At 35.6% G+C, this 72,089-nt stretch overlaps 1 protein-coding gene across 1 annotated transcript; it reads left to right on the top strand.

Moving 5' to 3' along the window:
• Positions 1 to 35,378: 35,378 nt before the first annotated feature.
• LOC131148840 (cellulose synthase-like protein B4) lies at positions 35,379 to 58,247 on the top strand. Its single transcript, XM_058098777.1, has 9 exons — positions 35,379 to 35,707; positions 35,862 to 36,189; positions 37,012 to 37,137; positions 38,708 to 38,824; positions 39,766 to 39,957; positions 40,810 to 40,948; positions 41,043 to 41,230; positions 41,982 to 42,332; positions 57,435 to 58,247. The coding sequence occupies exons 1-9, from the start codon at positions 35,448 to 35,450 to the stop codon at positions 57,999 to 58,001; spliced, it is 2,268 nt and encodes a 755-aa protein (XP_057954760.1). The 5' UTR covers positions 35,379 to 35,447; the 3' UTR covers positions 58,002 to 58,247.
• Positions 58,248 to 72,089: the final 13,842 nt, after the last annotated feature.

Consider the following 72,089-nt stretch of genomic DNA (forward strand, 5'->3'; position numbering starts at 1 on the left):
CTAAAGACTGTGTGCTACTCTAGATACTCTTTTTCAATACCAAAGCCTTATCAACTAAATCTAAAAAAAAGTATGAACCTGAAACCCCACCACCATCTCGTATATTCTGTGCCTTAGGCCTTTTTAAATTTCTTGGCCTTCCTTGCCTCATTTATGATCATAAATGATGTGAAACAAGAAAGCTCCACAAATTTCGCTGCATACTCCGCAACAGTCATATCCCCCTATGTTAGATTAGTAAATTCCTTAATCTTTTCGTCCCTGATAGATGAAAGAAAATACTTGTCAAAGAATAGCTTCTTGAATCTCTCTTAGGTAAGAGCTATCTTATTTAGCCTCTGGTCCTCTAGTAGCTTCACAGAAAGCCATTAGTGTTTCGCCTCTCCAGTCATCTTGAATGCAGCATAACAGACCTTCTGCTCATCCATGCAGTCGAGTACAATCATGATCTCCTCTATTTCCTGTACCCAATTCTCTACAGCCATAGGATCAGGTCCTCCTACAAAGGCCGAAGGGTTCATCCTCATAAACTCCTTAATGTTGTAGCCCTAACCTGCAAATGGGCAGTTTTGTTCTTTTGGATCCTTCTTCATCTCTGCCCTAACCTGGCGAACTATACCCCACAACATCTTGGAGGTATCAATGTCGTCTTCACTGGAAGTATCTGAATCTTCTCTTCCTTCAGCCCCTACATCCTCATCTCCAAGATCCATCTTGAAAATAGAACAAAAAAGAGATAAGAATTCCATAGCATAATCCCAACAACATAATTATATAATTTAAATTCAATATACATCCAAATTCCTCATATAAGTACCAGTCTCACAATCCAAAAATGAAATCATCTAAGGTTTACTGTGGCTTTTCTGAAGCCGTCGACTGCTTTAGAAAAATCACAGGAAGTCATCGACGTATTTTTACATCTAAACTACAAAACAAAATCCTATACTTCCCTACACCAAACCTACTTCTCAACACCTAACCTATTCATCTAGTATCCTTATCATAACTGTTTCCTATACTGTGGTATAAATCATCTCTAACCTAATACTCTAACATTTTCATATCCATACGATATGAATTTTATCATACTTATGGCTGGAAACCTGCTCTGATGCCATTTTGTAATGCCCTGAACCCTTAAACCTGATCCGGCATGTTATACCTGACAAAATCCTGATAATCCATAATAAATACCATGTACGCAGCGGAAAGAATAAATATAATCTCCACAAATATAATACCAGAGTTTACTATTTCTATCCATAATCCATAATAACCATTCATCACCTGTATTCTCATATACACACATATCTCCAAAAACATTCAGTATTCACAAACACCAGTATGTTCCACAACAATCCATATCCCAGAAGACTTAAAACATAAACATACAAGATAAAATATACACATCTCAAAAATGTTATCAAAATTTTTATACCCTTCCTCTTTCTATAACCCTAAAAATGCTATATCCAACTCGAGCTTTCTAAGCTCGATCTCTTGTAGGTCCTGAAAAAGATAAATTTGTATTCAGGTAGGATACATCTCAGTAAGGGAAGAAACAATATATTAAAACAGCGTGTGGCAAACATGAGTTTTTTAAATAACATATTAATATCATTTGTGAACCATTAACATAATTCTGAAATCATTTTCTGAACCTGATCATACACATGCAAAGTATTTACCCACGAGAGTGCCCAAGGATAGGGGTGATTACCCGCCCATACAAGTAGCACCACTCTGCTCTGATACATTAGGCAACCCAAAGGTCACAAATAAAGTATACCAGAGCACTCACCTTCCTCAATAAGCCCTCAAGTAATAGATTAATCTCCTACTCACACAGTTCATACAAAAGTTTACCAACAAAGGCCCCCGAGAATAGGGAAATCTACCCGCCCATACAAATAGTTTCCCCATGCCCTAGCACATTATGCAGCCTAGTGCAACATCTGATACAATCAGGGCACTCTCCTTTCTCAGCAAGCCCTCAAGCGAAGAGTTTGCCCCACCCAAACGTAACATGTTCTACTAGAATAAATACTGATAATACCATAGTACATTATTTTGTTTGTTATTCAGTAATTCACATCCGTTCATGTTCTCAGCTTTAACATTTCATAGCATTTCACTTTACGTAACCTTTCACATTTTACATTGTTCACATTTCATATTTCATATCCATTTCATTCACATTTCTATTTCATTTCATGCATTCATACTTCAGCTCTTTTTAGCTGTACATCAGTTAGTCCACATAGATATGCACTAGCCTGCTAACACAACTCCTTTTAGCTGTCATCAATAAGTCTACAGCTCTTTTTAGTTGTCATTGTATACATGGTTGCATTATCAAACACAAGCGGCATAATCCTTATAACATTTTCATTCTCAGTACATTTCTTACATAACCTACATCTCATACATATAACATATATTTGCATAGAATTTACATTTACTCATGCCACATAATTTTGTAGTGAAATTCATATATATATATATATATATATATATATATATTTCCTGTAAAATAGGCGAATAAGCCAACCAACATTTAACATTCATATATTAAAAATATGCTTTTCTTTTCTTACATAATTATCCTAAAAATATCATTCAATTACATCAGTTCATTTTCATATATACATAGCTAAATAAGCAGTCCTAACCTCAGAAAACATAATTTACATGGATGACATTTTATACCCACATGAAAACACAAATACATATATATAACATACTCCATTTTAACTTAATTCATGAAAACCTGATTTAATATATAAATTTCCCCTTACCTAAATCCTTGAACTATACCAACATGTATCTCAAACTAATGCCTGTGATGCTTACGTGGACCCTAGTTCAAAAACCCTAGTTTAATTAAATAAATCCCAAATAAACTACTATTTTTGTATTTTATCAACTTATAAACTTTAAATAAACTTTTAAAAAAACTAAAACTGAGAATCCTAACCCTTATCTCAACTTAGGAGCATTTCTAAAAAAGCCCAGTTTAGAAAACTGATCCGCTAGATGTGTAAAGAATCTTCCCTAGAACACCGTAGCGATTTCTAATCGTCGATTCAGGCTGAATCTAGGCCAGAAAGCTAGAGAGAAGACAGAGGAGACGTTTTAGAGAGAGAAAGTTAAAGGCAAAATGATTTCCTTCACGTGGAAGCTCCCCCAAACCTTCTTATACTCATCTTTGCCACGTGGACTCGTCGATGAGAAAATAGGACTTGTCGACGAACCACAGAAGAACACTCATCGACAAGGCCGTGAGCTCGTCAATGAGTTTCAAAATATCTCTAACCCTCTCGGTTAATCCTCATTGATGAGATATGCATACTCGACGACGAGGCTCACAAGATCTCTCGTCGACGAGAAAATCCTACTCATCGATGAGTACCTACCTATTACCTTTTTAAAATTTCTTTTCCCTTTCTTCCACTTCCCCTTTTTCCTTTATTGCTTATTTATCTTTTTCATCTATTTTTTTTCCAAATTATTTATCATTAAAATTTTTCGAGTCATTACAACAGGCGTACCCTCTAAAGGTGGCAACATCAAATGGACCATGCTATCCACATACTGAAGGAACTCCCACTCCCTAGGCGTACACCTCTATGGGCAGAGGATGGATATAATGACTGGTTTTGGTCCATCACTATTCGTTATGTAAGAAAAACTGTTAGTATGCATATGACAGTGGTGAGTGAATAAATTATTCAATGCATGTAGTAAATAGACAAGAGGATTTTTGATAACTTATTAATAGTTTCATAACATTTTGTTGTAGGAGCATATGATAGGGAACATCCAGTTATTTGACTGCGTCCCAACATATCCAGCTTGACTGATTGTAGAGGACTATATGCATTTTGTGGTTGATGAAGCTTGCTGGTCAATTCAAAGGCCTCCCCTTGCCGAGGCGAAGACCCTCGAATCAGATGATGACGTTGCAACCACTGAGCATGCATCACATAGGAGACGTCATGCTAAACCTTGCCAGAGTCGTATGTGGGGGGTCATGCTCGAGTTGAGGGGGGACCACCCCCTAACCATCCTAGTGGACTCAGGATGATTGAGAAGCATCGACAAAACAAATCACACCTGCACAAACCCCCACCTGGCACACTGGGGCTTCTTATTTCCAAATGGTGTATGGGGCTTCTTCTTCTCAAATGGCATATGGAACGTATCAAGACCAGTACGGGGCATCTAGTAGTACACCATATGTGGAGACCCAAAGGAATTATATTAGTTAAATAATAAAAGGAGAAAGAAAGGAAATTGTAAACGAGGGTTCACAGCAGGTCCTCGTCGATGAACGCGAAGAGTTTGTTGATGAAGTGGCTTATTGGGATCGTTGATAGGGACACGTGTCTCGTGGATGAGAAGATATCGATAGGCTATTTTCAGGCCTGAATTTCATCGACGAGGAATAAGCGCTCGTCATCGAACTTCCTTCATAGCCTTGTCGACGAAGTGACATGTCTCGTCAACAAAGGCCATTGTATAAATAGCCTAAACTCAAATTTTCAACAGATTTACGCGCAGAAAACCCTCTCTCTCTCTCTCTCTCTCTCTCTCTCTCTCTCTCTCTCTCTCTCTCTCTCCTATTCGTCCCCTCCCCCTTCTCTCTAAGATTTTGGGTCGGATTCTTGCTGATTCGACGATCCGAAGCCACCACAACACTCATGGGAAAGTTCTTTTCAAGTTTACTAGAGTGGATCATTGGTGGGGCTAACTTGAACTCCATCCCAAATTTAAGGTAAGGCTTTTAATTAGTATTTGGCGTTCTCACAGTTGAAGGAAATGTAGTACTCGAAGAAATACTGAAATTTTGTTTAGGGAGATATTGTTTTCAGGGTGTTGAACGGGGAACCCTGCGAGTGTAGGACTAGACACTGTAGGGGCTTTTTAGTAGTCAGGTAAGGGAAATATGCTATGCTAGCAATTTTAGAAGGTTTGCCAAAAAATTATATACATATCAGTATTATTATTTAGTCTTCTAGAATTTTATTATTATTATTATACCAAGAAATGTAAATTTTAAGCATGGGATTTAATTACTCTATTATGTGGCATGAGTTTATTACAGTTTAGTAGTATTTATGCAGTTTTGAAAATATCATATTTTACAGCTTATTAGTAGGAAAATATTGATATCAGTTTTCAAAAAATATGATTTTAAGTATTATTCAGTATGCCATGACTTCAAATCCATAACACTCAGTTATTCAGTTTATTCAGCAATTTAGTCAGAAATTCAGATTATGTAAGAGTAGTTTAAAGATATTATGGTTATTTCTACATAATGGTAAAAACAGTAAATATATATATATATATATATATATATATATATATATATATATCAGTACTAAATAGTATCAGACGCTGTGGAGATAGTCAGTCAAATTCAGACAGTAGAGCATGGTATTATTGCTATTTCAGATTATAGTGCAACCACTTATGTTGGATAATATGTGGATTCCGTCTAACTGTGCCAGGAGAGATTGCAGTCTCCCCAGAAAGTTGGGTTGAGGTGGCCGGTTAGACGAGATAGAGTAGGAGTATGCCCGGAGAGACTGCAGTAAGCCAGATGGTTGATAGAGATATGGATTGACTTGCCTGGTAGGCCAACCAGAGTAAGTCCTGCCTACGAGCCACAGAACCTTGTCATGAGGGGTTAAATCATGACATTTAGTTCCTAGGATATTATCACAGTTGTTTATATATATAGATGTATAGTGCAGCAGCAGCATTATTATAATATTAGAATTATGGGTGAATAGAAAACTCAAATATTCAGTTGTATTTTAAGCTATAATAAACGCAACCTGTATAGTATACTAGACTAGCAGTTTTATAGTCTCAAGTACTATAATAGTAGATTTAAATGTGTAACTCAATAGCCACACACTAGTAATAGCATATTTGCTTTTACTAAGCGTTGTCTCATCCTAGTGACTTACCATTTTTCAAGTGATCCAACTAGGTGAGTAGATCAGGCTCGCGGGTAGAGGAGTTCTTACGCTACCCTTTCTAGAAGGGTAGGTGTTTCTGTAATGTTAGTTGTTTGGGGGTAGATCCAAGGATTTTGATGACATCACTGGGTATTTTGTGATATATATTTTGGGACTTTCTAGATTTCTGGTATTGTATATAATTGTTTACAGTTTCATGTTTACCTCTGCTTGGGAATGTATTGCGTACAAAGTTTTCCTCAGTGCTCCTTTGGGCCTGAGATGTTTTTAGTGGTGTTATAGAAAAATTTTCTATGTGTTTTTAAAAAATAGTATATACAAAAGCAGGTCGTTAGAGTTTGGTTTCAGAGCCTAGGTTGCTAGGTTCTATAGACCCTAGAGTGTAGCGAAAACAATATTAGAATATAGGAAAAGAATTTGAGGTTTTTTTTTTTGTAGTATGGGTACAAGATTTTCGTAATGGTTTCCATGTCTTTCCTGGGGTGACAATTTCAGGAAAGCCATAGTAAACTATTAACGAGTCATGTGTCTAGGCTGCTGGATTGGATTTTGGGTTAGGAACAGGGGGAATAGTTAATAGTGAATCTGAAGTTTTAGTTGAATGAAATGAATTATACCTGTACGTGAGATAGGATTCTGAAATAGTGTTCTTTGTATTTTCAGAATGGATCCAGGGAGCAGTGGTACGAATACTGGAGGTGATAGACCAAGACCCTCCAGTATGGGAGGTGGAGATGCAGATGCAGTGTTGCACAGTGTCACCCAGAAAGTGAAAATTGAGATGGCTAGAAGCGCGGGAGAGCGTGGCTGCACAATCGAGAAGTTTATGTGGATGAAGTCTCCATCTTTTGCTGGAGGAAGCTGACCCAGTTGTGCTTGAAAATTGGATTCAGGATATTGAGAAAATTTTGGCGGTGCTTGCATGTATAGACGAATAGAAAGTATCATTTGCATCGTTTAAACTGACAGGATAGGTAAAGCGCTGGTGAAGATCAACGCGATTTATTAAGGAACAGAGGTCTGATCCCGTGCCAGTGACATGGAGTCAATTCAAGGAGCTATTCTTCGAGCAATATTTCCCTACTATTGCTCGAAGTGTGAAAGTAGTGGAATTCCTACATTTAGCTCAGGGGCAGATGACAGTATCGCAGTATGCAACATGGTTTATTGAGTTGTCTCGTTTTACCCTACACTTGGCACACAACGAGGAGAAGAAAGCAAGGAAATTTGAGGAAAACCTGAGGCAAAATTTTTTTGAGCAAGTCATCAGTTTTTAGGCTCAGACGTTCATAGAGGTGGTGGACAAAGCTGCCATTATTGAGTGTGGCATACAGAGAGGTGTCGAAGCTCAGAGTCAGAGGAAGAGGCCCACACCTCAAGATTTTCAGTCGAGTTCCAGCTAGAGCCCATGGAGAGGAGACCGATATGGAGATAGTCAAGGACGGATGATGGGACACAGTGGTCCTTAGGGTGGACAGACTGTTCCTACCTGTCCTAGATGTGGCCAGAGGCATCCAAGTGAATGTAGAATGGGAGAGGACATCTACTATCGTTGTGGGAGACCTGAGCATCGGTCTTGGTCATGTCATGGATTGCCGGCACAAAGACCAGCTCGCAGACCATTTTGGGGTGGTTATTAGGCACCTTGTGGAGGTCAGCAGAAGAACACTACACCAGCAGGGGTCTATGCATTGACGTTGGGTGACGTCGAGGCAATTGGAGACGTAGTTACAGGCACCTTTATTGCTTTTTCATATAAAGATGTTGTTTTATTTAATACAAGTGCCACCCATTTTTTATTTCATCTATGTATACTAAATTGACGGGGTGTGAGGTATGATTGTTAGATGTTGGGTTGGCTGTAGCTACACTGATTGGATTAGCGAGGAGATGTAGGAGAATACTTATGGACTTTCCAGTGACCATTCAGGAAAAGGTACTGCCAGCTGATCTTGTGATATTAGAAATGCAGGGGTTTGATATAATTCTGGGTATGGATTGGTTGATAGTTAATCATGCTAGTATTGATTGTCATTTGAAAGAAGTGATTTTCAAACCTTTGGGTGAGTAAGAATACAGATTTCTTGGTTCACGTGTGCATTCTTCACCACAGCTTGCATCAGCTATTCAGGTGAGGAAACTGATTCAAGATGGTTGCCAAGGATTTGTTGCCTACATAAAGGAATTGCCAAAAGAAGAACTAAAATAAGATGATATTCTTGTGGTTAGAGAATTTTCAGACATTTTTTCCAGAAAAATTACCTAGTTTACCACTGGACCGTGAAGTTGAATTTATTGTGGATCTTTTACCGGGGTCAGCACCAGTATCTAAAGAACCTTACTGAATGGCTCCAGCCGAGTTAAAAGAACTAAAAGATCAATTGCAGGAATTGCTGGATAAAGGATTTATCAAGCCCAGTGTGTCACCCTAGGGAGTACAAGTTCTGTTTGTGAGAAAGAAAGATGGGACCATGAGGATGTGTATAGATTATAAGGAGATAAATAAATTGACAGTTAAGAATAAATATCCTTTTCCTCGGATTGACAATTTTTTTAATCAGCTCCAGGGGACCCAGGTCTATTCTAAAATTGATCTTCGGTCGGGTTATCATCAAGTGAAAGTTAGGGCAGAAGACATTTCAAGGATAACATTCTAAACTAGATATAGGCACTAATAGTTTTTGGTGATGCCATTTGGGTTGACCAATGCGCTAGTAGTATTTATGGATTTAATGAATCGGGTGTTTCATCAGTACTTGGACCAGTTTGTTGTTGTATTCATTGACGATATATTGGTCTATTAGAGGAGTTTGGAGGAGCATGAGCATCATTTAAAGATGGTGTTGTAGACATTGAGGGAGAGAAAGTTGTTTGCAAAATTCAAGAAATGTGAATTCTAGCTGAGACAAGTTTCTTTTCTAGGTCATGTGATCTTTGAGGTAGGTATATCATTTGACCCGAGTAAGATAGAGGCAATGGTGAATTGGGTGAGACCAGGGAATGTCGAAGAGATCAGATGTTTTTTGGGTTTGGCAGGCTACTACCAATGCTTTGTTGACGGTTTGTCCAGATTATCAAGTCTGCTGACGCGACTCATGAGGAAAAATGTGAGGTTTGAATGGATTGATGACTATGAACAGAGCTTTCAGGAATTAAAGTATAGGTTGGTCACTGCCCCAGTGTTGGCTATTCCATCAAGAGAGGACGAGTTCATGATATATAGTGATGCGTCCCTGAAGGGACTTGGGTGCGTATTGATGCAGCACAGCAGAGTTATTGCATATGCTTCCAGACAGCTTAAAGAATATGAGAAAAACTATCATGTGCATGATTTGGAGCTAACTGTAGTGGTGTACGCTCTCAATATTTGGAGGCATTATCTAAATTGAGGAAAATGTGAAATTTTCATGGACCACAAAAGTTTAAAATATTTCTTCACTCGGAAAGAGCTAAATATGAGACAAAGAAGATGGTTGGAACTTATTAAAGATTATGACTGCACAATTGGCTACCATCTAGGGAAAGCAAATGTGGGGGCTGATGCACTGAGCCAAAAGTCAGTGGGAAGAGTATTATCAGCAGTAGAGATTCAACACCCTATTATGATGGATTTGGAGAGATTATGCGTGGAACTGATAAAGGGTGATCACCAGTCATTCATTTCTAACTTGGTGATTGAACCTACATTACAAGAAAAGATTAAAGCTAGCCAAAGTGTTGACTTAGAATTAGCAGATTTGATAGAGAAAGTGCAAGATGGACAAGAGGAGAATTTTAGCATATCAGATGATGGAGCCCTACGATTCTGTACTAGACTATGTGTTCCCGCGGATAACGAGATTAGGAAAACTATATTGGAGGAGGCTCACTGATCCCTATACACCATATATCTAGGTAGTACTAAAATGTATTGGGATCTACGAGAATCCTTTTGGTAGAGTGGTATGAAGAAAGATATTGATGAATTTGTAAAGTAGTGTTTAACGTGCCAGAAGATAAAGGCTAAGCACTAGAGACCCGCGGGGCAGTTGCAGTCACTCTTCATTTCATAGTTGAAATGGGATCACATCTCTATGGATTTTGTTATTGGGCTACCACCAGTGCGATAGGGATTGAATGCGATTTGGGTTATCGTTGATCATTTGACAAAGACCACTTATTTCATTCCTATTAAAGACAACTATTCCATGGATCGATTAGCAGAAACATATGTTCAGAAAATAGTTCGTGTTCATGGTGTACCGGTATCCATAGTCTTAAACTGAGATCCTCGGGTTACCTCACAATTTTGGAAAAGCTTTGAGGAGGCTACGGGAACACAGTTGACATTCAGCACTGCTTTTCACCCCTAAATGGATGGTTAGACTGAGAGGATGATCCAAACATTATAAGATATGCTTCGGATATGCGTGCTAGATTTTGGGGGTAGCTAGACTTTATGCCGTTGGTTGAGTTTGCTTACAACAACAGTTATCAGGCAAGTATCGGCATGACACCTTACGAAGCATTGTACGGTAGGAGGTGTCACTTCCCTCTTTTCTAGGATAAAGTAGGCGAGAGGCGAGTTTTGGATCCAGAGATAGTACAGTAGGCATATGATAAAGTCCGACTGATCAAAGAAAGAATCAGTACCACTCAGAGTCAGTAGAGAAACTATGCAGACACTCACCGCTCAGAGTTAGAATTTGATGTAGGAGATTAGGTGTTCTTGAAAATAGCTCATCTGAGAGGGGTTATGAGGTTTGGGAAGAATGACAAGCTGAGCCCTAGGTATATTGACCCTTTTGAGATGCTAGAGAGAGTGGGATGAGTTGCCTACAAGCTAGCTCTGCCACCAGCTTTGTCTAGAATACACGACGTATTCCATGTAGCTATGTTGAGGAAATATGTCCCAGACCCATCCCACATAATCAGTTATGTAGAAATAGAGCTTAAAGAATCATTAGCCTATGAGGAAGCGCCAGTACGGATTTTAGACCAAAAGATACAAGAATTGTGCACCAAAGAAATTCAGCTGGTGAAAGTTTTTTAGAGAAACCATACTATAGAAGAAGCTTCATGGGAACTTGAAGAAGAAATTAAACAGAAATACTCACACTTATTTAATGAATTATAGTATTAGTCAGTATGGTTAGATAAAGATAGAGTTTGTTTAGTGCAGAATGATATTTATACGTTTATATTTTAGATTATAGGATAGATAATATTTTAGTTTTGGTGGAATTTTCTTTTTGAGTATATTTGTAATCTCCCAGGACCTTGAATGTAATCACGGTATTCCTCCGCCATAAGTGAGGGTAAGTAATAAAATAAGTAGACAATTTTCTTCAAAGAGTGGTGTATAGTAAATTTCGTGGACGAAATTTTTATGAGGGGAGAATATGGAGACCTGAAGGAATTATATTAATTAAATAATAAAAGGAGAAAGAAAGGAAATTGTAAAGGGGTGTCACAACAGGTCCTCGTCGACGAACGTGAAGAGTTCTTTGACAAAGTGGCTTATTGGGATTGCCGACGGGGACATGTGTCTCGTTGACGAGAAGATACCGATAGACTACTTTCAGCTCTGAATTTCATCGACAAGGAATAAGCGCTCGCCACTGAACTTCCTACGTAGCCTTGTCAACGAAGTGACGTGTCTCGTTGACGAAGGCCAGTGTACAAATAGCCTAAACTCGAATTTTCTACAAAATTATGCGCAGAAAACCCTCTCTCTCTCTCTCTCTCTCTCTCTCTCTCTCTCTCTCTCTCTCTCTCTCTCTCTCTTTCTCTCCTATTCATCCCCCCTTCTCTCTAAGATTTTGGGCCGAATTCTTGCTGGTTCGATGATCCTAAGCCACCACGACACTCATGGGAAAATTCTCTTCAAGTCTACTAGAGTGGATTGTTGGTGGGGCTGACTTGAACTCCATCCCAAATTAAAGGTAAGGCTATTTAATTAGTTTTTGGCTTTCTCACAGTTGAAGGAAATGTAGCACTCGAAGAAATACTGAAATTTTGTTCAGGGAGATATTGTTTCAGGGTGTTGAACGGGGAACCCTGCGGGTGTAGGACGAGACACTGTAGGGGCTTTTCAGTAGTCAGGTAAGGGAAATATGCTATGCTAGCAATTTTAGAAGGTTTGCCATAAAATTATATACATATCAGTATTATTATTCAGTTTTTCAGAATTTTATTATTATTTTTATATCAGGAAATGAAAATTTTAAGCATGGGATTTAATTACTCTATTGTGTGGCATGAGTTTATTATAGTTTAGTATAGTATTTATGTAGTTTTGCAAATTTCATATTTTACAGCTTATTAGTAGGAAAATATTGATATCATTTTTCAAAAAATATGATTTAAAGTATTATTGAGTATGTCATGACTTCAAATCCATAACACTTAGTTATTTAGTCTATTAAGCTATTCAATTAGAAATTCAGATTATGTAAAAGAAGTTTAAAGATGTTATGGTTATTTCTATATCATGGTAAAAATAGTAATATATATATGTATATATATATGTACTAAATAGTATCAGACCCTGTGGAGATATTCAGTCAGATTCAGACAGCAAAGTACGGTACCATTGCTATTTCATATTAGAGTGCAACCACGTATCTCATATAGTATGTGGATTCTGTCTAACCGTGCTAGGAGAGATTGCAGTCTCCCCCAAAAAATTGGGTTGAGGTGGCCAGTTAGACGAGATAAAGTAGGAGTATGTTCGGAGATACTGTAGTGGGCCAAATGGTTGATAAAGATATGAATTGACTTGCCTGGCTGGCCAACCAGAGTAAGTCCTACCTACAGGCCGCACAACCCTATCATGAGAGATTAAATCATGACATTCAATTCCCAAGGTATTATCACAGTTGTTTATATATATACAGATTTATAGTGCAGCAGCAGTATTATTATAATATTAGAATTATGTGTGAATAGAAAACTCAAATATCCAGTTGTATTTTAAGCTATAATAAATGCGACCTATACAGTATACTAAACTAGCAGTTTTACAGTCTCTAGTACTATAATGGTAGATTTAAATTTGTAACTCAGTAGCCACACACTAGTAATAAAATATTTCCTCTTACTGAGCATTGTCTCATCCCAGTAACCTACCATTTTTTAGGTGATCCAACTAGGCGAGCGGATCAGGCTCGCGGGTAGAGTTCTTGCGCTGCCCTTTCTAGAAGGGTAGGTATTTTTGTGATGTTAGTGGTTTGGGGGTAGATCCCAGGATTTTGATGATGTCACTGGGTATTTTGTGATGTATATTTTTGGACTTTCTAGTTTTCTAGTATTGTATATAATTGTTTACAGTTTCATGTTTACCGTTGCTTAGGAATGTATTGTGTACAGAGTTTTCCTTAGTACTCCTTTGGGTCTGAGATGTTTTCAGTAGTGTTACAAACCGATTTTCTATATGTTTTTTTTAAAAATGGTATATATAAAAGCAAGTCGTTACACCATATGTGTCTAAGGCACTGCAATCCATTCCATCCTACCCACCCCTAATCTACTAGGAATAGTAGCTGTCGCGACGTCCCGGGAGCGCGTGTGCCCCGGGTGGCGAAATAAAAATCAATTTTAATATTTTCATGAAAAAACATGGAATGTCGGAGTCGCCACTAACCTTTTAGTGCGGTTAGAACACATAATTACTACTCCGTTAGGGGTAGAACGGGTCTATGTTACCAGAGTTAGGCTCGGGAGTTCGGTTATGCGAGGGGAAGGTACAAGCACCCCCTACACGTCCGTTCTTACGAACGGTACCTAATTAATTGGAAATTATCCCTAAGTTAATCTAATAAGTCTTTAAATTACTCCTTTTTATGAACTTATAAATACATATGAAAAATAAATAAATATATACATATATATATATATATATATATATATATTCCCTCAGAGCTTAAAGGTACGTGAAGCCCGAAGGCTAATACCCTAGCATTAAAATCATAGGGATAAAAATCAAAAATAATTTACAAAAATACACTCCCAAAATTTGGAAATCTTATAGGGTTTTTTTTTTTAGTATGAAAACACTAGCTTGGGAGGTTTTTGAAATAAAAAATATATATATAATTAAAGAAAATAGTGAAAGTCAAGTCAAAAATAGTTTTAGAATTTTCTCCTAATTTTCTATTTTTTATGATTTTTATGTATTTTACCGAAATTTCAAATAGTTAATAAAGAATATGATATAATACTAATACTTTATATTATAACACGTAAATATCATAACAGTCAAAATCTCCATGATAAAGCTCAAGTATTAACAATCCATCCCTAATAATATAGTCCAATAATTAAACCCAAGAAATCATATACCATATAAACACGTAAAGAGAAAGAAATAAATTATGGAAACAATTCAAGTCATGAATCTAATAGGAAATATACACAAACTCTAGAGAAATCAATATGCCACAAGAAGGGAACCCTAAAAATAAATATGGAAATAAATTTAATTTTATCAAAGAGTGTTCAATAATATAGAAATACTAGAAATTGATATGCAATGATGTGGACAGAAATCAATGTACAATAACAAGACCAATAGTAATAGGAAAATAACTCAAACCCTAAAACAATACTTAAACATAAAATTATCAACCTTCTAAAAACATGAAAAATACCAAAATCCTAAACAAACCTAGATATAAAATATGAAATGATTTAAATAATAATCAATAATAACCAAAATCGTGAACGAATTTAAATAACACAAATAAACTGCAAGAAAAATTAAACCGTATTAACATGATAAACCTAACCTTTAAAAAACATAAATACTAACATATAAAACAAAATGTAAAATAATACTAAAACAATACAAATCGTTAAATAATACAACATCAATTAACAATACATGCTAAATAATACAAAATCACTTACCGGCAATAGCCTAAAATTCTCACCACTGAACTACAGCCACAATATAACAACAATAATGTGAATACTCAATATTACATAATAATATAACAATAAAATATATATATATATATATATGAGGATATAACAAACACAAATATAATGCCCAAAAATATTACCTTTGGAGTAGGAGCCGTGTGCGTGTGCATGTGTAGGTGCTGTGTGCGTGAGCTTGTAGCAGGAGAGCAGGGGATGTTGCCGGAGGTTGCAGAGAGTGACGGCGCTGGGAGGTTTCGCCGCTGGAACTCGCGGCTGGAGTCACTGCTGATGGGATCCAGGGAACTGCAACGGACGGACGTGAGTCTGAGCTGAGAGATGCCGGAGACGATGGATGGGAGTAAATAGATCGCCGGAAACTGAGCACGAATAGACAGACAACGCCAGAGAGATGAGCTAATATGGGAGCGTCGGAGAAGACGAGCACGACGAGCACTGAGAACTGAGATGCTGAAACGAGCCGGAGTTTACGAAAACACTGAGATGAGAGATAAGTTGGAGAGAGACGGGAAAACTAAGAAAAACAGAAAAAGAGAGATGGAGAGAGTGAGTGATGATTCCGGCAGCCGTGAGGCCGTTCGGCCGTGAGGCGAGAAGAGCAGCAGGGTCTTTGGGTGGTTGCTGGAGATGATGATCTGCGGAGTAAAGGTGGAGGCTTTGGGTGGTGTCTGCTGCTCTCGGTGGTTGAAAACGGAGGCCGTAGCTGGTGTGGCCGTGGAAGATGCTGTCGGATTGGAACTGGGATGCTGGAATGTGGTGAACCGTAGGCTCACCGGAGTGATGGAAGAAGAGGATGCTGCTGGTGCATGGACTGGAGCAGCTGGTGCTGGCTCACCGGCAAGGGAGTCCCCGGGTGGAAGGAGAAGAAGAAGAAGTTGCGGCGGCTGTGTGCGCCCGTGGCTGTGTTCGCAGCGCCCCCCCCCCCCCCCACCACTTTTTATAAAATTTTCAACCCTAAAAAAAATCCTTCTTTTCTTTTCCTTTTTCATTTTTATTCTCTTCATACTTTTATGATAACAATATATACAATAATAATGATAATGATAATGAAAATAAAATAAATAATAATAATAATAATAATAATAATAATAATAATAATAATAATAATAATAGTAAATATGATAATAGTAAAATGGTAATAAAATAATAATAAATGAAATTTTAAAATAAAATAACAAAGATAATAAAATAATAATAATAGTAATATAATAATAATAACAATAGCAAGATAATAAAGTGATAATAATAATATTTTAAAAATATTTAATAACAATAATAATAAGAAATAATAATAATAAAATCAAAATAATAATAATAAAAAATAATAATAATAATAATAATAATAACATAATAAAATAAAGATAATAAAAACACTAATAATAATAATAATAATAGTAATAAAAATAATAATAATAGCAAAATAATAATAATATTAAAAATAATGATAATAATATTGGGCCTGGGTAAAAATGGGGTGTCTACAGCTGCCCCTCTTTGTAGGTTTCGTTGATTCAAAGTAAAAGTAGGAACTCTCCTACGTTATTTGTAGCAACAAACTTGCAAAGATAAAAGACGCTAATTTTGGACCGGGCCCAATGCATCAAAAGTGACCAAAGTGTGGCTTCTCAAAACTGACCAGCGAAGGATCAACATGAGTGAGACTGCAAAAGGGTTAATAAGAGTGGACCGCGATAGGTCAATAAAAGTGGACCGCGATGGGTCAATAAGAATGGGACCGTGATAGGTCAATAAGGTGGGACCACGAAGAGTCAATAAGGTGGGACCGCGATGGGTCAATAAGGTGGGACCGCGATGGGTCAATAAGGTGAGACCACGAAGGGTCAATAAAAGTGGACCGCAATAGGTCAATAAAAGTGGACCGCGATAGGTCAATAAAGTGGACCGCGATGGGTCAATAAAAGTGGACCGCGATGGGTCAATAAAAGTGGACCGCGATGGGTCAATAAGAGTGGACCGCGATGGGTCAATCAGGTGGAACCGCGAAGGGTCAATAAAAGTGGGACCGTGAAGGGTCAATAAGGTGGGACCGCGAAGGGTTAATAAAAGTGGGACCGTGAATCGTCAATAAGGTGAGACCGTGATGGGTCAATATTAAAAATAATGATAATAATATTGGGCCTGGGTAAAAATGGGGTGCTTACAGTAGCAATACCTACAATTCCCAAGTTCATTACCAATCCCATTCAATTTGTTCGGTGATCAGGTCGTATGATGTTGGATTGCAGCAAAAGATCCCACAAACAATAGAAGCTAATGATAGTGCAGAGGGTGCAGATGGTCGTGGGAGACAGCAACATCATCAACAACTGCAGGAACGATATCAATAGCAGCAGAGACAGAGGAGATTGCGACCATGTGGGACTTAGTGATACAAATACCTATTGTAACAATTTTTATGTATACATTTATAGACATAGGTGTAGATACCCCAATTTTAACCAAGAAAACCTTAGGAGGCCCGACGTAATAAAACTTGACTTCGATTCCCGAAAATTGGAGGAACCTTTTTTAAAAAAAATTGAGTCCCATCCCAGTTATTTTCAAAAAATGCGTCCAGGTTATCTTCCAAATAATAATAATAATAATAATAATTATTATTATTATTATTGTTATTATTATTATTCAAAAAAATGAGTCATAGTATTTTTAAGTCAAGTCCTGGTATTTTCAAAAATAAGTCTCTTTTGTTTTAAAATTGAATCTTTCAATTTGAGCATTTTTTATTTTTAAATTGAATTTTTCTAAATTTTAAAACTTTTTGAGTTGAGTCATTTAATTTTTAAAATTGAACTTTTTTTGGAACATTTTTATCGAGTCGTCTTTCCGAGTCCGGGTCCTTCCAATTTCCGGGAATCAAGTGTTATTAAATTGGGTTTTTCATTTGCAAAAAACAAAATGGGGCAATAAAAAATAATAAATATAAAAAATAAATAAAAAATGGGAAGCACGTGTGAGAGATATTTTTTCTCCTAAATAGGAATGCAAGTGTATGGGAAATTATTCTTGGAGCTAATTTTTGGTGCGAACTGCAGACTCCTTATGAAGAGAGTCCCAGTGCAGATTTGAAAAGTAAGGCAGGGGTCCTTTATTTCCATTTTCTACTCACCTTCCCTCACAGATCCATCTCTCAAGCTCTCCTACCTCATCTCCCCTCCCTCATCACCACCTCGCTGCCGTCACCACCCCATCAAAGACTACCTCCAGCTGCTTCCTCCCGTCTCACGCTTAATCTCTCTCTCTGCACTACCGAACCATCAACCTCATTGCTATGAGCAAATCAAACAGAAGCTGCAACCTCCTCTGCATCACTACAGCAAGGCCACGCCGGCACTACCAACCTCCACCAGTTCCAGCATCTCCCTCACGGTCATCTCGTTACTGTTCATCTCCGTCACCCTCAGTCCCCAAACCATATCTCTCTCTCCCTCATCTCGCTCATGGGCAGGGTCTCTCGTCACTGTCTGATCCCCCATTTCCATCTCCATTCCCTCCATTTTTTAATTTTTTGTTTATCTCCCTTTCTCCACTGTAGGTCCACCTTCGAACCCCTCTGTCGCCACCAATCTCACCATCACTACCTCAGTTTCTCCAGCACCACCATAGCCATCGCAACCACCGCAACACCCACAAGGAAGCCTGGCCATCACCCATCCTCCCATATCTCTCAGACCCGCGGCCTCGCTTCCATTCCCCGGCCGTGAACATCCAGCTCACTCCCCAGATCCGTCTCTTCCAGAACTCGACCGCTTTCGCAGGAGCCTTCCCTGTTCACCACCATCCCTGACCGTCCAAACCGCTGCGAAGCTTGGCTAGCCACAACTGCCGTAAGCCCTCCCCGCCAACACCATCCGTCTCCATCTTTCCATCACAACATCTTCAACCCTCTCTCTCTCTCTCTCTCTCTCTCTCTCTCTCTCTCTCTCTCTCTCTCTCTCTCTCTCTCGTCTCTCTCGTCTCTCTCCCCCATCGCCATTACTTCGGCAGCACCACCCTCAACCACGAGCTCCACTACCATAATCTCGGCCATATGCAGACCCACCGTTTTTCACTCTCATGGCTATCCTCCTCGGTAGCATCCATTTTCGACCACCACATCACACACAGTTAGCTCCGCCTATAGCCACAACAACCATACGAACACACCTCTCATCCAGGGATCTACATCTCAACCACCCCACGAGCCACCATCAGCTCCAGATCTCCCCGCAAGTGCCACTAGCAACTCCGCCCTCGTGCTCAGTCTTATCTTGTTCAAAAAAATTTTCCATCTGGGTAAATTCGGTTGTTGATGATGGAAGTTGATCTCATTTTTTTTTCTTATCACTAAGCTTTGTTGAAATTGGTTGTGTTAGGGTACCTGTGAAAGGATTTTATTATGAAAAATCTACTCCTCTATACGTGTTCTTGGATTTTAAATCTCTACCACCTGCTTGATAAAATGCCCGAACTAGACTTGTGTGATTATGTTTCCATAGTGTTTGGCATTTTGGGTGCTTGTGCTTGTTCGGGTTTACTAGAATTGTTGCATCAAGTTTTTAGTATATTGGTTTTTGATTGGTTTGGGGACGAGTAGTATAGTTTTCACTGCCTTGTTAATGCTTTAGGAAAATGTGTTGATACATATAATAATGCGGGAATTTGTTTGATGCATGCAAGCTGTTTGATGAAATGCCAGAGAGAGATGTTGAGTTGTGGAGTTTGAGTTTGGCACCATTTACACACACTCATGCACACCCTAGTCTTTACACACATTCTTGCACAAATTTATACTCACAGTCACACACACTTTGACATACCCACATGCATATATACATATATCCACCCATGTGCACACACATCATCATCCATGACATTATCCATTCATGCATATGCATACCCATCACTCATCATACATGCATGCATGTTCATTCTTCTCCATGCACACCAATATTCATGCATTGCATCATTATTTGTCATTGTTCATCCATGCATGCATGTCCATTCTTATCCATACACACACATGTTCATGCATTATATCATCACCTATGTCATTGTTCATTCATGCATGCATGCATGTCCATTCTTATCCATGCACACACTTATTCATGCATTACATCATTATCTATGTCATTATTCATGCATGCATATGCATGCCCATTGACCCACCATACATGAATATTCATTCTTATCCATGCATACATATATTCATGCATTACATCATTATTTATGTCCTTGTTCATTCATGCATGCATGCATATGCATGCCCCCTCATATGTCATACATGCATGTCCGTTCTTATCCATGCATACACATATTCATGCATTCGTGCTCATACATGCATCATGCATCACCCACGCAGAAGGTCACACGTGTTAACCAATGGTTTTGACCAGACCTTAAATAGGTTGACCCTTCTCTTTTGACCGGTTTTCTCCCTAAACTAGTTGGGTCCTCTGAACCGGTATGAAACCGGTTTAGCCTTTTATTTTATTTTATTTTATTTTATATTTAAACTTTTGAAAGCCCATAAAATTTCATAAAAAATTCAGAAAAATCACAAAAAAACTCAGAAAATTGATGTGAAAATTCTAAAAATATTTTGACTTGATCTTTTTTGTTTTTGCTTAATTTTCTTTTTGTTATTTAATTCAAAAATTTAGGAAATTTTGAAAAATTCAGAAAAATCGAGAAAAATATTTTAAAATTTTAAAATCATTTTTGGCACTCTTTTCTATCCCGAATAAATCCAAAAAAACTCTCGAAATATTATTTTTCATACTTAGAAAATCATATAAGGATTTCAAAAACCCCAGGAGTGTATTTTGTTCCCTATTTTCTTGATTTTCTTATCCGGATGATTGCAATTAGAGACATTGAGCGCTTCAGAGTATGGTATGCCCCGATTCTGAGAGAATATCTATATAGTATTTTATTTTGTACATTTTTTTCACACTTTTTAGGGAGTAAAATAAGAAGACTTATTAAATTTATTTTGAGATAATTTTCGATTAATTAGGTACCATTCATAAGAACGGATGTGTTGGGGTTACCAATACCTTCCCCTCGCATAACCGAACTCCCAAGCTCGACTTTGATAGCGTAGACCGATTCTACACTTAATTCGGTAGTAATTAAGTGTTCTAACCACACTTCAAAAGGTTAGGAGCGACTCCATACACATTTTTTTTTTCTCACAAAAATCACATTTTTAAAATCCACACTTCTTCATATTATTTTTTGAGTCATCCCAACTTTGCGTTCAAGAACGTCGCGACAATAGAGTTAGAGATATAGATATACACAATCACACAAGAACTTAGTTCTTTTGTCCAATCAATAACACAATTAAACAACCAATCAATTAAACCCAATCTTCAAACCAAACAATCAATTTAATTGCCAAACACAAGTTAAACATCAAACTACCAAACCAAGATATAAAGGTTTTAGCACTTTGGTGATATAAAATCTTGAGATTGTTTGTTTGTTTATATAAGCCACGTGATTATGAATTTAAAAACCTTGCGAAGAATGTAATTTAATATTCAACAATCCTTTCACAAACACAATAAAGCTTTTGTAGTAAGCCCTAGATATAAATTTTAATCAAGCCCTGTATATATGGATTTGCTTAATATGATGTTCAATATAACATTCAATTACTCTTTCCAAATATTCAAAACTCAAATAAACTTTCAGTTAATTTATCTTTGAGTGTTTAACCAAGAAACGTACTCCTGTATGGTTTCCGCAAGATATGATTTCACCAACGTACTCCCTTTCGATTTCTGCAACCCAAATCAAAATTAATCTTTAAGTTTACTTGATTTCCAAATATGCGTAGTATATTTGATTTTTAATTTAAATCATCCATGCAATTTTAAATATGTACTGAAAATAAAAAATAGGGAAAGAGAGAGTGAGACAGAGATTTTTACGAGATTCGACTTATACCCAGCCTATGTCCTCGCCTTTGGCAAACCACCAAAGGATTCACTAAACCTGTTCCGTTGACGGGTGGAAAAAAACCGATTACAACATTCCTTGATTAAGGCTAGAGCCTACCTTCTCCAAACGATATTCCCTCGTTCGGTCACTCCTTACATAGGCTAGCGTCCGTCTCTCTATGCAATATCCCCTTGCTTAGCCAACGATCCAAACACCTTGGAACGTCAATGAACTACAAGAAACATAAGATAAAATCTGCGCACAAGTATACTCTCTCAAAGAGCAAGTTAGTATAATTTCACCACTATATACTTAAATGTAAAATATCAATAGGAAATAGAATGAAGTTCAAGTGTAGAATTCACCAATATCCTTCTTAGAAGAGGATTAGTAGTAGGAATTCAAAAGAAGAAGGATCAGCACTTTAGAGTTCTTAGAAAAAGAATTTTTCAATGAGTGAGCAAGAGAACTTAGGAAGAACAAGAGTACTTTCAGCTTCTCAAAACAGGATTTTCAATTCTTGGGTTTATTTTGTTTTGCAAAACCATGTATTTATAGGCTTTCAAACTTGAAAAAGTTTCCTTGAAGAATTTCCCTATTTATTAGAATATTTAAGGTTGAAACGGTTATAATTTAAAACATTAGAATTTTAAAAATTTGCCCATTGAACAATGTTTAAATGTTTGATAGCAATGACCCCATTTTAGTGTTTTGGCCATAAATTTTTGTGTATAACTTCAAATTAGGTGTTATTGGTGTCACACGAAAGCTAAGAGAAAATAGTAAAACTTTCATGTTTACCACTTTTTAAAATAATGAGTTTTTGATAGATAAAAAGTCACCTCAATGCGGCTATATAAAAATTGACAGCATTTGGGAAAAACTCTTTTTGGTGCTCTTTATTCCAAAAATGATTCTAACATTTTTAAAATAATTTTTGACTTTATAAAAATATTATTCAGGTATTTTAAAAAGTATCTAGGTCTAAGAAGTTAACCTAAGAGTTTCAAAATATTTCAAACGATATTTTAAACATTAAAGCACTTACATGAGACTTCTAAAATATTAACATTTTAAGTTCTTGAGTCTTCATGCTTTGTCCTTGAATTGAATCCATCTTTTCTTCAAGCTTCCATATTCTTTAAGCTTTCTTACTTTGCCTTTCTTTGGATCTTTTGACTTTAATATGTCTTGCCTTTCAACAACTTATTCATGTCCTCATGTTCTTCAACAAGTAATTCATATCTTGGCTCATTTAAGTTTCATTTGATCCTTGTGAGCACTTTGACCTTACTTCCATCATATTTGATCCTTGTGGGCACTTTGACCTTACTTTCACAGATACTCTCTCAAAGAGCAAGTTAGTACAATTTCACCACTACATACTTAAATGTAAAATATCAATAGGAAATAGAATGAAGCTCAAGTGTAGAATTCACCAATATCCTTCTTAGAAGAGGATTAGTAGTAGGAATTCAAAAGAAGAAGGATCAGCACTTTAGAGTTCTTAGAAAAAGAATTTTTCAATGAGTGAGCAAGAGAACTTAGGAAGAACAAGAGTACTTTCAGCTTCTCAAAACAGGATTTTCAATTCTTGGGTTTATTTTGTTTTGCAAAACCATGTATTTATAGGCTTTCAAACTTGCAAAAGTTTCCTCAAAGAATTTTCCTATTTATTAGAATATTTAAGGTTCAAACGGCTATAATTTAAAACATTAGAATTTCAAAAATTTGCCCGTTGAACAGTGTTTAAATGTGTGACAATAGTGATCCCGTTTTAGTGTTTTGGCCATACCTTTGTCTTTATAACTCCAAATTAGATGTTCTTGGTCTCAAAAGAAAGCTAAGAGAAAATCCTACAACTTTCATGTTTACCACTCTTTAAACTAATGAGTGTTTGATAGAGAAAAATTCACCTCAATGCGGCTGTATAAAAACATACAGCATTTGGGAAAAATTCTTTTTGGTGCTCTTTATTCCAAAAATGATTCTAACCTTTTTAAAATAATTATTGACCTTGCAAAAATATTATTTAGGTATTTTAAAAAGTATTTAGGTCTAAGAAGTTAACCTAAGAGTTTCAAAATATTTCAAACGATATTTTAAACATTAAAGCACTTACATGAGACTTCTAAAATATTAACATTCTAAGTTCTTGAGTCTTCATGCTTTATCCTTGGATTGAATCCATCTTTTCTTCAAGCTTTCATATTCTTTAAGCTTTCTTACTTTGCCTTTCTCTGGATCTTTTGACTTTAATATGCCTTGCCTTTCAACAACTTATTCATGTCCTCATGTTCTTCAACGAGTAATTCATGTCTTGGCTCATTTAAGCTTCATTTGATCCTTGTGAGCACTTTGACCTTGCTTCCATCATATTTGATCCTTATGGGCACTTTGACCTTACTTTCACATATACGAACCCTGAAATATCATTACTCACACAAATACATTAAATTTCACTTGTTTGTTAGCATCAAAACAAGATAACAAGATTTTAAGCCTTGTAAGGCCAACAATCTCCCCTTTTTGATGATGACAAACAAGGAGCAAAAATTTGAGAAAGCCTTATAAAAAAAGGCTACCCCTTTCAATAAGTTTCATCTTAATAAAATCAATATTAATTTCATCGCTCATGCTCATCACTTTCTTTTGGTTTTACAAGCTTTTTCAATCAATATTACATACTTAAATACTTTTTTTGAATAGATATAATGTTCATGCTCAATTATGCCCAAATTTTTGCTTCACAACTTCTCCCCCTTTTGACATCAATCAAAAAGAAAAGAAATGATTTAAATTCAAATACAAATCATTTTGAGCATATCAATAACCATGTATTCCAAACATATGTACACACTCAAGTTATTGTTTTTTAATATAGCATGTGTAGTGTGTAGCTCACCGCATTTATTCAAGATACCAACTAATATTAATTTGATGGTTTTTATGATACCAATTTAAAATTTGAAAAAAATAATAATAATTCATGGTATCAATTGATTAATGATTCATGACACTCCCCCTGAATTCAATACATTCAGTTTTGTTATTAATTTTGCTTTTATCATCTCATGTAAAATATTGAATCATATCACATATCAAATATCAATATCATGCTAAGATCATCAATGTCACATCATGCTCATAGACATAATCATGCTCATGAATAATTTGACTTTGTGATACCAAGTAAGCTTTTAGATTTGATATCTATTGAAATTTTTAACATGTGAAATCAAAAATACTTTTTAGATACCAAAGCTTAATATCACATAATGTATAATTCATGGATACCAATATAACTACTATTATCTTTCATAGCTCATAGATAAAGATTAGTATGTTTGTTCATGTGATTCATTTAAAATCATGTATGTTCAAGAATTATCCTTATATCTAAAATTTATACTTAAGCTCAATAATCTCATTCTCAATTTTCAACATAATGAGCCATACTTTTCAATATAAATCAAGTCAAGTTAATTAATACACATGTAGCATATTAATACATCACTTGTAGGCAAGTGAGCATGTAGCATGTAACATCAAAGCGCTTATATAATAAGATTAAATTTGATATTTTCTTTTTACAATTGCAACAAAGCTGGACAAAAGAAAGAGATAACAAGAAAGAGATAGAAAATCTCAAGAGTCAGATTGAAGAAAAAGATAAGATCATTCATAACTTAAGTAAAGGAAAAGAAAATCTTGATAAAATGATTGGCTTACAAAGAATGCCTTTAAATAAAGAAGGCATTGGTTTCAATGGAATTGAAATAAAAAGAAAAAGAATTCTTACATGGAATATTTATTGAAAGAATCAAAAGACTATACTTGCACATTTTCTAATGCTTACACAAACATCATATGCTATCAATGCAAGAAAAAGGGGCATATAAAGTTTGAATGTCCGTTTAAGAGGAAAATTGTTAAAACAAAACAAGTATGGAAAATAAAAGAAACTTCCCTTGAAAAGTCCTCCAGACCCAAGAAAATATGGGTACCAAAAATGAAATAATGACTTCACACATATATAAAAGAGAAAATGGCATTGTTGGCCAAAATCATAGGATAACTTTTTACAAGGCTTAACTTAAGAAAATATAAAGAAAATATCAAATTTAAGCTTATTATATAAGCGCCTTGATGTTACATGCTACATGCTTACTTGCCTACAAGTGATGCATTAATATGCTACATGTGTATTAATTAACTTGACTTGATTTATTTTGAAAAGTATGGCTCATTATGTTGAAAATTGAGAATGAGATTATTGACCTTAAGTATAAATTTTTGATATAAAGATAATTCTTGAACATGCATGATTTTAAATGAATCACATGGATAAACATACTACTCTTTATCTATGAGCTATGAAAGATAATAGTAGTTATATTGGTATCCATGAACTATACATTATATTAAGCTTTGGTATCTATAAAGTATTTTTGGTTTCACATGTTAAAAATTTCAATAGATATCAAATCTAAAAGCTTACTTGGTATCACAAAGTCAAATTATTCATGAGCATGATTATGTCTATAAGCATGATGTGACGTTGATGATCTTAGCATGATATTGATATTTGATATGTGATATGATTCAATATTTTACATGAGATGCTAAAGGCAAAATTAATAACAAAACTGAATGTATTGAATTTAGGGGGAGTGTCATGAATCATTAATCAATTAATATCATGAATTATTATTATTTTTTTTAAATTTTAAACTGGTATCATAAAAACCATCAAATTAATATTAGTTGGTATCTTGAATAAATGCGGTGAGCTACACACTACACATGCTATATTAAAAAACAATAACTTGAGTGTGTACATATGTTTGGAATACATGGTTATTGATATGCTCAAAATGATTTGTATTTGAATTTAAATCATTTCTTTTCTTTTTGATTGATGTCAAAAGGGGGAGAAGTTGTGAAGCAAAAATTGGGCATAATTGAGCATGAACATTATATCTATTCAAAAAAAGTATTTAAGTATTTAATATTGATTGAAAAAGCTTGTAAAACCAAAAGAAAGTGATGAGCATGATCGATGAAATTAATATTGATTTTATTAAGATGAAGCTTATTGAAAGGGGGAGCCTTTTTTTTTAAGGCTTACTCAAATTTTCGCTCCTTGTTTGTCATCATCAAAAAGGGGAGATTATTGGCCTTAGAAGGTTTAAAATCTTGTTATCTTGTTTTGATGCTAACAAACAAGTGAAATTTAATGTATTTGTGTGAGTAATGATATTTCAGGGTTTGTATATGTGAAAGTAAGGTCAAAGTGCCCACAAGGATCAAATATGATGGAAGCAAGGTCAAAGTACTCACAAGGATCAAATGAAACTTAAATGAGCCAAGACATGAATTACTTGTTGAAGAACATGAGGACATGAATAAGTTGTTGAAAGGCAAGGCATATTAAAGTCAAAAGATCCAAAGAAAGGCAAAGTAAGAAAGCTTAAAGAATATGGAAGCTTGAAGAAAAGATGGATTCAATCCAAGGACAAAGCATAAAGACTCAAGAACTTAGAATGTTAATATTTTAGAAGTCTCATGTAAGTGCTTTAATATTTAAAATATCGTTTGAAATATTTTGAAGCTCTTAGGTTAAATTCTTAGACCTAGATACTTTTTAAAATACCTGAATAATATTTTTATAAAGTCAAAAATTATTTTAAAAAGGTTAGAATCATTTTTGGAATAAAGAGCACCAAAAAGAGTTTTTCCCAAATATTGTCAATTTTTATATAGCCGCATTGAGGTGACTTTTATCTATCAAAAACTCATTATTTTAAAGAGTGGTAAACATGAAAGTTTTACTATTTTCTCTTAGCTTTTGTTGACACCAATAACACCTAATTTGGAGTTATACACAAAAAGTTATGGCCAAAACACTAAAATGGGGTCACTACTGTCAGACATTTAAACACTGTTCAACGGGCAAATTTTTAAAATTCTAATGTTTTAAATTATAGCCGTTTCAACCTTAAATATTCTAATAAATAGGGAAATTCTTTAAGGAAACTTTTTCAAGTTTGAAAGCCTATAAATACATGGTTTTGCAAAACAAAATAAACCCAAGAATTGAAAAATCTGTTTTGAGAAGCTGAAAGTACTCTTATTCTTCCTAAGTTCTCTTGCTCACTCATTGAAAAATTCTTTTGCTTAGAACTCTAAAGTGCTGATCCTTCTTCTTTTGAATTCCTACTACTAATCCTCTTCTAAGAAGGATATTGGTGAATTCTACACTTGAGCTTCATTCTATTTCCTATTGATATTTTACATTTAAGTATATAGTGATGAAATTGTACTAACTTGCTCTTTGAGAGAGTATACTTGTACGCAGATTTTATCTTATGTTTCTTGTAGTTCATTGACGTTCCACGGTGTTTGGATCGTTGGCTAAGCAAGGGGATATTGCTTAGAGAGGCGGACTCTAGCCTATGTAAGGAGTGACCGAACGAGGGAATATCGTTTGGAGAAGGTAGGCTCTAGCCTTAACCAAGGAATGTTGTAATCGGTTTTGTTCCACCCGTCAATGGAACAGGTTTAATGAATCCTTTGGTGGTTTGCCAAAGGCGAGGACGTAGGCTGGGTATAAGTCGAACCTCGTAAAAATCTCCGTCTTACTCTCTCTTTCCCTATTTTTTATTTTCAGTACATATTTAAAATTGCGTGGATGATTTAAATTAAAAATCAAATATACTATGCATATTTGGAAATCAAGAAACTTAAATATTGATTTTGATTTGGGTTGCGGAAATCGAAAGGAAGTACGTTGGTGAAACCATATCTTGCGGAAACCATACGGGAGTACGTTTCTTGGTTAAACACTCAAAGATAAATTAACTGAAAGTTTATTTGAGTTTTGAATATTTGGAAAGAGTGATTGAATGTTGTATTGAACATCATATTAAGCAAATCCATATATACAGGGCTTGATTGAAATTTATATCTAGGGCTTACTACAAAAGCTTTATTGTGTTTGTGAAAGGATTGTTGAATATTAAATTACATTCTTCCCAAGGTTTTCAAATTCATAATCACGTGGCTTATATAAACAAACAAACAATCTCAAGATTTTATATTACCAAAGTGCTAAAACCTTTATATCTTGGTTTGGTTGTTTGATGTTTAACTTGTCTTTGGCAATTAAATTGATTGTTTGGTTTGAAGATTGTGTTTAATTGATTGGTTGTTTAATTGTGTTATTGATTGGACAAAAGAACTAAGTTCTTGTGTGATTGGTGAAATTAAACAAACAAGTTAAAGAATTGGTTAAGTGTTTAAAGAAGTTAAGGATTCTTAAAAGAAGTTAAAAGAAATTTTTAAAAGCCAATTCACCCCCCCTCTTGGGAAGCTATTCCTAATTTCAATTATACATTCACGCTTTATTCATTTATAGTTGAATTAGAAATTAAACAGTAATAATCTATAATAAATTTTTCCATGACTTTATTTCTTCTATTATATGGGGATTTTATACTATCATGAAATATAGGAATTTGCAAGACAAGCACTAAACACTACACCTCTTCATCAATCAGAATATTCAAAAGTCATTCAAGCTTTCTAGTTATCATGAGCTTCAAAGCTTCTTGAATGAATTTTGAATATTTTGATTGATGAAGATGTGTATTGTTCTGTTCTTGTCTTGCAAATTCCCATATTTCATGACAGTGGAAAATCCCTGATAATAGAAGAAATAAAGCCATGAAAAAAATGCTATTTTTTTATTACTTTTTCATTTATAATGCAAGCACAATGCACAAAATAAAGCCAATGTTGATCTGAATAGGGATGGACACTGTCAGCTCCGACACGTCTACCTCACTATCACGGATGTGCCAGAGATGGCCCCACTCACTAACCATCCTAATACGCGCAAAAAAAATCTAAACCAACAGTAAGGCCCTCAAAAGCTTATCGATGATAAGTTATGTCATGCCCGTAGGTTTGCATGGGTTATGCACGTCACTCCCCAGGGGGAGGTTCGGAGGGGCACACTTTTATAAGACCTTGTCGAATGTTTACTCTTGCAGATAAGAGTGTTGCAGGAGTAAGTTGCTGAGAGTTCAAGTGAAAGTCTGCCCCTTCAAAATTTCTCTCAGTGAGTACGTGGATTAATGTCACGGTCCGACTATTTTCACACTGTTGTGAAGGGCCGTGCGGCGCTAGCTAAAGCACTCTTGTTTAACTTTCCAGTCTATCGTTTACCAACATTCATCCACGAAGAACTTTTATTAGCATTCATTCAGATAGCAGCGGAAACAATAATCAATTCATGAAAGTTGTGGCAAGCAAGCAGTAAACATTGAAGCAAACGTAATTCATTAACAAATCCTCTGTTGACATGGTGTACTTAGTGAGGGAGGCAAGTAGGCTAAGCACGTTGACAATTGCTAGTGAGTTTTACAATGACTGATGAACACTCACCCTCCCCTAAAGAGGTTTTTATGTAATTATCATCTTAGCACTAGGAAACATCAAAGTGACCGAGGAGTCATACTGCCTTATTTGGCTTGTAAGGACTCTACTAGCAGAAAATAACTCTACACTAATATTTACATGATGGAAACTCATCCCAAGCACACAAGATAAGCAGTCACAGGCAAGCATAATGCCCTGAACAAGCTTAGCTCGTGACATTCTCCCCCACTTATGTGGTCAAAGTCCTCAGACTTTTGGCCGTAGGTACACTTCAAATTTGTCCACGAATGGTTGAATATCTTCCGCAGAAATTCAACTAATTTCTTTGTCATCAAGGCATTTCCACTTTAATAGGAACTTCTGCCGCTTCTTCTTTGAGGATATGAACTTTCTGTCCGCAAGGATCTCTTCAACGTCATGTCTGTCGGGTTGCACTATCTTTAACTCTGCTCTATTGAACTGACTTCTGCTCAGGTCATTGACGTTGGTGTTGAACGGCTTAAGGCAACTGACATGAAACTATGGTCTTCTCCCCTTATCTGCCCACTTCTTCATCTGCTCAGAAGCTTTCTCCAGATAGGCTTGGGTAAACTCTGCATTTTGTCTCCCTTCACTGGTGAAGATGTACGCCCTGGGACTCTTTTATCTGTACGGCTTGTCCACTGTGTGAGGTAACAGTGGTAACTGGCCTATAACAAGCTCAAAAGGGCTCTTGTTGGTTGTTGAGCGCCTTTGGGCGTTGCCATAGAATGGAGCCACATCAAGTAGTTGCACGCCATTCTTCTGGTTGTCGTTGACACAATAACACAAGTACTCATCTAGTAGCTCTCTGAATCTCTTCATCTATTTGTCTATCTATTGGTGATAACTCGAAGAGATGTCAAGATGTGACCTAAATATCCTGAAAAATCCTGTCAAGAAGTTGTTAGTGAACATTAAATCTTGGTCACAAATAATAACTTGGGGAACACCCCAATGTTTCACAATAGTCACAAGGAACAATTGTGTCGTCTCCTCTGCCAAACAATACTTTGGTGCGGCCATGAAAGTACCATACTTCTTCCGCTCCCCTTTGTCTTGTTGGGAAGTAAGACAAGTTTTGGTATAATCAACCACTTCATCCCACGTGTGCGGCCAATAATACCTTCGCAGTAGTCCTGTCATTGGAGTCATTCTCCGCGAATACCCCTCAACAAACTTCCTGCAGTATTTAGTAAGGCCAAGAAAGGAATTCAACTCCTTCACTGTCATGGGGATCTTTCGTTCTTGAATCATCCTTACCTTCTCCATACCCCTCCAGATACAATGTTGTTCAACCACTTGACCAAGGAATTTGTTACTTCGCTGAGCGAAAGAGAAATTCTCCTTCTTCACATCTAGACTGTTTCCCCTCATCCTGTCGAATACCTTCCGTAGATGCACTTCATGTTTCTTCTGAAACAACACCAATGCTCCCAACGGTGTTTTGGAAGGGCGAACACATCTCGCTTCCAATGCATCAAGTTGCTTCCCTAACTCTATTATCTCTCGAGGTGCAATCTGACATGGCCCTTTAGCAGGTGGTTTCACTCCTGATAACAACTTGATCTCATCCTCCATAGTTCGTTGTGAAGGCAAATTGTGAGGCAGCTTATCCGGTAGCACCTCATTATCCTCATCCAACACCGCTTGGATGGTCGTAGGCTCTAACTCTTGACCTACTTCTTTGTCTACCACCACCGTGGTTAGACATGTCTGCTCACCCTAACCCAATCCATCATTAAGTTGTATGGCTAAAAGGGACTTCCCGTCGTCTCCTTTCGTTGCAACGACTTGCACTATGCACCAGTGATCTCCCATCAGACACAGGGAACCAGCTGAAGGCGTCAGCATTGCCCTCGTCCCCCTTAGAAACTCCATTCCTAATGACTGGAAAGTCATCCAATGGCACCGCTGTGAAATTCGCATGACCTTCCCACTGTACAAGCTTTACAGTCACTTACTTGGCTACTCTCAGAGTAGGCTAGGCTAAAGAGTTAACTGCTTTCATGCGTCTTGTATCCTTCTCTAAGGATAAGTTGAGTCTCCATGCTTCCAATTGTGAGACAAAATTATGAGTAGCCCCCGTATCCACCATAGCGCGAGTACTCTTCCCATTTATCCTCAAGTCCACAAACATTAACCTTTTTGCTCGTGTAACTTTTGGTGTTTCTTCCTGCTTTTCCAATGTGCTCACCAGTTGCACTGAACCCACCCTCGGGGTATCATCCTCTTCCACACCGTCTTCCACTGCCTGCTCTGCATTAGAAGCCTGTAAAGCATTAAGTGATGCTTTGTGAGGGCATTCAAAAACTCTATGAGGCCTACTACACAAGTAGCACGAAATTTTACTCTTCCCCTTTCCATTGGGTGTGTTGAACCCTTGAGACGATGAAACTTCCTTTGAGGTTGATGATTTAGAGTCGGTTCCCCCACTCTTGGGTTTTCTATTCTTGAAAGACTTTCCACTGTTTCCTTCTCCGCTAAACCGTTTGGACGAAGCGATATCATCACTAGCGTAGTCAGTCAAGCGTTCTGCAGCCGCTTGTGCAGTTGACAAGTCTTAAACCCTTTGCCTATGAAGTTCAGTTCTTGCCCACGGTTTCATCCCCTCAAGAAAATAGAACAACTTGTCCTTCTCCGACATATCCCGAATATCCAACATTAAAGCAGAAAATTGTTTCACATATTCGTTGATCGACCCCGTATTCTTGAGATCTCTCAGTTTTCTCCTTACATTATACTCAACATTCTCAGGAAGAATTGGGCCTTGAGCTCTCTCGTCAAGTCTGCCCAACTATCAATTACACAGCTTCCATTTTCAATTTCTCTGTACTAGGTACGCCACCATAGTTTGGCATCACCAATTAAGTACATGGTCGCAGTATCCACCTTTTCCTATTCTGAGGCCATCCTAACAACACAAAAGTACTGCTCCATATCAAACAAGAAGTTCTCTAACTCCTTGACATCTTGGGCACCCCCATACGTCCTGGGTTCTGGCACCTTGGTCTTGCTAACTCCCGAAGTGTTGGAGTTCCCCATAGCAAGAACCATCACATTTATCTTTGCATCCAGATCTGCCATCCAGGCCTGCAAAGTTTCCACAGTGTAGTGAAAGTCCTCTGATATTTCACTTGTCAAACTTGCTTGATGCTGTAGTGATCCCATCACTTCATCAACAAGTCCCCGTAGTTGGGCCATCTCGTTTGCCATATTGTTGGTTGTCTCTTCAACCTGTGCTTCCAGTGCACTGATTCTTTCAGCATTGTTTGGTGCCATGGTCACTTACCAAAGCTTCCCAAATCCAATAACGAAGGTAATTGAATTCACGTAGCAACTCAACCTTGAGCTCTCACCAAGTGTCACCAACTTGGCTCTGATACCAAGTGTCACGGTCTGACTATTTTCACACCGTTGTCAAGGGTCGTGCGACGCTAGTTAAAGCACTCTTGTTTAACTAGCCTGCCTATTGTTTACCAACATTCATCCACGAAGCACTTTCATTAACATTCATTCAGATAGCAACGAAAACAGTAATCAATTCATGAAATTCGTGGCAAGCAAGCAGTAAACATTGAAGCAAACGTAATTCATTAACAAATCCTCCATTGACATGGTGTACTTAGCGAGGGAGGCAAGTAGGCTAAGCACGTTGACAATTGCTAGTGAGTTTTACAATGACTGATGAACACTCACCCTCCCCTAAAGAGGTTTTTATGTAATTATCATCCTGACACTAGGAAACATCAAAGTGACCGAGGAGTCATACTGCCTTATTTGGCTTACAAGGACTCTATTAGCAGAAAATAACCCTACACTAGTATTTACATAATGGAAACCTATCCTAAGTACACAAGATAAGCGGTCACAGGCAAGCATAATGTTCTGAACAAGCTTAGCTCGTGACAATTAACTATGCAAACCTATAGGTTAAGCATAACTCACCATCATCCACTAGTTTTAGCAGACTTTACTGTTGGTTTAGATGTTTTTTGCGCTGGACGTGTCGGAACTGACGGTGCCCATCTCTATTTAGATCAACAATGGCCAAGTGGTAGGTTATGTCCAATCTATAGATTTGCATGTGTTTTTTAAAATTTATTTTTCTACATTTTCTCATCTCCCCAACACAAGAGTTTGATTTTTTTTCCCTACTTGGTTGAAAGATTTCATTGTTTTAATTTTTTTTTTTGTTTTTATTTAAGTTATGTCCTGTTTTGAACCCTTACACTTTATAAATTTATTTATTTTTAATTATTGCTAGATTAATATCGAGGTTTTGTGTATAATTTATCAAATTTGGTATCACTTTTGTAAATGCCACCTATTGAGGACCAGAATAAGAAGAATTTGAAACGTTCAAGTCATTGCCTTGCCATATGCCCATAACAGACACCATGTGTAGTTGCAGCTAATCGTTTAATTCAATTACGGAACAAGTGCAATTTCATTAAAATGGTGGGATGTGAATGGGAGACAACATGTCCATAAATTATAAATACAAAGGTGAGGTCAGGTCATGGCATTGTAAGACTTCACAATGAACCAAGACGGCAATCCTGGCGGCACATACTGGGTCACTAAGATTCCAAAGCTATTTTATTTTTTTCATTTTTAAAAGAATAACTTAAATAATATGAAAATATTGTGTCATCTTCAATGTTTTATAGATCGTGGAAAGTTAGAAATTAATTAATACTGTCACAATCACTTAGAAATCCAAAAATAAATAAGAAAATTAATTTTGTTATTTAAAGTTTGTTAAAAAAAATGGATAACTAAGAAATAATATTATTTCCAAAAATTTTTAGTTCTCAGCTATTTCAGTACCTTATTTCTAATGTTGGATAAGTGAATCAATTTGAGAGTCAACTTTTGGAAAGTCTATTTTATAACTTTTCACGAAATAAATGGGCATGTGTCTCGTACCAACTTTTGAAAAGTCAGCCGCTTGGTGTTGTAATTTTTAAAAATTCTTCCTGGCAATCCACCACCATATGTATGTATGTATATATATATATACGCACGTAGCCCCAACTCTCCGCCACCACTAAACGCAGTACTTCTTACCCATAGCTATTTTCCTGAACTTTTCTCTGCTGTGCGTCTGTTTCGATGACGGACCCTATCTCTCTCACACTCTATGAAAAGGTCGCTCATAAAAACTCCTTACTCAGATCCTTGGATTTCATCATCCTCTTCCTTCTCCTCTCTCTCCTCTCCTATCGTCTATTCTCACTCGACAGCCATGGCCTCACTTGGTTACTCGCCTTCCTGTGCGAGCTATGGTTCACCTTCAACTGGCTTCTCATCATCACCATCAAAGGGAACCAAGTTGACTACAAAACTTATCCACAACGACTCTTACACCACCGGTATATTGTACACAGAAATCTCCAGTTTTAACTTTGAAAGGATTGGGAAAGTAATATTACTGTGTGTGTGTGTGTGTGTGTTTATATATACATACATATATATATATATATATATATATATATAAATTTAGTAAATTATGTTTCTTTTTCCCAGCAAGGAAATCGAGCTTCCAGCAGTGGACATGTTTGTTACTACAGCAGATCCTGTATTAGAGTCGCCAATCATCACTATAAACACAGTGCTGTCGTTGATGGCAGTTGATTATCCGGCTGATAAGCTAGCTTGCTATGTGTCGGACGATGGGGGTTCAGCTATTACATTTTATGCCCTTACGGAAGCATTGAAGTTCGCTAAGTTATGGATTCCCTTCTGCAAGAAATATGGCATTCTTGTTAGAGCCCCCTTCAGGTACTTCTCTGGCAGTGAGCCCATTTGGAGTGAGACTTTACTACAGCTCAAACAAGATTGGACAATCATGAAGGTACTTAATTTTTAATGCTTTTTTTTTTTTTTTTAAATAATCCTAGGAATCTAGTCACCATTTCACCACTTGCGACACTATGATGCGACACCAAACTTTGAGAGTGAAAGTCACCCGCCCATTAACGGTATTCTGATAATTCATGGGGATAAATTTTCAAGGAGGAATCGAACCCGTAAACTTTGAGTCAGCAAAGTTACAAGTCGCCTTAACCACTTGAGTTAACCTGACTGGGTTTACTAAATTTTTAATGTTAAATTTTGAATTTCACGCCTATAATTACAAACAGGCTTATGGACATCATAGACCACGTGGAACCTGTTGGGATTATCCTTCATCGATTGTGGGAGCGGCCAGTGGTAAGTTATTAAGTGTGAGGGAAAACTTTATCCCATGAGTTAACTTTTGGGGTTGAGAAGGTCCTAAACTGTCCAACACTGGCATCAGAGTCAGGTTCAACATTCTCCCCGAGATGTTGGGTACATGGTGTAACCTATTTGGAACCCGATGTGTGAGGGGGAGATTGTTGGGGTTATCCCACATCGGTTGTGGAAGGGGCTGGTGGTCAGTTATTAAGTATAAAGGAAAGTCTCACCCCATAAACTAACTTTTGAGATTGAGAAGACCTAAGACCACTTAATAGAACCAGAAAGAAGGGAAGAGATGCTTGCGTCTTTCGGCTTTTCTCCATTCTTTATGGACTATGTGGGTGTTATGGTGACACATCATTGATAAATAGCATTGCATATATTTTTAAATGCATACATATATGCAGCATAATTGTATATATAATTATGTATGATTGTCTTCATCTTATTACAGGATGAATATGAAAAGCTTATTCAAAAAATCGAGAATGCAGTGCAAAAGCACATGTTGCGTGATTTTTCAGGCGAGTTCGATGTTTTTTCAAATATAGATCCCAAAAATCATTCCACCATAGTCAAGGTAGGTATTTATAGCTCATTATTTCTAAATCAAACTTTAGGTAGATTTAATATATATATATAGTAAGAGAATATGTGCGTTTCTGTGTTTTTATTGTTCATTCAACATTTATAAGGTTAGGACTATACATTCGGTGATATTTCATCTCTACTCCATTCTATACCCCATGTCCCATCTCATCCCATCCCTTTTATGTTTTAAATTTGAAACCTCCATAATATATTTTATAAACTTTAAATATTGAAATGGCCTGTAAAGAATTCAAATTTCTTTAATAATCTGAGAATATTTTTAGTGTTATGATTATCTAGCTTGTGCATACTAATATATTTAAGCATTTAATTTTTAAAAATTTATTATAAAAGGTAAATTATGCTCCCATTGAGATTTTAAGTTGACAATAATAATAAAGTATTATTACAAAAACAATATTAATTGATTGAGAATTGATTAATTTATACATTATAACACATCAATTTGCAATCAATGTGCATGCACATGTCTTTGAAACAAGTTTCGTGATCATACAGTAAAAGATGTAGGGCCTAGAAAAAAAAAATAATTAAGTAGACTGGGGTGGCCATCTGATCCATACACTAACATGATAAAGAGGTGAGCAAATCATGATTTTTTTATTACTTCTTTTCAGCAAAAAGATGCTTGTAATGCTCTATCTCTTTTGAAAATTCTAACCCAATGAAGTTTTTGAAATTATACATATGATGTTCTATCTCTTTTGACAATACTATCCCTAACCGTGATGTTTTTGAAAATATTTAATACATAAATTTTAAATTTTCACTAAAATTTAAGATATTTTAACTCTCAAAACAATTGGTTGAGTAAATAGTAATTTGAATATGTTTAATTATTTTATTCCTTGATACAAGTTGGAATAGATCTGGGACTGATGACAACAATAGTCCTCTTTCACTTACAAAGACCCTATCGTTACTCGTAAAGTCTTTAAAACTATCAATGTAAAATTTGAATTTTCTTCTCCTAATATTTAAGATATTTTATAGTACTTCAATTTTCTCTTCATAAATATTAATTTGAGCTTGCTTAATTGTTCTATTTTTCTTGTCACTATAAAATAAATTAAAATATATATGATATTCAAAATAAAAATATAAATTATTGTGGCACATTATAAGAAAAAAATAAACATTTTAATCGCATTAAATTCACGAACTCTATTTCTAATTTGTCACCAAACTTGTTGGTCATCATGTGTTAAGGGAAACTTGAATATTTCCAAGTACAATTTTATTTTCAAGAATATTTGGAAGCCTGAAAATAGTATGAAATTCAACCAATGATACAATTATTGTATATAATAATGGCCAAGTGGGATTAGTGCAGCCTATGTGGGGTTAGTCGAAGGCAAATAATTGCTGCTGCTTAGTGCTTACCAAATTCTCTAAACTATCTTTCAAATAAAAAAATTAAAAAAAGTTCTCTGTTCTTTAAATATTGAGATAAACATTGAGATCACTAAACAAATTGACAGAGCTTTTGCAGAAGCAGACAAATTGAGGACTAAATTGCTTGGATTATGTTGTTGTAGGTTATATGGGAGAATAAGGAGAGGATCTCTGATGGATTACCACATCTAATTTATATGTCAAGGGAGAAGCATCCAGAGCATCCACATCATTACAAAGCTGGCGCAATGAATGCTTTGGTGACCTATGAGCTAATGCAGCCTATGATTCTTATTATTATTATTATTATTAAAAGCAAAAGATCTATGTCGATTTTCTTTTAGATTTGGTACAAAAAAATGTGGAATTCTTTTAAGATTTTAAAAATTACACATACATATGTCGTATGGGATTTGACTAAATAATATAAATTTCCTTCTGACATTTTTAAAATTTTATGAACATTTTCAAAAATTTGATGAAAAGATATTAAGCATGTTCTTATATTTACAAAATAAGTTTTGTGAGGGATACAGGAAGGGGTGTTCATGGTTTGATTATTTGAGCCGAATCTCTAGAAATTGAACCAAATCTTTTGATTTGGCATTGGTCTAGTTAAACGACGATTCAATTCGGTTATCTGATCCAAATCAATTTTCATATCACTATAATTTTTTTTATAAAGAAAAATGAAATGTTTTACTTGATTTTTAACTTACTATGTGTATTAATTATACTTTATCTATATTAATTAATCATCCAAAATATATTTATGCATGCCATTTTGTAACTTTAAGACATATTATATATATTATTATATATTTGTAACTTTAAGGCATATTATATAATATAACTTATGCATATTGTAAATAATACATATATCTTTTGGTTTGAGTAACTATCTACTAATTAAAAAATGTAAGTTTCATTTGGTTCAGATCGATTCTTGAATTGGATTTGTTTTCAAATATTTTTGAACATCTCTAGACATAACTGTCCCAAAATTAAATGTCAAAAGAAGCTCATGAAATTTTTCAAACAATAAGGGAATCCTTATTTTCAACAAATCTTAGAAGGAGTTTGTCAAATTTTTTGAAATCTCATGATATGCTACTTCATTATTTTCAGACAAAACCTAGAGAAGGTTGATTTCTTTTACCATTATTATTCTTATTACTACTGTTGTTATCATTGATAACAGGTTAGAGTTTCCGGAGTAATGACAAATGCTCCGTTCATATTGAATGTTGACTGTGATATGCATGTCAACAATCCACAAATTGTGCTTCATGCAATGTGTTTGTTACTTGGTTCTCATGATGAAAGTGAAGGCGCATTTGTCCAGTCTCCTCAAATCTATGAGGCACCTGGGTCACTTCAAGTTCTATATCAAGTAAGTATGTGAAATTAAATGCAGTTAATTTCTGTCTCTTGCATCATATCAAGAAAAATATGTTAATGACTTTTTTAAATATAAAAAAGTTTAAATGACAACAGACATGTGGACATTAGATTCTTTGTGCGATTGAACTTATTTTTAAGTGCATTCATTCATAGCGGAGGTTTACATGTCATCAACTAAATTATTAATATATATATATATATATATATATATATATATATATATATACACACACATATTAATAATCTAGGAAATTCAGTCACCATCGTATCACTTTGGACACTATGGTGCGACACCAAATTCAGGAGGTTGAAAATTACCAATCCATTGACGCATCCCTAGTAATTCACTTATCATGTCACCACACAACACCTTCAGCAAAAGACTATTACTTTGCCCATTGTTCCCTCCTCCATGCAGGTTATTGACTTCTTTAGAAAGTCTCACACTGTCCAGTGTTTTCATTTTTTGGTTGACAAACTCTCGATGTTTCTTGCTGCCGTATCGTGAGTTTGAGGAGGCGATGTTAGTGATAATAATTATTTCTATTATATTAAGGTAGAATAGTCATTTTTTCTATTATTCTTGTAAGCTATATAAGTCATATTTATCTCTTGTAGAACCCTAGTGTTTTCAATGTAGGCCTTTTCTTTTTCTAATTATTTGGTTTCTCTATGATTCTAACATATCAATATAATGCCTCAAGAGGAAATCAAACTCATGATCTTAGGGTCATCAAAGTTATAAATCGTCCAAACCATTTGAGCTGGCCCAACTGAGCCATCATGAATTGTTATTAGTTTATTGGACATAACAATGTTGTTCTTCATGCATTGTTATTAGTTTATGGGGCGAGGAATAGCGGGAATGCAAGGACCTTTTTATGCGGGCACAGGATGCTTTCATAGACGGAAAATCATTTATGGAGCGTGCCCAGATGACAAGGAAATCAGAGAAAGAAATCTGACTACTGCTCGCGCTGGTATGACACTCACGCATAAATTCTACTTTTGCGATTGCTAAATATGGGTTCAAATCATTTTGTTGCTGTTAATTAATTTCCATTTCCTGGACAGATCATTTGACTGCTCAGAAACTGCAAAAAATGTTTGGAAAATCTACCGAATTCGTTGAATCGGCAGCTGAGATTTTATTAGAGCAGGAAGAGAAGCTGAATCACAGAAATCATTTTACTAGTTCAATTGCCGCAGCTTACGAAGTCGCTAGTTGTCGTTATGAGTATGGAACAAGCTGGGGTACAAACGTAAGTGACCAACTTCCACCACCCCCCAAATGCACACACCCACCAAAATAATTTACACTTCAGAATGTCGATATGCTAATTGTTATTAGCATTGCATGTGTTATTTTTTATGTATTGAAATGAAACTTTTATTTTTGGATAAAAGACATTAATATTTGACAAAAAGATAATATTTTTTAAAAAAATTTTAAAATTTTCATGAACTTTCTTCGAAATTTTAAAAATTATAGAGACCTCTTCTGAGATTTGTCAAAAAAAACAAATTTTCCTTATATTTTATAAAAAGACAAGTATTTTAAGGAGATGTTCCTCAAAATTTTGAAATCTCATAAGATTTTTCTATCTTTTTGTCAAATTTAGGGGAGGTGGGTACTTTTGCTCTTTATTTTTATTTTTATTTTCAATTAGGGAACATTATAAAATAAGGGACAAATATTTTTTATAACCATAGGATTTCAGCCATCATTTGGTCGCTTTAGATACTATAGTGCGGCACCAAACCCAGGAGATAAAAGCCGGTTGCGCATTGATGTACTCCTGATAATTCACCAACGTAATGCTTTAAGGGGGAATCGAATTCATGACCTTAAGGTCACCAAATTCATAAGTCGTCCTTCCCACTTGAGCTGAATAAAATAAAGGGACATATACTATAAAATTTAAAATAAATTTATCATTTAATAAAAAGAAAGTAAACATGCCGTTTGAATGATACTTTTTTGAAGCGACTCTTCCGTTTTATTGGTATCAGATTGGCCTGTTATATGGATCAACGACCGAAGACATCCTGACGGGACTGATGATCCATGCAAGGGGATGGAGATCCCTGTACTATGACCCAGACCCGCGAGCGTTTCTCGGGTCAGCACCATCGGGCGGGCTAACTGCAATGATCCAACAGAAGAGATGGGCAATGGGGCTACTTGAAATCCTACTCAGCAGGAACAATCCCCTTGTTGCTACTCTCACTGGGAAGCTCCAATTCCGGCAGTGCGTGGGCTATATTTGGCTCCAAATATGGGGCCTGAGGTCCATCCCCGAGCTATGTTATACTCTCCTCCCGGCGTATTGTATCATCACCAACACCCACTTCTTGCCCAAGGTGAGCACTCTACAACTCTTCCAATTTTAGAATGACCTGCTTTTTCATGTGCCTTTTATATTTTTTATAATCCCGGGACTCCAATCACGATCGCCCCACTTTATTCAAAACTGAATTATTTTACATTTTGTTCCAATTTTTCAGTTTCAGTTATTATTATTATTATTATTATTATTATTATTATTATTATTTATTTTATTTTTTTTTTAAATTTTATTCTTGAGTCAATCTAAGAATATCAATATAACCATTTTTCTATTTACATACATTTATTGAATAATAATCACCCACTTATTTTTTGCTATCTTTCATAACTCGAGAAGCTTATACTAGAGGACAACTAGCCTTCAGAGATCGAAAATCTATAAAACAAAATTGATTTGAGGTTGATCTAACATTCTCTTCAATGTCAAGGTTGTTGAAAGGCAAATACAAGAGTATATATGATAAGATTAATTTGGAGCATCTCATGCGTTGTTGATACTAAGCAGTTTTCTCATATTTATATGACTTGGAATCGTTTAATCGTAAATGTGGAATGGTGTAAATAACTTAGATTAAATGTGTTATTACCACATTTGAATGGTGTAATTAGTGTCTAGTTTTTGTTAATGCCTTCTATAAGCGGGGTCTAGTTGGCATTTCTTCATATGTTCTCTTGGATTATTTAAGTTTTTCTTGAGCTAGATATCTGATTTGACTTAGAGTTTTTATGGGCAATAGGTAGGGTGACCTTGGAACCATGACTCTTTGTGCGTAGAAAAAAATTCTTATGCCCTTTGAATTAGTTGGTAGAGTTGATCTCGATTTTTCCATCTCTTTATTAAACATTTCAATAGAAAAAAATATTCATGACATAGGTTGAATTATTTTGACAAGACGAGAATTGGAATATTTTGATTCTCTGCCACATCCCATGGAGGTTTCAAGCACATGGTCTATGTTTCTATATCTAGTCGATTGTACTATGCAAACGAATCTTGGACGTTGATACAACATTCCTCCCAACCATCTATAACCCTTGCCCTTATATAAGCATGATCTTCAATACAATTATCACATTTTCCCTTTTTGAACTCTTAAAACTTCATTATCATATGAAATAGTTAGAGAATTTGGAGCAGTTCGTGGTTGTTCCATCATCTTTCATTTTGATTAAGTTTCTTTCTCACTATTTAGGTACACTTTCTCTTTGGGTTTCCTTCTCCTTTCTTTGACCATTGAGGTTCTTCCCTTGTTCATGATCCATTGTATAGATGATTCTAAAGAAAGTTGATCTGAATATTGTTTTTTGTTTTGCCTCATTTGTAATGCATAGTGACATTCTACATAAGAGTTATTTGACTAAGTTCATTGCTAGCAATAAGCTAATGCCTCCGAGTGTTTTTTAGCCATCCACAACCCAAAAGTTGTATAAACTAAATTTTTAGCATATTTTAGGTTGATGATTTTGGTTCTTAGGTTAGTGGCCTTGTAATAGAAGTTAGGGAATATTTTTGCAGAAGATATCTATTATAAACCTCTTCACCAAAAGATTATTACTATACTATATCCTTAGTCAAATTTGATAGCATTAGCAAGGTTTACTGCGCCCCTTTTAACTTCTCTCCGTATTTATTCTCCTTTAAATCACTTGGATCTCTATTCAAGCAGAAAGTCTTTGTGAGAATTTTTCTTAGGTAGGCTTAAAGCTTCCATTTCTCCTCTTTTGTAGTGATTGCATTTTGTCACTATAACAAAGGTCCTAAGCAACTAGCCCCTAATAGTTAACAAATCCTTGGGGTTTGATTGCCTTGGTGTTATAACTAGTCTTTTTATTAAATTTAACACATTATGAGCTATATTGCTTCACATAAACAACCATTTGGATTAGGTGGCTACTACTTTTGCACAAAAAAATCATAAGTATCTTAAACACAACCCTCAACTCCACAAAAGTTAAAAAAAGGTATGTTTTTCCTAAGGAGCGTGAACCAAGCCCACTTTTTTTTTTTTTTTTTTTCACTAAAAGAGGGCGGCACCTCTATTTATTTATTAATATATCCTTACTTTTGGTAGAGGAATACCGTGATTACAAGATAAGCAAAAGGTGGATTATAGAAAAATCCTCCAAAAAAAAACAATATCAGCAACGAATCAAATTAGGACAACAAAACTAAACATAACTAACAAAGAAGATAAAAACATAAATACAATCAAAATCAAATCAAAATATATCAAATAAAACTCTAGAATTGAATTAACGATGAACGGAAACAAGACGCCACCTATCCACTTTCTTAGCTCTAGCCTCTTGAAAAAGCCACCTATGAAGCCTTTCTTGATATAGACAAACACCTTTGTGCAACTAATCTTCCTCACCCATATGACTAAATACGCTTTAAATTCTTAATTGTGTGTTTTTTTGCTTTACCTTCTAAGGCTAGGTCATCACGCCGAAGTGACGCGCCGTTCAGGTATGATGTTAAATATACGAGGGTTCCTACACCATTATGGACATGGGCATGTATAGAAGTTAGTTTAGGAAATTAGGATTAGATTAACAACTTGGAATATAGGAATAGTTCTTGGTAAAAACATAAAAATTGTGGACACAGTGATTAGAAAAAAAAAAATATAATTTGCCTTCAAGAAATTAAGTGGGTGGGGAAAAAAGTTAGAGAAATTGATAAATTAGGATTTAAACTTTGTTGCACTAGAAAATAAAAACATAAGAATAAAGTTGGCATTAATGTAGATAAAAAAAAAAAAAAAAAAAGATAGTGTAGTTGATGTAAACAAAGTAGGGGATAGAATTATTAAAATCAATATGGTATTAGGGAAAGAGATAAAAAATATTATTAGAGCTTGTGCTCCTCAAGTAAGCTTAGCAAAAAATTAAAAGAGATAATTTTGGGAAGATTTGGATAGTATTATACTAGGAACTAAAAAAAATTCATAATAGGAGATTTGAAGGAAGAAGGGATAATAAAGGTTATTAGAGGATACATAGAGGATATGGATATAGAGAAAAAAAATGAGTCTGGAGAGATGATATTAGACTTCGCCATGTCATAATTTTATTACGATGAATTCTTGCTTTAAGAATAGAGAAGAATACTTAATAGCCTTTAAAAGTCGACAAACTAGAAGTCAAATAGATTTTTTTTTTTTTAACTAGGAGGGTAGATTGTTTATTATGCAAGGATTGTAAAGTTATTTTCAAGTGAAAGTCTAACCCCATAACATAGAGTTTTAGTGTTAGATATATATATACTAAAAAATGGGGAAAAAAAAGATAAAATAAATCAGTGTAAGAGAACTAGATGGTAGAACCTAAAGAGAGAAAATATAATAAAATTTAAATATAAAATGATCAAAGATGAGGATTTGATTATAGAGGATGGGATGGATACAAATACTCTTTAGAGTAGGCTAGCTAGTTTTATTAAAAAGATAACAAAAGAGATTTTAGGTGAATCAAAGAGAAGATTTTTGACTAACAAAGAAAGTTGGTGGTGAGATAAAGATGTCCAAAAAACTGTAAAGACAAAAAGAATTTGTTATAAAACATAGCAAAAATGTAGAAATATGGATAATTTTGAAAAGTATAAAGATGCGAGAAAAGATGCAAAAAATGCAATTAGTGAAGCTAAACATAGATCATATAATAGTTTGTATGATAGATTAGATACAAATGAAGAGGAAATGGATCTATTTAAACTTGCTAAAGTTAAAGAAAAAAAAGAATAAGGATTTAGAAAATGTAAAATGTACAAAAAGTGAGGATGGCATTGTATTGGTTAAGGATAAAGACATAAAAGATAGATGGCGAAGTTACTTTAGTATGTTGTTTAATGATAATCAAATAGAAGGCTTAAACTTAGAATTGAAAAGTAAGGAAAAAACTAAAAATATGAGATTTATTTTACAAAATTAGAGTTAATGAAGTTAAGTTTCCACTAAAAAAAATGAAAAATGGAAAAGTTATTGACTCACTCTGAAAATGAGTAATTCAGAAGCTATCCCAGGTATAAGAGTATAGTCGTGTAATAATTAGCCTAAGAGCCAGATCGTCTCATTAGGGAATGCAAATTAATTCCAAACTTGTGTTAAAATTTAAAAAAAAAAAAAAAAGGAAAATAAGAAAACAAATTTTACTGAACATGATTCAAATTCAATTTTGTAGGATTTGTGAGAATTTTTTATGAAATTGAAATGACGCGAAGCCTAAACAATGATACTAACACATATAAACCAACCAAACAACTCACTAATTAAACACTTCAAATAGTAAACCAAAAGTAAGAACCTCACTAATCAGATTTAAATAAGGACAAAATAAACTTAAATCTCAACTATAACGTAAGAATAATAAGCCGACTCAACACAATGCTATGAATAAACAAAAAGAAAGTAAACTGTGACTCAACAATGACTCAACTAGATGAATACAAACTAACTTAAACAATAAATACACTCAACAAAACATTACTAAGCTTAAACCAGTAAAGAAAAGAAATTCCAACAGAATATTCAAAATATAAAATAAGACAACTAATTAAAAACAAGGAAAAGAGAGAAAACTTAATCAAAAATTTATCGAATAAAAGAGTTCTTCAACAACGAAAAATACTTAGCACACTAATTGACCTAAACAAAAGCTTAATCCCAACCTTAACTTTAAATGAAGATAATAACTCAATCAAGTATTAAATTCCAACAATGTCTTGAAATAAGAACACAAATTGACTTTAATAATAATAACCCAATAAATACTTAAGTTACTTTAAATTAAACAAAATTAAAATTAACCATGCAAATAACTTAACCAAATATTTAAGTGCATAAGAGAAAGAGAAAAGAGAGAGAGAGCAGCTGGCCGTGTGGGTTGCAGGAACTGGCAGCAGCAGCAGCAACAGGGAAGAAGGCCTTGCTCTTGGGTTCTCGGGTTCGCTTCCAACAACAGCAGCACACAGCAACCTCTCGGGTTGCTCCCACGCAGCACACAGCACAGCAGTCCGAGAAGCAGCAGAGTTGAGAGGGAGAGAAGACAGAAAAAGGAAGAGACAGAGAGGGCTGACAGAGAGAGGAAAAGAAAAGAGAAATAGATAGAGAGGAAACCGAAAGGGAGAGATAGAGAAGTGCTGAAAAAAATAAAAGAGAAGAGAGGCAGGGAAGGGACGATAACTGAGAGAGAAGGGAAGGAAAGAAAAGGGAGAGAAGGTGAGGGAGACGGGATTGAGACAAAGGAGGGGGCGCTGGCCAAAAAGACTTTAAGAAGTCCAAACCCCAAGAAGCCCTACACGCTTTTCTTTTCGTCCCCTTTGTTATTTGCCTCCCTAAAAAGCCACCTGCTGCCAGCGCCTACTAACCCAGCAAACACACACACGGGCTCCTCTTACATGGTGGGGTCACATCAAGGCCCAGCCCACTTTTTTTCTTTTTTCATTTCAATTGGGTTCCAACATGTACCGTTCTTCTTTTGTTTTCAATTCTGCTCACCCACCTCACAGCCGTGGCCAGCTTCATGCACAGCCCACAAGCCCACGGTTGAAGCCGAGCTTGCCCTCAAGTCTATACCTTCTTGAGTATTCTCCGCATGGCAAGCCCAGTGTACTTGAATTTTAACTTTAGCATCCAAAAATTATCTTACAATAGTAAAATACAAAAAGTCTGTAAATTATTAAATAAAAATTAATTATTATAATTTGAACACAATGTTAAAAGATTGAACATAATTAGGCGTTCAATAAAAAAATATAATCTTTATTGCATGATTTTAAACACATAATTATGCAATTTAGACGCGTAATCAGTTACGATACTAGAGAACATCCTAATTGAAGTTTGGAAATGCTTAGGTGACAACGGAATTATGTGGTTAACAAATTAATTTAACACAATTATAAAAACTAAGAAAATACTATATGAATGGAGAAAAAACACTTTAATACTTATATACAAAACTAAAGGAGATACTCAAAATTGTAATAACTATCGTGGAATTAAACTTACGAGTCATATAATGAAACTGTGGGAAAAGGTAGTTAAACAAAGATTAAGACTAAATGAAGGTCTTAGAAAATCAAATTTGTTTTATGTCTGGGAGATCTACTATAGAGGTTATATATCTTTTAAGAATATTAATGGAAAAATTTAGGGAAAAGAATGACTTGCATATGGTATTTATTGATTTAGAGAAAGCATATGATAGGGTACCTAGGGAAGTTCCTTCTATGGTGGGTTTTAGAAAATATATATGTAGTAAGAATATTGATGTCATTAAGGATATGTACAATAGAGTAATGACTAGTGTAAGGAAAATAGATGGAGAAACGAGAGAATTTCCAATCACTATAAGTGTATAACAAGGATCTGCTTTGAGCCTTTATCTTTTAGCTTTGGTGATGAATCAACTTACTAAGAACATTCAAAATGAAGTTCCATGGTATATGTTGTTCACAATTGATATTGAATTGATTGATAAAACTAGGGGCGGAGTAGAGTTTAAGTTAGAATTATGGAGAGAAACTTTAGAATCTATAGGCCTTAGAATAAGTAAAAATAATACAAAATATATGAAATGTAATTTTAGTAATGGTAGGGAGAATATTGGAAACAAAGTTAAACTCGATGATGAAAAAATAAATAGCACTTGTAGATTTTGATACCTTTAATTTATTATGCAAGTTGAAGGAAAAATTGAAAATGATGTAATGCTTGGAATTAAAACAGATTGGGTAAAATGGAGAAGTGTTTCAAGTGTACTTTGTGAACGTAGAATATTTATAGGATGGCTATAAGACCAACTATTCTATATGGATCAAAATGTTTGGTGACAAAGAAACAGAATATCCCAAAAGTAAAAGTCGTCAAGATGTGAATGCTTAGATGAATGAGTGATATAACACTGAAAGATAAATTGAAGAATGAACATATTCGCAGTAAGTTAAGTGTAACCCATATTGAAGATAAGATAAAGAAGGGATGACTTAGATAGTTTGGGAACTTTCAACATATGCCACATAGTGCACTAGTAAGGAAAAGTCAGTTAGTTATTGTGGCGGACAGTAGAAAGGGTAGAGGTAGATCTAAAATAACTTAGAATGAGATAGTGAGTAGGGATTTAATAGCCCTAAATATGTCAAAAGAAATGGTCCATCATTGCATAAATTAGCAAAAACTGATTCATATAACCAACTCCACTTAGTGAGATTTAAGGCTTGAATTTTTTGCTTTTGTACTTTCTAAGGCTTAAATCTCTTAAGAAAGTGTTGTTTTGAGTTGTTTTCTATGTGAACAAGGGTACATTTAATCCATGATTCTCAGAGACTCCACTGAAGGAGCGAAGAACTTGAAATAGAAGACTTGCATGGTGATTATGAGCAGAAAGGATGTATTCATGACACCTTACCCTTGGCCATTCCAAAGAAAAAGAATGAATGCCTAACCTTTTTTATTTTTTAAAGAGGGCGGTACCTCCATTTATTTATTAATATACCCTCACTTTTGGCAGAGCAATACCGTAGTTACAAGATAAAACAAAAGGGAGAGTACAGAAAAACCCTCCCAAAACTAGCAACCAACCAAACTAGGACAACAAAACTAAACATAACTAACACAGAAGATAAACACATAGACACAATCAAAATCAAAACAAAACACACCAAAAGAAACTCTAGATTTGAACTAATGACGAACAGAAATGAGACCTCACCTATCCATCTGAAGAATACCTTTCAAATAATGGGGTAAAATGTGTTGTTCTTCGTACATTACATTGTTTCTCATTTCTCCTTCTTTAGCAAGAAAATCAACAGCACTATTGCCTTCCCTATATTGATGCATCATCATGATGTTCACTCCTTCAAGCTCTACCATGAGCTCCTCCAAAAATTTCCAAAGATACCACAAAATACATCTACCTTTTCGAAGCCAATCAACTAAAATTCACAAACCACTTTCAATAATCACATTAAAATAATGCAAACGTTTGCACAAACAAATTTTTTCCCTGATTACTTTTAATTCCGCACTATTATTCGTACCATTGCCAAAATAACTTGAAAAAATCGCTTTTACCATGTCATGACAATCCCGAATAATTCCTCTATCTCCTGAAGTACCCGAATTACCCCTACAACTCCCATCACAATTAAGTTTTATCCACGCTACTGGAGGTTTAACCCAAGAAATAATTTTTTCAGGCCTGTCGCAAACTCCCTGATGCTTAATTTGAAACTCATTCAAAATCTTAATGTCCGACTTCTTCAATTTTTTAAAAAATTAGTACTCTCAGCAGTAAAACTAACCCAGAATCGAACACTTCTACATACTTGATCTGCACTTTGATAAACTCCTTCCATTCTCGCTTTACATCTTCGATTCTAGAAGCACCATGTAATCAAACACGGAATCAGCCAGATTAAAAAACCTTTAATAGACGATTTTTGAGCATAGTGGATCCAATTTACCATTTTATTTTTCCAGGGAAGGAATCGTTGGAAAGGAATCCCCAATACAACACTAGCCCAACGCCAAACCTCTAAAGTCACCTCACCTAAAGAAATAATATGATTAATGTTTTCCTGACTTCTTTGAACGCAGCAATCACAAACCGAAACTATCGATATTCCTTTGGCCTGAATTCTATCATCTATAGGCAAGCATTTAAACCAGGCTCTCCATAAACACATTGAGATTCTTCTGGGCAATAAAGGATGCCAAAACCAGTCATTCCACACAAAATTATCACTTTTGCTCCTTACTGCCTCCCAAGCTGTTTTTGTAGAAAATTTACCGTCAGGGGCAGGCTTCCATATAAAAATATCCTGCACACTTTTACCCACCGGTACCTGGTGCAAAATTTCCCTTGTTTTATCGACACCAACCAATTCTAGTACTAAATCAGAGTTCCAATTATTATTTAGTCAGCAATCCTTAATACATAGTTTCTTGTTCAAAATATCCTCAGTGCTCATAGATAACGGGTCTGATGACAGCCACCTATCGAACCAAAAAGAAGAGTTTCCACCTCTCACCAAAATTTTAATATTATCCATAACTTATGGAATGGTGGTCATAATTGATTTCCAAAACTGAGAATCATTTGCTCTCCCCTTTCTTATTAATAAATGATCATTTCTGCAATATTTAGCCCTGAAAAAACCTGCCCACAGATTGTTAAAGGTGAGCAATCTGAAGGCAAATTTCATGATAAGAGATTTCTGAACTTCTTTAAGATCTCTCAGGCCCAGACCCCCTTCCGAGGTAGGTTTACAAATTTTACCCCAAGAGCGCCAATGAATCTTTCTTTTATCTTTCACCTCTCCCCATAAAAAATTAGAAAGAAGAGAATTAATGCAAGAATATGTGATGTGCAAAACCTTAATAACAGACATCAAATGACTAGACATGCTAGACAACACATATCTTAATAAAATCAATCTTCCACCTTGTGAGAGCAACTTAGATTTCCACCCGAAATTTTTTTTTTCTAATCTTCTCCACAAGAGGCTCCACTATCCTCAAAGACAATTTTTCAAACACCAAAGGTGCACCTAAATATGTAATTGGAAATTTACCTTCCATGAAACTCGTGATTTTCAATAAACCACGCTTTTGAGTAGGAGTGATGTATTTCAAAAGGAATAACGTTGACTCTGTCTTACTGATTTTTTGACCTAACCACTTCTCATACATTTTCTGAGCATAAACTAAACTTTTAATAGACATCTTCTCACCATTCAAAAAAATAAGAGTATCATCTGCATATAACAAATGCGAAACCAATGGGGCCCCAATTGGATGATTAAATTGACCAATCCGACCAGTCTCATAGTTTTTCCTAAGCGACCTTGTCAAAACCTCCTTCATTATGATGAATAAATAAGGAAAAAGTGGATCCACTTGCTGCAAGCCTCTTGTAGATTGAAAAACCCCTTTAAAGGGGTTCCGTTCATCAAAATAGAAAACCATGGAGACTCCACACAATTTTTTATGAGTTTGCAAAACCTCTCAGAGAAACCAAAAGCCTTAAGAACCTCTAGAAGAAATTTCCATTTCACTCTATCATAAGCCTTAACCATATCGAGTTTTACCATCACATTGCCACCAGCTATTTTTTTATGCAAAGACTGAACCATTTCTTGAGTAAGTATAATATTTTCAAAAATACTACACCCAAGAATAAAAGCGCCTTGTTCATGCGAGACCAACTTATCAATAACCTCGGTTAGTTTAAAAACAATAATCTTGGAAAGAAAACTTGGAAAGAGTAGTGCCCTGAAAAAAATCCATTTCCACATCTAAGAGATCTTTTTTTACAATGTCCCAGCAGGATTTATAGAATTCAGAGCCAAATCCATCCTATCCTGGACTACTTTCTTTGGGGATAGAAAACACCACTCTCTTAACTTCTTCTTCTGTTAGTTCGGAGTAGAGGAAATTATTATCAACATCTGAAATTTGCCTTTGAATTAACTCGGAGAGATCGCATGGTTCAACCGCTGAAAACTCTAAAAGAACATTCTGGAAAAAAAAAACAGCTGCTTCATTATGAATTGCTTTCGCACCCTGCAATATCCTCCCATCATTTAGAACCATATGATTTATGGAACTCTTATACCGCTTCTGATTGATAACTAAATGGAAGAATTTAGAGTCTTGATCCCCCTCAATCAACCTTTTTTTTTTTTTTTTTTTGCAATTTTTCCTAGGCGAGATGCTTCTCTATTCTCCCGCACCTGAATCTCCAACTTAGTAGTCAAGTAATCAGCTTCGACGTCCTCAAAAAAACCTGCTTACAGTTGATTTTCTAGATATTCCGTCCTTTCCTCAAGAGCTTTTAAATTTTCTCTCACTCTCCCAAAGACATTTTTATTGCATGCACGTAATGCAACTTTAGTTCTCTTAAGGTGAATAGAAAGTTTCAAAAGACCTAAGGCCGAGTCATTCCTAATCCAGGCATCTTTAACACATGACAAAAACATATCATGTGAGCTCCACATATTTAAGAACTGAAATAGGGTTGGGCCATACCGAGAGACAGACGTATTTGTATACATCACTATAGGGCTATAATATGAGGATTTCTGATTTAGATATTTGAATTGAGCCGAACCATATAGGTTGGAAAAACCATTATTAATAAGAACACGATCAAGCTTAGCCCAACTACGAGCCACCCCTTCATGGCCATTGCACCATGACATTCATGAGCCTGTGTTTGACAAATCAAAAAGACCACAATGATGTAAGCATTCATTAAACTCCATCATAGGTAACAGTGGTCTTGGATTTCCACCAATTCTTCCAGTCTCCATTCGAATAACATTAAAATCACCCATGACCAACCAAGAAAAATCTGATTGGCACTCCTCCAGTTGCCTCCATAACTTTCTTCTTTCAACATAAGAACATTTGATATAGACAAAACTCACTGAAATTCTTTGTTTGTCCTTAAAAAACCACCAGAAAATCTGCTGAGTCGTGATTGAAATCACCTCAAAGGCATTTATATCCCTCCAAAACAACCACATTTTATCGCCCTGATTTTCATTAGATATAAAATGGTTATAATTCATAAAATTACCTAACATTACCATCCACTCCTTAGCCACGAACGGTTCTAAAATAGCGACAACCCAACATTAAACTTTTTAATTAGCTTCTTTAACTTGCCTCTAGACATGCCTAACCCCTTAATATTCCAGAAAAGAATTGTATTTGTCATAAATTTAATTTATGCGGTCTGATGAGAACCCTCTGAGATTTCTTCACAAATTTTTTTATGGAAATCCATCCCTGCCCTGTTTCAGACTCATACATTTTTTCTTTACCCCTTTAAAACTAATATTTCACCTTCCTCCCTCTCGGATGAATAACCTCGAGCCAATCCCTCCTGACGTAAACCTTGGTCCCCATCTTCAGTCAGTTTAAAACTATCCACTTGATCCACTTCCTCTTTAGATATAGGTTCATCATTTGAAACTCAAGGATCATCAGCACACCCAACTTCTTCACACTCCCCTTCATTCCTCTCTGTTGAACCTTCATTCCCATTATTTTCTATTCCTCTCTGCAGTATATCAGAGTTTTGCCTTGCCTGATCCTCTTTTCCTTGAACCACAGGATTTTCCGCTATTTCAGGGCCCCTATCATTAATCTGTTTCGTCATATGCACATTACTGGGTTCTACTTCTTGCACCACCTTCTTAGCCCCTTTATTCTCATCGATATCGATTTCTATTACACTGTCATTAGTCTTTGGTTTCCATATCTTTTTTTCTTTATATTTTTCATCCTCCCTTCAATTCTCTCCCACCCTAAAAACAATCGAGGTATGTCCTTGCTTGCAACATTTAGAGCAGAAAAAATCCACATTTTCATATTTGGCTTCTTGCAAAATACATTGTTTCAGAGATAAAATAAGAGGAAATCTCTTTACCAGCTCCATTGTTAGGTCAACTTCCATGCGAATACATGCCCCCGATGCTCTCGTCCGGTTGATTGTTGCATTATCAGTTCCAAGATAACGACCAAAACGAGTTGCTATTATTTGGAGAAAATCCGTTCGGTAAAGATGCATTGGTAACCCTGGTAAGAAAATCCATTGAGGAGCTAATGGAGATTCTTTTTTGGTATCAAAATCCTTCGTCCACTTGAACAGTTGAAAAGAATTGCCTTCCATAGTTCTATCTTCCATTGCCCAACCATGCAGAAAGTCACGTTCGTTTTTCATTTGAATTAACACATGATAATCATCCATAACATTGATCGTTGAAATTTTCGTCAAACTCCACGTTTTTGCAATCGATAGCTGAATTTTATCAATAAATGGTTGATTCCTAAAAAATTTCATTATTAATGTTGGGTTGTACGCTACAAAAAGAGTTTGAGGAAAGGGTGGTCCTTCACCCTTTCCTCAAACTCTTTTGTAGCGTACTCCCTTGTCTAGTTCATCTATGAGAAATATAAAGTATAATTCAGAGCGACAACTAGTTCATTGTTTACAAGTACCCTTCATCATATAATCTAATTTCATATCACTCTATGAGAATAATGAATAGCTCCATCCTTTTGAGTAAGAAGGGAATCAAAGCCAACCTCATTAATTAAGCATGCTCTACTCAGGAAAAGGATACTAAGCATATGGATGAAATGGGTAGTAAAACCATGATAAGCCAATCTATGTGCCATGTTGTAAGGGTGAGCGTCAATACAATTTACTGGCTTTTTCATACATTGTGTTTACTAATTGAAAATTGTCATCATTACTATACATGTCTTGGGAAATGACAAAGTTGTTTTGTTTTTACTAACCTAAACTTGTCATCATTATTGTACGTGGCTTAATGGAAGTGACAAAGTTGTTAGAACAACTAGATAGGGAGTACGCTACAAAAGAGTTTTGAGGAAAGGGCGAATGACCACCCCATATCTGTATTAAGGAGGTCTAAGCCTGCTTAGCCAAATCCAACTCAAAGGTGACTACACTCACTATAAGTACATAGTTGGGTGGAGGTTGACAAGAAGTAGCTAAGGAGAATCTAGAGAATATGAGAAGAAAGAATTGCTAAGAGGACATGGATTCATGGATTAAAATATACGAACATACGGTAGTGTTTCACGTCATTCTAATGTTCTTCTTATGTTGGGCTTATAATCACGTCAATTAAATGATTTAATGCTTGTATTTTTTTATTCATGCTATGGTTTCCTATTTTTGTTTTTTTTTTTTTTGTATCCCACTATGCTTCTTCTTGTCTAAATGTTATATTTAGTTTATTATTATTATTATTATTATTATTATTATTATTATTATATTTTATTAATTTAGTTTATTATTATGTTTATATTATTATTATGATTATTATGTATTGTGGTATTTTAGTATTTTAGTCTATTATTATTATTATTATTATTATTATTATTATTATTATTATTATTATTATTATTATGCATTATGGTATTTTAGTTATCTTTACCTATTTTAGTATTTTAGATCTTCTCATATTATTACGTTCATCTTTATTATTATGTATTGTGGTATTTTAATATTTTAATTTATTTTTATTTATCTTTATTATTATTATTATTATTATTATTATTATTATTATTATTATTATTATTATTATTATTATCATCATGTTTATAAAAAAATGATTTTTATTGTTATTGTGGTATTTTAGTTTATCTTTATTATTATATATTGTGATATTTTAGCATTTTAGTTTATTATTATTATTATTATATGAAAAACAATGATAAAAAGAAACCTTTGAAAAATCCTGGAATTATATTTTGAAAAAAAAAAAAAAAAGGTTAGAAAGCTCTGAGGGGGGTTTTCTAGTGAGATCCATTTTTTGGGGGTCTTATTAGACATTCATAGATCACATCTTGCTTTGATTATATTCTATAAATTGGGTATATTTGTTAATTTAAAAATGAGTAAATTAAAAGGTTATTAAAATTCAATTTGGCGATAGTTCTTAGTTAATTAGGTATCGTTCGTAGAACGGGTGTGTATGGGGTGCGAATACCTTCTTCTTGCATATCCGAACCCTCGATCCCAATTCTGGTATACGCAGACTAATACTATTCTTAATTGAGTAGTAATCAGGTGTTCTAACCGCACCAAGAAAAAATAGGCTAATGGCGACTCCAAACTCCATTTTTTTTTTAAATCACACTTATTTTTTATTCCCCTCACCTCCCCGGGGCACCTCGATCCCACAACGTCATGACATTTACTACATTGTAGGCTAAGAGTCAAAGTATATAATATTCCCAAGGAATCATGTTTATAAATAAGGTGTTTTACAATAGAATACACAATTATTATTATTATTATTATTATTATTATTATTATTATTATTATTATTATTATTATTGTTGTTGTTGTTGTTGTTATTATTATTTATTTTAAAGAAGATTTTCCTTACATCAATGAGAGTTTGAAGCTAGATCTATTCATGCAACAAAAATCTAATGCACTAGATGAGCCCATTGCAAAAATGCTAAATCGTGACACCTTAACATTCTATTACTATTTATAGCAATTCACATTTTTTTCTTACTATGAAAAAGGCAATTGACATTCTATTCATTCAATCACAGGGATTGGCCCAACTTATACCTGTCGCTCTCTTTTTAACTTACAACATGTACACTCTCTGGGAATACCATTTAACCGGCATATCAATCCATGTATGGTGGAACAACCAACAAATAGCAAGAATAACATCAACGACGGCATGGTTGTTTGGATTCTTAAGTGTCATCCCCAAGATACTAGGATTCTCTGAGATTGTGTTTGAAGTAACCCCAAAGAGCCGCCCTTCTCTTGATAACCAGGTTGATGCCATTGCCGATGCAGGTGGCTTCACTTTCGATGAGTCTCCAATGTTTGTGGTGGCCTCAACTATTTTTTTAGTGTACATGTCTGCTGTGGTTGCGCTATTGTTAGGGCTGCAGCCATCAAGCCAGGGTGGGAACGGGGTTGGGTTGGCGGATATCGCATGCGGCGTATGGGCGGTACTATGCTTTTGGCCTTTTGGAGAAGGGTTGTTCAGAAAAGGGAAAAATGGGATTCCTACATCTACTATATGCAAATCAACTGCTTTGGCATTCTTTTTTGTGCAATTATGTTTATGGAGCTCAAGGATGAAGTTTGTTGAAACTTAAACTTGACTGGTTGTAGAAGAGATGGCCGGCAGCCCACCTCTGTTGAATTTGCGCTGGAGTCGGCAGCAGTCTCGCCAACTCCAGCCACCATTGTTGATTATAATCTTCATCTACCGTTCATCCTTTGCTATATATAGATGTGTGTGTATTTGTAATGTAATGTGGTGTAAAGAGGGTGAATAACTAGTGAGTGGAGAGAATTGTATTTTGAGAAGGTCTCTGTATTTTATTTTCATATTGAAATCATTTGAGTGTTTTGTGTGCAATTGTGCATTTCCTCACTAAGTTCAATCACAACACGAGATTGAGTGAGTCGCTTCCACCCATAAGTGGTATCAGAGCGCCCAAGTTCGTTGAAATTTGCCAAATAGAGGCGAACATAGAGAAATTCAAAATTTCTCCCAGATTTGATGTTGTTCAAAATTAATTTTTGAGCATACCATTGTGACATTCACGTCGATACGAGTCCATAGGTGAAAACCACGTCTCAAACGGAGTCCAAAGGACTACACACGCGCCCACACACGCCACCAGACGAATTTGCGTCATCAGCACACGCTGCACGCGCCGGCTAGAGTACTAACCGACAACATCATGTGCCCACACACGTCGCCTTCGCTCAAGTGACGTGATCCGGCCCGAAAACCCAATTCGTGATTCGGACTAGCAATGTACAACTCAAATCTAGACTCGAACACGGCCCAACCCGGCTGAACAACCCGTGTCCACGACTTGCGGATCATCGCGACATGCCCAGAATCCGCCACGTGTCCTAATGGTAATATCTGACACTGTTAATCTCTGTGAAGTCAAATCGGCCCAGCTAAATTGATCTGCAACCTTCTTTTAGTCAGTTAAGTGATTTTTAAACTAGTTGTTTAAAACCCAAAACCAATTCCTAAAGTTTTTCGAGTTTCTAAACACATTGGTGGTATTAGATTTGCCAAAATCGATCCGCATCAGTTTGTTTTTTTTATAAATTAAACCCGATGGCCAAATGGTACTACACAAGAGGTGATTCCAAAACTGACACGAGAGAACTATGACAACTAGTGTATTCAAATGAGAGCCCTACTAGGTGCTCAGGATACTGTGGACATTATTGAAGATAAGTACAAAGAAGTCCCATCAAAAGAAGTCAAAACATCTATGTCTGATTGTTGACCTTATATATAGGTCACACCTGATTTTGATAATAACAAATACTTGTTGTATTTTATGGATGTTTGAGGATATGTGCAGGTATTTGTGCTATTTATAAAGTTTTAGCATTGAACCTAGAGCAATAAGTTTTATACATTGGGAATTTTGAATTCCTCAATAATTCTAGTTATTCTTGGAGTTTTATGTGCATGTTTAGTTGTTGAAAAGATTTTTTATTTTTCTTTCTCGTTAAAAAAATAATAAAGAAAACAAAACCGTATTTTTTATTTTTAGATTTTATATAAAAAATTAAGAAAACATTAAAAATGTTTTTGATCTTTTTATAAATATTTTTTAAAAAATTTAAAATAAGATGATAAGATCGTAATCCTTTTTACAAAGGGAAAATTATATAAATCCCCATTGTGGTTGATAAAAAATTACTAAGTCATCATGTGGTGACTCTAAAACCCTCTTTGGTTTTTAGAATTATGAAAAATTATCACACTGTTAGTTTTCTTGAGGGAAATCAATAAATAAATGGAAATGCTATTTTAAGAAACAAAAATGCCCTTATATGATAACAATCTTTTCCTTTAAACTTGCAAATAATAATAAAATTGTTTACTATAGTCCCAATTATTATCAAATATAGTTTAGGTATCTTTCTCAAGTCATATGAGAATACTATATACATTACTTACTAAGTTCATTAGATATAAAATTAAAATAAGAATTTGAAATATTTATTTTAGAGTTTAATCGCAATAGTATTCTAATAAACCTAAAAACAATAACTCTTAAAAAATTAAACCTAAAAACAATAGAACAATTATAGCACTAATAAAATTAATTAAAATATATTAATAAAATCAGAGGTTAGAGGGTAGATGATGCCATTGCCTCTCTACCCATATGATTAGAAGATCCTTACTACTCTCATCTATTGCTTATGTTAATTAATTACATGGATCATTTTAATACTTTTAACACATTTCAGTAACATGAGTTAATGGCTGGAATTATAACTTTTTATTGCTTTAAAACTCACCATTGGGGGGTGGGTAAACGATCATAATAAACTACTCTGTGACTTATTGTTTTTTGATGGGTGGAGAGGTACACTCAGTCACTGGATGTGACTGAAACTCAGTGAGGATAAATACCAAACAAGTATATTTCAATCTGGAAAATAATACAGAGGAATTCAAAAACAAAATCTCTCGCTCACTCACTGGATTTCAACTCTCAACACACCACACTATCACAACACATATACACACCTATTTATAGCAGATACAAAACCAAAATAATCAACAAATGTGGGAGCAAATCTTCAACAGAGGTGGGCTAGTAGGTGGAGTAGGTTGCCTGCCAATCTCTAATGTCAACAGCAGTGGGCTGCCGGCCATCTCCACATTTAGTCAAGGTTACTATTTTCAACATCCCCCCTTAAACTTGACTCTCCTAGCTTTGTCATTCCGAGCATTGTCTTCAGTCTTGCAAAAATATCATGCTTGAGTGGTTTTGTGAAAATGTCAGCAATCTGATCATACGTTCTACAAGATATCAATTCCACTTCTTTATTCTTGACATGCTCCCTGATAAAGTGATACCGAGTATCAATATGTTTGCTTCTTTCATGGTAAACTGGATTTTTCGCAAGTGCAATCGCTAATCGGTTGTCGATGTAAACTTCTGTGGGGTTATCTTCAAGAAATCCCAGATACTTCAGTACATTCCTAATCCATATACCATGGCAAACAGTTGAGTTGACAGCAACATACTCAACTTCACATGATGACAACGTTACGATGGGTTGCTTCTTTGAAGACCATGTAAATGCTGTATCTCCCATGAAAAATGTGAATCCAGTCGTGCTTTTTCTTTCATCAAGATCTCTTCCCCAATCGCTATCTGAATAGCCGATAAGTTTGCAATCACCTCTTGATGAATAAAACATACCATCGGTGATGGTACCCTTGATATATCGGAGTATCCTTTTTGCTGCATTCAGGTGGGATTGGTCAGGAGTCTCCATGTACCTGCTGACAAGTCCAACTCCATAAAGTATATCTGGTCTAGTGCATGTCAAATACCTCTTCCAACTAGACTCTTAAAATAAGTGGGGTCAACATCTCCTTATTCATTCTTTCTCAACTCCAATCTCGTTTCAACTGGAGTTGTCACTGGGTTGCATTTGTCCATTCCAAACTTCTTCAATACTTCTTTTGCATAGTGGCTCTGGGAGATGAAAATTTCTTTCTCGCTTTGCACGACTTCTATGCCAAGGAAGTGAGCCATCTGGCCAATATCCGTCATTTCGAATTCTTTGACCATGCTCCTCTTGAAAGCGGCAAACATCTCTGGATTGTTGCCGGTGAAGATCAGATCATCAACATATAGGCAAGCTATCAGCATGCTTCCATCAGTCTCCATCTTTATGTATAGCGCATGCTCGTACGGACACTTCTCAAATCCATTCTTCTGGAAGTAGTCATCAATTCTCATATTCCAAGCACGAGGTGCTTGCTTCAAGCCATAGAGTGCTTTCTTTAACTTGTACACTCTGTCTTCTTTGCCCTTCATTACATATCCAGGTGGTTGATCGATATAAATCTCTTCTTCTAGAAAACCATTCAGAAATGCTGATTTCACGTCCAGCTGGTAAATTTTCCATCCATTTTGTGCTAAAAGTAAAATAAGTAATCTGATGGTTTCAAGTCTGGCAACCGGGGCAAATATTTCTCCATAATCAATCCCTTCTTTTTGCTTGTAGCCTTTGGCGACAAGTCTTGCTTTATATCTCTGAACTTCTCCTTGAGCATTCTTTTTGGTCTTGTAAACCCATTTCACACCAATGGTTTTGCGGTTCTTCGGGAGATTTGTCAACTCCCAAGTTTTGTTCTTCTCGATGGATTGAATCTCCTCATCCATCGCTTTTCTCCATTTGTCTTCTTCGTTAGCTTCCTCAAAGCTAATCGGGTCGCTGGTTAACAATAGACAGTAAAGAGTAACATACTCTTCAATTGGTTCTGTAGTTTCATACAGGTCGGCTAGATTTCAAGTTCCTCTAAGTCTCATGTCTGAGATTTCAAGCTCTATTGGTGATGGAGCTTCATTCCTCTGTGGTGAACCATGTGGAGGTGTCTGCAGCTTAGGAATTTGTGGCTCAATAGCCACTTCTCTTGTCTGTGTAGGTTCTTCTCCTTCAAGTGTCAATTCCACATCTTTGGAACATTCAGCTTGGTCCCATTTCCAGGATTCATTTTCTTCAAAGATGACATCCCGGCTGTGAAAGAATTTCTTGTTGATGGGATTGTAGAGTCGATATCCCATGGTGCTATCGCCGTATCTAACATGGATACACTTCTCTCCTTTATCATCTAGCTTTGTCCTTCTTGCTTCTGGGATCTTGGCGTAGGCTATGGAGCCAAACACTCTTAGATGACTCATACTGGGCTTGTGAGTACTCCAGGCTTCATATGGTGTCTTTGTATTAAGACTCTTTGTAGGACACCTATTGAGCAGATAGACTGCACATAACACTGCTTCTGCCCAAAAACTCTTGGGCACATTTTTATCCTTTAACATGCTTCTAGCCATGTTAAGGATTGTGCGGTTCTTCCTTTCGGCTACACCATTCAACTGGGGAGTGTATGATGGTGTTAACTGTTTCTGAATCCCTTGTTGTCTAAGGAATTCCAGGAAAGCTTCGTCTTTGTACTCTCCTCCTTGATCTGACCAGAGTGACTTGATGCGGAAGCCACTCTGTTTCTCCACAAGAGTTTTGAACTCTTTGAACTTGTTGAACACCTCTGACTTCCTTTTCAGGAAGTAGACCCAGGTCTTCCTACTATAGTCGTCGATGAAGGTGAGGAAGTATCGATTCTGTCCATTCGAAATGGTCTTAGTGGACCACACACGTCCGTGTGTATTAGTTGGAGCGGCATGATTGATCTCTAGTCGGCTTGCTTTCCAAAGCTGTTTCTGCGTTGCTTACTCAAAATACAACTTTCAAATATCACATTTGGATGATGGATATTGGGTTAGTCCTTCACCATCTTCTTGCTTCCCAATTGTTTCAAACTTTCAAAGTTTAGATGCCCATACCTTAGATGCCATAGCCAGTCTTTGTCACTAATGATAGCGCTCAAACACCTTGGCGTATCATGTTGGATGGCGAGCGGAAACATTCGATTCTTTGCCATTTGAACTTGAGTAACAAGCTTTCCTCGAGCATCTATTATCACCATTTTCTTATCACTGAGGCTAATTCGATAGCTTCTCTCCACGAGCTGTCTGAGACTAAGTATATTAGTCTTCATGGCTGGCACATAGTAGACGTTGGAGATGTAAGCATAATCTCCGGACTTTTTTTTGATCAAAACATCTCCTCTCCCTCGGACTGGGATTTTAGAATTATCGCTGAAAGAGATCTCCCCCTGAACTTTCTCATTAAGTTCAAAGAATAGGTTCTTTCTGCCAGTCATATGGTTGCTGGCTCCAGAATCAAGGTACCAAACACTCTGGTCCTGAGGAGTTGCATTGTGTGCCATTAGCATCAACGACTCTCCATCTGCATGATCAGTTTCGGCAAGGTTGGCCTCCTCGCTAACCTTTTCTTGTTGTCGCCCCTAACACTCATTGCTATAGTGTCCATACTTGTGACAATTGTAGCATTGAATGTTTCTTTTGTTTACATTCGAGCGGTTATTGTATCCTCCTCTTCTTCCTTGTCCTCTGCCTCATGGGACATAGCTCTGTTGATTTCGTCCTCCTCTAGTGGGACCTCTTCCATCTCTGCTACCTCCTCTGGAGTCAAAGTTTCCAGAACTTCTTCCACGAGATCCTCGGCCTCGTCCTCTTCCTTGCTGTGACATCCCCTTTTGTCGTATCTTTCTGCAGTGAGGGACAACTTCATTTGGAGGGCTTGCTCCAGTGCTTTATCATCACTTCTTCTATTAACTTTCTGCTCATGGGCTTGGAGTGAGCCCACAAGTTCTTCTATGGACATTGTTTCCAAGTCTTTTGTTTCTTCTAGGGTCACAACTATATAATCATATTTTGGATCTAAAGATTGCAAAATTTTTTCACAAATTCTCTCGTAATTGAGAATCTCTCCATTTCTTCTCAATTGATTTGATACTACCATTACTCGTGTATGGTAGTCTGCAATGGATTCAGTAGACTTCATTTTTAGAGATTCGAACTCACCTCGCAATGTCTGAAGACGTATCTTTTTTACTTTATCTGCACCTTTGTGTGTTCGATGGAGAGAGTCCCAGACTTCTTTGGAAGTCTTCGCGGAGGCGATGATTTCAAACGTGGCCTCATCAAGGCCTTGGTAGATTATGGATTTTGCCTTGCAATCTTTCTTTCGATCGGCTCGCAAGGTCGTTCTTTGAGCATCCGACATATCTGCTTCGGCTTCTTTTGATGGGCTTTCTCTGTACTCATCTTCAACGATGTCCATGACATCCTGAGCACCTAGAAGGGCTCTCATTTGAATCGACCATGTCATAATTCTCTCGGGTCAATTTTGGAATGACCAATTGGGTAGTACCGTTAGCCATCGAGTTCAATATATAAAAACAGAAAGATGGGGTCTGATTTTGGTAAATCTAATGCCAACAATAAATTCAGAAGATTGAAAAACCTTAGGAAATGGTTTTGGTTTGCAAAGAACCGGTCCAAAAATTATTGAATCGGCTACAGGAAATTCTGGTGAATTTTTAAACTAAGTGGTTTAACTTAACGGCCGTTTAACGGCATTAATGATCCCGTTACGCCACGTGACGTTCTGTACATGCGCCGCGTGTCGGCGTCTGGGAGGCGGGCCGGATGCGGGTCAACTCTCGGGTACAGATCCGGGTTGCTGGTCGTGGATCCGGGTCGCGGGTCACCAATCGGGCGAAGAAGATGCATGCAGGCGCGTGAGACGCGTGTCGTCGTCTGCCGGAGTCTTCGTCGGCTCATGCGGCGAGTGGGACGAGCGCTGTCTTCGTGGGAGGCGCGTGGGAGAGCATGAAGAGTCCTCCGGTGTCCTTTTGAGACGTGGTTTTCACCTTTGGAATCGTATTGAATCGAATTTCAAAATGATAGGCTCAATTTTGAATTTTGAGCAACTTCAAAACTAGGAGAAAATCTGATTTTTTCTTTGTTTGCCTCTGTTTGGCGGATTTCAGCGTTGCTAGACGCTCTGATACCACTGATGGGTGGAGAGGTACACTCAGTCACTGGATGTGACTGAAACTCAGTGAGGATAAATACCAAACAAGTATATTTCAATCTGGAAAATCATACAGAGGAATTCAAAAACAAAATCTCTCGCTCACTCACTGGCTTTCAACTCTCAACACACCACACTATCACAACACATACACACACCTATTTATAGCAGATACAAAACCAAAATAATCAACAAATGTGGGAGCAAATCTTCAACAGAGGTAGGCTGGTAGGTGGAGTAGGTTGCCTGCCAATCTCTAATGTCAACAGCAGTGGGCTGCCGGCCATCTCCACATTTAGTCAAGGTTACTTTTTTCAACAATTTTGAGCTAAACCATGAGGAGGGTTTATATAGATCCCTTTAAAAAAAAACTAACACAATTATTTTCTATTTTATAAATGTTGGGGTTATTTTGTTTTTCTTTAATCTTAAATATTTCTTATTTGTACATGTAAGTATAGGCCGAAAGGATGTATTAAAGCAGTTATTGATGATGGGTAATCATCTCCTATCCTAGCCATGCTCCTTCCGACTCCTCAACAAATTTGAACTTAAGATTTCTAATATGAAAATCCCAAATATTAACCATTAAAAGATATCATATTCCATCTCTTTCATTTTTCCTACTTCCTTTCCTTTCTTTTCTCTATCCTTCTATGCCAATTTTCTCCTTCCCTTAATCTCTGCTTTTTCTTTCTTCATCTTCTTTCTCTTCTCCTATTCCATTTTTTTTTCACCTTTTGTTCTATTTTCTATCTTCATTGTGCTGGGTCAAGTGTTGTCAAAGTTTCTAATTCTCCTTTCATCATTATCATTTTGTAAGACAACCTTGAAATGCTTTTTGGGATTCCTATTTCATTATTGTAAAGGCAATTACTAATACATGAAAATGAGTCTCTAATGACTAGAACAATTTGCGAAATCTTGTTTCTTTTCACTAAAAACATAGCAATAAAATGTTCTTCGTCATTTCTTATTACCACTTGTCTCATTAAAAGCCTACTGAATTTGATAATATCAACTTGACATTGAAAATTAATTTCCTTATCATTAATAGCCTACACTTACAATGGTTAATATTCTCCATTATGTTGTTAACAAGATGCTATAATCATTGTTAAAGAAAATATTATTAGATCATCAGAATTAATTTTTTTTTTTTAAAGAAGATGAGAGACTCATTGAAGAAGAATAAAAAAAAAAAAGAATCAAGCAAGAAGCTTAAACCCCCTTTAAGTACAACGAATTGTTAATAGCAAGCTACACAGCAGAAGGATAATCAAAATAGAAAAGAGTAACACATCCACGAAACAACCTCTCTACAACTGTAGAGCTATCTATTGATTAATGAAAAAAAATATTGAAACTCCACCCATTCGAGACTATGAAGAGAGGAACAACTCCTACTCCAGTGAAACAAGTTTCTATACACCTTCCATGATACTTCTATTAGTGAATTAATAGATGGGTTGGAAAGGTATCGAGTACCTACAATAAGAAATGAGAGAGGTAGAAATTGACACCAAAATTTACGTGGAAAACTGTAACGCCCCGAATCTGAAACTAGGGTCTGGAGTGCTATTTTAAATATATTTCTTATACCACCTTGTGACGCCCCGAATTCGCCGAGTGGGGTCTAGGTGCCACGTGTTCTATTACCTGTATCAAATATTCTCTCATATATTACGCAGCAAAAATAATAACAACTCCTCAATAATATACCAAAGTTTCTACATATCTATAATCTCAAAAGGTATTCTCCAATATCCAATATTCACAAACATATATATCTCAGAAAACTTAAATATAATACAACCCCAAAATATACTACTAAAAAATATAACCAAAGTTTATACCCTTTCTCACTCAAAAATGCTACGCCAAGCCCCGAGCTCACTAAGCTCGACCACGTGGTCCTCCTGAAAAAGACAAAAATCCATAGCGGGTGAGACACATCTCAGTAAGTCGGAATAGATTAACACCAGTGTGTGACTAACATGAGGTTTGTGTACAAATATATAATCATTAGTTATAAAAGTATCACAGTTATGAAACCATTCGCTGTCCCTACTCACACACATGTAGAATATTTTACTATTAAGAGCTCTTAAGGATTGGGGTGATTACCCGCTCATATAAGTAGCACCCCTCTACTCTGATACCTTATACAACCTTTAGCTACAATTGAAGCATATCAGGGCACTTACCTTACTTAGTAAGCTCTCAGGTGATTTGTTTATCTCATACACACACACATTCACACAAATGTTTATTGGCAGAAGTTCTCGAGAATAGGGAAAATTACCTGCCCATACAAGTAGCTTCCCTCTGCCCTAATGCGTTATGCAGCCTAGTATGGCTACATCTGATACTAATCAGGGCACTCGCCTTTTTTAGCAAGCCCTCAAGTAGAGTGTACACTTCACCCCAAATAAATATAATACTACAATATATAATGCATATTTACTTTACTCTGTATCTGTTATCTCTGTATTACTCATCTTTTCATGTTCTCAGTATTTCACATCACATAATTCACTTTCTCATTTCGCATTACTCTAATTTCATGCTACTCTGAATCTCACTTCCACATTTCATATCATCCACATTTCACATTCACATTAAGCATTACTCTGATTTCATGCTACTCTATATTCACATGTGCCTTCACATGTTCTATTATCATATTATTCACTGGTTAAATTTAACAATTATGCATTTAGAACTCACTACCAGATGGATAATCACGGTCATGCTTCCCCCCATGATGAGTTGTGTGGCCCGAAGCTTGGACTTGACCCTAATTGGCTCACCAGAGTTAAATTAGAAAACAAGCTCTTCAGTCAATTAGTCAGATTGGCTTTCCCACACTGGTTTAGACTCCAGGGGGAATTTCTAACTTACACAGCACAATCGACCCTCCTGTCTCCACACTCTCCACGAGACTCGTGGGTGCACTAATCTCTGCCAAAATCATATGTAATAGTACTGTGCCTGACTATGGTCCACCGGAGTTTTCAAATCATATATTACAATTTAACATTCACATCTTGCTCTTATTAACAATACACATACAATATATATATTCTCATCACATTTCAGTATTTCCAACATCTTATAAATATATCATAATTCATCATAGTATTTTCGTTTTACTCATGCCACACCATTTAAATAATACGCATAATCATATCATTTAAAATAACAAAAGCCAACCCATGTTCATCATTCAAATTACTAACAATACACATTTAATATCCTTCACAATTATCCAGAAAATTCATTACTTTCCACATTTCATTTTTCACAAATAATATCTATGAAGCCCTAGGCTCAAAATCATAGTTCAAACGGTTGACATTTCTCTTAAAACTCACATGATAATCATATATATTTATAAACATGTAAAATTTCCATTTGAACTAGTAAATTCACAAAACTACTGGCTTAATCTATTCCCCTTACCCAGTTTCCTAAATTACGCCCTTAGGGACCCCGAAACGATGCCTGTGGTGCTCACCCAAACCCTGATTCAATAGCCCTAGTTCAATCAAATTAACCCTAAATAAAATACTGTTTTAACATTTCCTACACGCATAAATTCCAAATAAACAATTAAACTCCCAAAAATAACCAATTTTCTTTATTCCTTAAAACTCACCCTTGCTTTGGAGTGATGCCTAGGATCCCCAAATTGAAAATTTGCTTTGACCAAAATGACGACGATCGAGACTAGGAACATGTGGTGGTACCTGATCATCAATTTAGATGAAGATTTAAGGAGAAATTAAGGAAAGAGAGGGAGTATACCTTACTCCAGGAATGGTGCCTACGTCGTTCCTACGAAAAATCCACTTTGATAGGAATGTCAGTGACAGAGATAGAAACCCAGCGGTATCTTTCATTTTTTGATTGACCGAATATTTGTATATAAAACGAGGAGAGAGAGAAGGAGGGCGGAGGAGAGAGGCGTGAGAGTGAGACACTGCCAGAGAGAGATTTCAATTTGAAATCTAAAACCTCCTGAAGCATTAAGCTTCAGGAGTAAGTAATGTGTATAATATATATATATATATATATATATATATTATAATATTACATTATATTATATTATATTATTAAATTAATTATAATTTTATTTATTTAATAATTTATTTATTTATTTATTTAATATATTTATTTTTTAGGATCACTACATTCTTCCCTCCTAACAAAAAATTCATCCTCGAAATTTTGCTAATCGTTCACTAACCTCACCCTCCACATGTAAACTAGTTTAAAATTCAAATCCTCAATTTAGACATCAAACACCTAACTTGACCACAAAACCATCTAGTCATTTTAAGGAAAAGCCTCTAATCATACCACATAAAACCATATTGACATTCTTTTAACGACTTCCCCCCCACAGTTTCATCAACCTAACACTCAAGCTCCAATTTCCAAGTTCCCGTCTCACTGCTTAGAAATATCACCATTCATGGATTTACCATGGTTTTCTGAAACCGTCATCTGATTCAAAAAATCACAGAAGACCATCAAGGAATTTCTACCTCTAGGCTGCAAAACAAGAACTCAAAATTTCTACCAATATCCTACTAAACCCGTTCTTATCCTCATCCTAACTCGAACCTATACTCTAGTATTAATCATCCCTATGTCTGCAAAACCTAAAACCTAATGCGCTGATACCAAACTGTAACGCCCCGAACCCGAAACTAGGGTCGAGAGTGTTATTTAAAATATATCTCAGATACCACCTTGTAATGCCTCAAACCCACCAAGTGGGGTTTGGGTGCCACGTGTTTCGTTACCTGTATCTAATATTCTCACATCAATTACGTAGCGGAAATAATAACAACTCCTCAATAATATACCAGAATTTCTACATATTTATAATCTCAAAAGGTATTCTCCAACATCCATTATTCAATAACATATATATCTCAGAAAACTTAAATATAATACAACCCCAAAATATACAACTCAAAAATGTAACTAAAGTTTATACCCTTTCTCACTCAAAAATGCTACGCCATGCCCCGAGCTCACAAAGCTCGATCATGTGGTCCTCTTGAAAAAGATAAAATTCCACATCGGGTGAGACACATCTTAGTAAGTCGGAATAGATTAACACCAGTGTGTGGCAAATATGAGGTTTGTGTACAAATATATAATCATCATTTATACAAGTGTCACAGTTATGAAACCATTCTCTGTCCTTACTCACACACATGCAGAATATTTTACTAACGAGAGTTCCGAAGGATTGGGGTGATTACCCGCCCATACAAGTAGCACCCCTCTGCTCTGATACCTTATGCAACCTTTAGCTACAACTGAAGCATATCGGGGCACTTACCTTACTCAGTAAGCCCTCAGGTGATTCTTTTATCTCGTATGTTAAGTCAGGCGTAATCCTAAGAGGGGGTGAATTGGGTATTTTAAAAAACTTTAAGTTTATTTTACCACTTAATCCCTATTTTAATATTTAACAAATTAATTGCAGGAGCTTGAAATTAATTCAAATTATTATCTCAATAAATTCTATTTTACCCAATTAACTATCAAGTGCGTATAATATAAATCAACATACAATCATGCAAAAGCTGATAATGAAATGCAAGTGAAAATTAAAAAGATAAGGGAAGAGAGAAGGCAAACACGATTTTAAGAGGTTCAGCCAACCCAGCCTACGTCCTCCCATTGAGCAACCCACTTAAGGATTCTACTAAATCCCTACTCTTCTAATCGGGATAGAGCTTCCTTTACAATCTACTACTTACAAGAGGCACAACTTCCTCCTCACCCGGCTGTGATTACAATATAAACTTTCAAATCTGCAACTACTCAATATTGCTTCAAACAAAGTTAGTAAGTACAATGGAAGTTCCTAAAACATATTCATATGATAAAACCTGATGTTCAGTATGTATATAATGATGTAATTGTTATATGAATGATATGCTTCACAAAATTTCCCTTTGATCAAATCTCCCAAAATAATTATATAAGTAAATGCTTTGGAGAACTTAGGGTTTTAGTTCAACTTACTATATGCAAGAATACCGATTGTGATCATATTACAAAATTGGTCTTGAATATTATTAAGATCTAAATTCTTGCTATCAAATAATTTGTAAAGTTGAATTTTTGAATAAATAAAAGACTTTGAATATTGCAAAGATTTAAACACTACATGTCACAACAATATTCCTCACAAATATATATTAAGAACCTTTAAACTTTTCAATCAAGTAGATTTCGCAATAACAAAATATTGAGTCTTTGAATGAAAATAGGAACTTGAAAATCACAAAATACTCAACGTTTAGAAAATCCTTTCGCAAATAAATTTTTATATAACAACACAAGTTTTTTTCTTTTTCAATACGAGTAATAGATATATGAGTACGAGATATGAAAAATCTTCAAGATATCTATATATTGAAAATGCAAAGCAATCCCTTGTTTACCAAACCTCAATCACCAGAGCTTGCTATGAAGATGTGTAAATGAAATCCCTACGAAAAGCTTAGATGATTTTTCTAAACTTGATGAGTATAAGTTGGAGTGCAGGTAATCGTATTGCAATATGTTCAAGTCTCTCAATATTATCCAAAAAGTGAGGCACTAGGGTTTAGAGGTTTATTTTATAAGTGTTCTTGGCCCTAGATTAAGTCTTGACTGTTGGATCAACTTGATTAAATAAA

The sequence above is a fragment of the Malania oleifera genome, chromosome 2 (assembly GCF_029873635.1).
Source record: "Malania oleifera isolate guangnan ecotype guangnan chromosome 2, ASM2987363v1, whole genome shotgun sequence".
NCBI lineage: Eukaryota > Viridiplantae > Streptophyta > Magnoliopsida > Santalales > Ximeniaceae > Malania > Malania oleifera.

Excerpts from the sequence above, each read along its gene's own strand:
- LOC131148840 (XM_058098777.1), top strand. The coding sequence starts at position 35,448 with ATGACGGACCCTATCTCTCTCACACTCTATGAAAAGGTCGCTCATAAA. Across the intron at positions 41,231-41,981 it reads GAACAAGCTGGGGTACAAAC|ATTGGCCTGTTATATGGATC; the intron begins GTAAGTGACCAA and ends TATTGGTATCAG. Across the intron at positions 42,333-57,434 it reads ACACCCACTTCTTGCCCAAG|GGATTGGCCCAACTTATACC; the intron begins GTGAGCACTCTA and ends ATTCAATCACAG.